Source organism: Phoenix dactylifera, chromosome 3, assembly GCF_051530095.1.
Source record: "Phoenix dactylifera cultivar Ajwa chromosome 3, Ajwa_hap1_PhDact_Kaust_v1.1, whole genome shotgun sequence".
NCBI lineage: Eukaryota > Viridiplantae > Streptophyta > Magnoliopsida > Arecales > Arecaceae > Phoenix > Phoenix dactylifera.
Window position 1 is genome coordinate 36,871,732 of NC_143192.1, and position 71,329 is coordinate 36,943,060.

Genomic DNA, 71,329 nt, shown 5'->3' on the forward strand with positions numbered 1-71,329 from the left:
CTGCAGGATCTTGATCTCGCTCCCCATGGCCCTCACCATTGCGATCGCGATCGCAATCCTGATACGCCGGGGGCGGGCGGGCGGGGGGAAGCTGCTGGGGGGGGGGGGGGGGGGGGGGCGGAAGCCGCGCACCGTCCGAGGGGCGGTGGGTGGGTGTGGGAAGCCGGGCGCCGTGGTGGTGCAGGGTTGGGGGAGGGGGGGTGAGAAGGATGAGGCTAATAACGTCATTTCAAATTTTAATTTTATTTTTAATTAATATAAATATAATTTATTTTAACACCGTTAGAACAACCGTTATATTAAGGGTATTTGTACAATAACAGAGTTTTACGAGGGTATACATGCAAATATTAATTTTGGAAGGGTATCCACGCAAAATCCTATATTTACAAGGGTATCCATGTAAAAAAAAATTTATTTTTTTATCCTCATAAAATACTATTTTTGCACAAATACATCTAATATAACAGTTCTTCTAACATCGTTAATAAAATTTATATTTATTTTATTTAAAAATAAAATAGTATTTTGAAATTATTTTTTTGTTCTCCAATTGCGATCATGTCTTATGAATATTTTTTTTGGGCACATCTATCCATTAAGAATATTTTAATCATTTTAGTTAGAAAAGGTTATTTTTTTAACGGCGTTAGATGGCGTGGATATATATATATATATATATATATATATATATATATATATATATATATATATATATATAAAAGATAGAATAGAAAAATAAGTATTTTATGAAAGTGTATATATATTTATACACTAATCGATTTTTAAGGGTCAATCGTCCAAAAAAAAAAAAAACTTTTTTTTCATTTACCCTTGAAGATCACGTGCATGGAACGTCTCAGCAGCCGGAAGCCTACTCCGGTGCATTGAACCACGATCTAATTAAGCCCTTCCCCACCCCCTTCTTTTTTGTAGTTTTCTTTAAGTACCTCTCGCTGCATGGTCATCAGAGCCACCAAATCGAAAGCGACAACATACTTTATCTTTTTTTTTTTTGGTTCTTCAAGGTGGACTTGGCCTATTGAGTCCAAGAGCAACGACGTAAAGCGGACCAGGGGACGAGAATGCCGACAAGATCACAGCTAGAAAAATCTGCACCGAGTTATCATATGAACTTTCCACCATTTCCCACCATATCCTTGCTCGTGTCCCGTGGGCTCAAAGGGTGGTCCCCTTGTGGTACTCGATCCTGAATCCCTGACCTAGTGAGCTGCATTTATATGGGATGAGGGGACTGATGGAGTTTTCAGCCTCCTGAGAGAGAGGGAGAGAAAGAGAGGGGGAGAGATGGCCAGATTCACAGAGCTATTGAGGAAGGGAAGCAGCAGACTCTCTCTTCTCAAGAAGAGTTCCTCTTTCTCCACTCAGCAAGCCTTGGACTCTCAGGTGATCTCTCCAAAGATTGGGGATCTATCTGGAATCAAGAAGGATGCTTCACAGGCGAGCCCTCTCCCCTTCTCTCACCCTCTGTTAAATTTTTGCTTCCACTATTCTTCACTAAAGAAGATGTAGATTTACGTACTTCATCGCCCACTTTTTTTTTTTTTTAAAAAAAAATTACGTCTTCCATGTTTTGAAATCGAGGAACTACGTACTGGTACTGTTCTGAATTCATCCCGAATAAAGTTTGCATAAAAGCTTCATCTTTTTTGAACCTCAAATTCTCTCAGCAACTTCAAAGATGGCTGTTTTCACTAACTTCAGCTCCATGATGATTAATATTTTCTTGTATATTTTTTAGCAGTATGATTTAAAGTTTTGATTATAAAAAATTCTCAGCTTATTGGGAGGACCCCGTTGGTCTATCTGAACAAGATATGTGAAGGGTGTGAAGCCCGGGTGGCGGCTAAGCTGGAATTCTTGCAGCCTTCTTTCAGCGTCAAAGATAGGTATGCAAGAATGCTCTTTTTTTCAAAGATAAACGTTATAGATGCTATAATGGGTGGCCTTGCCTTCCTTTCATAAAAAAAGGGAGAAAAGTCAATATAAAAATGACATGTTTTTTGTGATCCTGGAATTGTGATTTTTCTTTGAAAGGAGTGAATTTTATTTTTCACAATGGTTGACAAATTGTCATCTTAAGTTAGCTATTATCTTTCATAAAAAGAATTGGATTTTATTTTTTTTTAATTTAATAATTTCTCGAAGAAATTATTAGTTGGACCAGGTCCAACAGCTCAGCGGTAGACCAGTCCAACCACAAACCAACGAGTACACATGCACAAACATATAGACCCAAAAGAAATTAAAATGGAGCAATACAAGCATGCTTGTACTTGTCAGTTTGTGGTTAGACTGGTCCACTGCTGAGTTGGTCAACCTGAGCCAACCAATATTTTTTTTTTTTTCGATTTCTGGTTGATTGTTGCTGTCCTTTTTTTGATATTTGTCTGTCTTCAGGCCGGCCTATGCCATGTTAGAGGATGCCGAAAAGAAGGGCCTGATAACTCCGGGCAAGGTCAGTGTCTTAAACGCTTTGATCTTGATAGGACAAATTAAGGTCTGCCATTACTGGATTGGCTGCCATATTATAATTATGTCTAAGTTGATTGAGAATTTTATCTCACTTGATTTCAATGACCAACATAGATTATATGTGTACAACATGCTAGTATTCGGCACCTGCAATGATGCATATAAGACAGTGAGAGGCAATGAAACCGAAGCCTTTTTTTTTGTTTCAAAAATTTTCTTTTTGTTCAAGAATGATAGGATTTTCCAAAACCATTTGCTAGTCGTCTGACTTTTCTTTTCTTTCCTCATAACATACAGTTCAGTCTTGAAGTTTAGGTCTCTGATAAAGAAGGGTTGGGACATTGGATGCATTTAATAGTATAGGTAAAACATTGGTCCTCTGATTCTTCAAATGAACAACAGATATCAGCCAAGATTTTTTCTTTCTACATCTTATTGTTGTTTGCATTAGGTAATCTCAGTTTCACCATATCATTTTAGTATGTCAATCTGTAACTTATAAGCTGGGATGTTTAAAATTTTTAAAACTTTAAGTATCACAATTATTTAAAAATTCTTTTGCCCTTCATCTTGGTCAAGGTAAACCAAGATTATTACCAACGTCGACTGAGATGTTAAACTGAGATTTGGTTGCTTGATATTGGAGAGTGTAGATATCATATTTAAAACAATCACTAGTCAGCAAGTTACTAAATGGATTTAAACAACAATATGTAAATTTTAATTAAAAATGATGAATATTTTATACTTATAATTTTAATTTATCTACTCTCCTCTTCTCTCTTGTACTCTTACATGCACATGCACACCTATTTGCATGGAGGGAAATTTTATTTACCATCAGATGAGAGCATGTTCAAGGTTTCATGTCTAGGTTTCTTGTGGCTTTAATTAGTAGGGATTAATGTTTACTAGGTGGCTTGTAGAAACTTGTGCAAGTTGATTGCTCATCAAACTTAGGCCATGATGGAGCTCTCAAGTCGCATTTTAATTCTATGGTCTTGATTGTCAAAAGCCTCGACTTTAGTCCTGTCATATCAAAGAAAAACCAAAAAGAAGGGGGTGGGGTGTGGGGGGGTGGGGGGGGGGAGAAAGTTTCTGAATCCACCTTCTTAAATCTTCTATTACCTTTGATCTGCACCATTCCATGCTCCACAAACATTATATGTGCAGGCATCTGATTTCCCATCCCTATCAAAGGCTGTGTGGGAAGAAAAATGGCTGCATGTGGGTTAGTCCTTCCATGTCAGGTCTAAGTTTCTCAGGGTAGAGTTGAATTCTTAAGCTACTCTTTGTAGATCAGATAGTGCCTCTTTCAGGCTTACTCAGGGAAAGTCCATATTAGACCCTCAATTGGAAGCTGGGTCCTGATTCAAGACACATTAGCAGCCCTTGGTCTTAACTTTGGAAATGGATCGAGTCTAAGTCAGATCAGATTCAGGCAGATAAAACTTAACTGGTCTGCTTGCACCTGTGAAGGTAGACCAAGTAATTCGGACACTATTTAGACATCATTTTGCTGCAGACCATGTGGACCAGGAACAGCAAGCCCACAACAATTATGTGGTGAGGCATGGTATTTTACAACTTATTGCAGACTATTTAGACCAGCCTTGCCGACTTTCCATTGCAATGGAATTTATCATGAATCTTGTTTGACTAATATGAAGAGGCCTGCCATAGATTTGAAATTCCACCACCCCTTGTCGAGGGACTTGATAGTGGCTAGCTACATCTTATATATATATATATATATATATATATATATATATATATATATATATATATATGTGCATATTTACATTTGATTAATGCTTGTAGAGAACCATAGAAATATTCAAGTTTATATAATGCTTTTAACTTTATTCAATTCATGTACGTATTAATTTGTGCTTATGACAGACAACACTGATTGAGCCCACGTCAGGAAATATGGGGATTGGGCTAGCATGCATGGCCACACTAAAAGGTTACAAACTTGTGCTCACCATGCCCTCGTACGCAAGCCTTGAGAGGAGAGTCACTATGAGGGCCTTTGGGGCTAATTTAGTACTCACCGATCCTGCTAAGGGAATGGGAGGAACAGTGAAAAAGGCATATGAACTCATGGACTCTTATCCTGATGCCTTCATGCTTCAACAATTTGAAAATCCTGCTAATGTCAAGGTAGTTTTTCTTTCTCTTTATACAAGATTTTATCATGGCAATCCTCTATGATTATATAACAGCAGCTATCCTTATTTAATATGATATAACATTAATATAACATGATACCATAGGACTAATTTGCAATTTTAATCACTCCAAGACATCTTAAAATTTAATCTCTGTCATATATCTCTTCCTTCATCATCTTTTAGACTGTTGTTTTTTAATGATTCATTTCTTTCTCTGAGACTTATTTATTTGATAAGTTTCTACACAGTTGCCTACCTACAAATTCGTGTCAGAAAAATTATATCAGAACAGGTTTTTGTGTTTTAAAAAGCCCAGATTCGAATTTTAGCTCTATCTTATAGATGTTAATCAAGTTGCAAGCATTTTTCTTGGAAAAAAACACTCTTTCTGTGTCAAGCATCATAAAGAATTCCTGCACCATTTTTAGATCTTATTGCATATTCTTCTTTTTTCTATCTTCGTATTATTGATGCACTAGAGATGAGCATACCAATTTGAAAATATATATAAAAGATAAATACCAACTATGCCACCAGTATATAGTCTGAAATTTATACATCACATAAGCAAATTTGTTACAGGAGCCATTCACGCATGCAATATCACTTTTTAATTGTTTGAATATATTTATGTCTTCTTTGCTCCAACATCAAAACTTGATAAGTATCACTATATCTAAAGTCATTTTACTATTCTCTACATTATTTTTTTCACAGTGATCAATATCTAATGAAAGAGAAAAAATGTCAGGTGCATTTTGAGACTACAGGTCCTGAGATCTGGGAGGACACTTTGGGGAAGGTAGATATCTTTGTAATGGGAATTGGGAGTGGTGGCACAGTGACTGGTGTAGGAAGATATCTCAAATCCATGAACCCTAATGTAAAGGTATTATATAGCATAATTAGTCGTTAATGGATATTTTTTAATGGTTTTCGATTATACTTGATAATTCATTGTGTATAGTCAGGTAAGTATTGCATAGGGTAACTCTATTGTGAAACTAAGTTACCCCTTATCAATTCATCAAAATGTGCTTGATTTATATCCTTACTTGAAAATCTTTCTTCTACATTTGATAGATATATGGACTTGAGCCTGCAGAGTCGAACGTTCTGAATGGTGGTAAACCAGGTACATGAGTGGTTGGTTATCTTTTCTATGATAAGCAGTATGCAAGATTTTGTATATTCTAATAAATATTACATAATATGGCCATGGATTTAGATTTCAAGAATATGATCTTGAAATACGATACTGTTCTTTGCTAGTTATATTTCACAAACTTTGTAATTTATACTATTTTTGAAAATATGAATTGTATCAGTTTCCCACCACTCAAAAGTTTTAATTTGGTTTATATAAATTTGCGTCTAGGCCCTCACCTTATTACTGGCAATGGAGTTGGTTTCAAGCCTGGGATTTTGGACATGGATGTAATGGAAGAAGTTCTTGAGGCAAGTTAATCTTTTGTTCTTAGGTTGTCATTACGCTGTCATTTTCATTTTTAACAATGCCAAACAATTAATGTAGCAGGTCACTAGTGATGATGCAGTGAAGATGGCTAGAGAATTGGCAATAAAAGAGGGTCTTCTGGTAAAAGAACTTACTTTAAGATATTAACCACGTTGTCCTTAATATACTTGTTCAGCGAAAACATACCTGTTTAACTTTTCTATGTAAAAATATATTAAACAAAAGAAAATTTGCATATAAACACATACAACGCTTCTTCTGGAATTTTTGAAAGGACATATGGTACTAAGTTGTCCTATATATTTTGTCGTTGAAATCTGTTGTTTGCATAAAGAAAGGTCTAATAATATAAAGTTTGTATATCTGCGTATCATTTCATTTTACAGGTTGGGATATCCTCAGGAGCTAATACAGTTGCAGCACTCAGGCTTGCAAGAAAGCCAGAGAACAAGGGCAAACTTATAGTGGTATGTATTTTTAGTTTGCCAATTTATCGAACATATTTTGCTTCCTAGATTTGGACATTTGATTTGTCAAAACTATAGTTACTATGATTTTATAATAGCTTTGGCCTTTGGTATACCTTTATGATCATGACTGTCAACATTGTTATTAGTAAAATAGTGTTGTACTTAATCAACAAAGATATGTATTTTGGCACATTAAAACTGAGTGTGTGCATTTTGATGAATGTTGTATACTTGTATGCATGTGTTTGCATCCGCATCTCTACACATGCATCTACGAGTGCTTCCATGCATGTACTTTCTATCATGCACCATAGAGAATATGATTAATATAAATGGTACAAAATTAATCTGTAGATGAATTCTTCTGAAATTTTAAATGATCATATTATGAACTTTTTTTATAAGTAAAATGTGTTGAAACTATTATTCTGAAAAAACAGGCACTAACATTTGCACTTGTTTGTCAAATCTTAGAAATTTGATGCCTACTATTTGAAGAAATTAATTGGATTTTTCAATTAAATTTGAAATGTCAGCATCCTTTTCCTTCATCTTTAAAATGTATATGGTGTTTCAATTTTCATTGAAGCTTTTATCATCAACAAACAACTTTACTTTGAGGACAATAACAAGATTTGGCATTGCTATACTATGTTACGCGTGTAAATAATGCTGGCTATCTGTAAAAAATGTCATGATTGACTGGTTTTATTATAGTTCGTGCACAAGGAAAGTGGTTGTTCTAGACCGACGATGTACCATAACCTTTATACTCTGAAAGACAATCCGTAATTATAAATATGTCCCATTAAAGGACATCCATTTTAGTTATGCGTGAATCTGAAGGTATTTTAAACAGGGCCATATTCTGATGAAATGTGGATGTAATCTGAGGAATGGGTTAAAACGTAAATAAATTGTAGTAATGCGATGTTTATATTTGAAGTTATGAATAAGGACATCGATTATGCTAGATTTGAATTTCTTTTAGAAAGATAATAAATTATGTTTAAGTAAGAAGCTATAACAAGAATTAACTGAATATTACCTTTTTTCACCATTGTTTCCTGCATGCTTAAAATTCTCCTCTCATTTAGAAAAACTTCTTCTGAAATCACTGACTTGAGCTCATGCTGTATATAATCCAGACCGTTCATCCGAGCTTGGGAGAAAGGTACTTGTCATCTGCATTATTTGAAGAATTAAGGCAAGAGGCTGAAAAGATGCAACCAGTGGCAGTTAACTAGCTTATGTATGATCAGAAACAATCACATCTGCAAATGTGAAATGTTTTATTTTATAACTTTGATGTCATTTGTATTAGTGACCAATTAGTATTTGTATCTTCATCGTCATCGAGTGCGTTTTTTTCTCCTTTGTCTTCTGTTTTTGTTGGTGAAATTGTTTTGAAGAGTCAGAGAAAATTATGAAGCTGGCAGTGTGTTTTCAGTTATCTAATTCCATTATCTGATGTCAGAGCTGGCCTGCAGGCCACTGGATAAGGTTATCAAGCTAGCATATGGAAAATTTTCGAACACATCGGCCTGAGACTGGACCATCAACAGCACTGATATCTTATTCAATAGCTATATTAACACTCCAATAATGCTCCTACTTCACCATATCCTCCCATGTTTATTAAAATTTGAGAAATTTGGTGGCTCGAGTGGGGGAAATGAAATCAAATGTGTTTCTAAGATGCATACTTGTGCATAAAATGGAGAACACTGGAGATGATTAAACTAAATGAATGCAGAGTGAGAGTGGAAGGAAGAGAGAACCAATTCTTGTTAATTTTATACCAATTATGCCGTCTATCAAAATACCTTCCTCATGGGCTCTACGGACCGTTTCCCGGCCGCCGGCGAGCCGCAGGAGGCGTTCTCGGCCTTGTCGTTCGAGTCGCACGCCGCTGCGCTCCTCACCATCAATCGACCGCGGCGCTGCCGGATTCACCAGCTTCTGTAGAGATAAATATTATGGTAGATAATAATTATCAATATTCCTTCTGAAATGCAAATACTAACCATCTATTAGATTCCAAATATCTGAGACCACGTAAGATTTGTCCTGACACAGCACAAAGAGGTCATGGAAAAAAAAAATTCTCCTTAATTTAGGATTCCCATGATTCTATATATTATTGAGCTTATTTCAGATCATTGACAACTAAACCAGAGTGCACATCCTAATATTTTATAGTTATGACCAAACTATATAAATACTTGCAGCTTGGAAATGCATGTATTTAGGCTTATATTATGGTAGTTACAATTGCATGTAGCTCTCTCTCTCTCTCTCTCTCTCTCTCTCTCTCTCTATATATATATATATATATATATATATATATATATATATATAAAAGATGCATGGAGCGGCATGGGAGGGCATCTTCTATGCGAGGACCTCTGGATGCGGCATAACATCCTTTTCGAGGAGGATTCGGCTACGGTGATCGAGTGGATCTGAGATCGACATACTGTGGCAGACGGACAATCATTGCTCCACAACATACAGAGACTTGTGAGAGGATGTGGCTTCTTTTGGGCCATCCATGTTTACCGAGAGGTGAACAGTATGGCTGACTAAGTGGTCTCTTTTTGCGGCTGGTGCACAAAAAAAAAAGTAGAAGAAGAAGAAAGAGAAGAAGAAGAATAAGCAGCAGCAACAGCAGCGTAGAATTTCTTTTAGTAATAGTTATTATCTTATAATCCATTTGGTTATAAAATAAGATATTGTAAAAAAGTTTCAACCATAATTTTATTTATAAAATCAAATTATAAATCACCTTGGAAAGTTTTTTTTTTTGGAGGGAGGGGTCAAATCGGCATTTTTTTTCATATAACTCTAACGTGAGTACAATCTGCCAGATCAAGTGGAAGTAAACAGTACAATGAGCATGGAATACAAGCTAAGCTTGTCCAAATAACCTCTCTAGAATGCCGGGCAACATAAGAGACGACCTAATTTGCTGCACTGTTTGCCTTTCGATAAACATACGCTATCTGGTAGGAGGTCAACTCCAGCACCAATTTACGGGTGTCCCGTATCAACGAATGGCCATCCCCGTACCTGTCTGCTCTCCGGATCCAGTCAATCACCGTAGAGGAATCATCCTCAAGAAATAGGCTATCGGCCTCCAGCACCCGTCTCGCATACAAAATACCCTCCCAGGTTGCCCGTAGCTCCGCTCCCATTGTGGTCAAACCTAATGTGCTCCGCCCTCCAGCTACAATAAATCTGTCCTCATGGTCTCTGATTACAAAACCCACACTTCCAGAGGCACCATCTCTGGCTATGCCTCCATCAAAATTTATCTTAAGATAACCAAGAGATGAGGGTACCCAAAAAAAATAGATAAACACGCTGAGATAGCAGTACAAATACCCCAAATATCTCTGGCTCTTTCAGGTAAGCTCGATGTGGCCAACATAGTAATCTTTGCTATACACCGCAAGGCTCTGTCCATTACAATTAATGACCTTCTATTTTCAAACACATAGTTATTTCTGTCCAGTTTTATATAATAGCCAAGTAAGCAACCACGATCTCTGCAGTGCTAGGCTTCCGAAGGGAATTGCTTGTACCGAAGTAAGGCCCTGTTTGGGGAAGCTATTAGTAGTAGAGCTTTTAGAAGTAGAGCTGTCTGAAGTAGAGCGTTTATAAAAAGTTATTTGCTGTTTGGTAACTACATTTCTAAAGTGCTGTGGCACTTTAACATGTGTTTAGTAAACAAATTGAGAAAGTACTTTTGTGTAACAAAATGACCATAAAGGACATTACCAGTATTATATAACAGAGCATAATAAAAAATATAATATATATTAATACATAAATATATGATATAGTATAATATTAATGTAATGTAATATAATATTATTATAATATAGTACTATAACATTATGTATTATAGAATAATAATACATAATATTAATATTAAATTATTTAACATAACATATCAATGTATTATGATATAATGTAATATAATATTATATTTTTAGTATAATATAATAATAAATATATAAAATATTATAAGTATCAGTGTTAATTAATTTTTCATCCTTCTAATGACCATTTATCTCTCTAACAAATTTTCTAGCTAGGTGATAAAATTGGTTAAATAATTACTAATATTTTTATTTATTTATTTATTTAGATCAGATTATTTGCCACTCACTCATTATTTTTTTTATTTATTTATTTTATTTTATTTATTTTTTTATTATTTTATTTCATTGAAATATAGAGGGGTCGCCGGCCATGGGTGGTGACCGGCATGGTGGCTACCACCGTGGGTAGCCACGAGCTTCCAAAACAAAAAAAAAAGAAAAAAAAAGAAGATGAAGAAGGAACAGAGGCGGCGACATTGAGAAGAAGAAGAAGATAAGAGGGAAAGGGAGAGGATGGGTGAGAGAGGAAGAGGCGGGATGAGGGTTTTGGAAAAAAAAGTGTGATTTAAATTGGGATATTTTGGTCCAAAAAACAACTTCCCGATAAAGCTGAAAACAACGTTTTTGAAAAGCTCCAAATTAGAGCTTCTCTTCAATAACTGTTTTCAGCTTCCTGCAAAAGCTGAAACAGTTTTCTAAAAATTTTACCAAATATTATTTTTTATTTAAAAATACTTTTAGAGAGTCAAAAAATATTTTTTGGCTCTCCAAAAGCTCTCCAAATGGGCCTAACTCCTCCACCGACTCTCATGATAGACGGAGTGGGTGAACATCTCCGTATCCGCATAGCTGTAGGCCTCCGGAAAGTTTCTAAGGCCCTGTTTGGGGAAGCTGTTAGTAGTAAAGCTTTTAGAAGTAGAGCTGTTGGAAGTAGAGCTGTCTGAAGCAGAGCGTTTACAAAAATCTATTTGCTGTTTGGTAACTACATTTCCAAAGTGCTGTGATACTTTAATATGTATTTGGTAAACAAATTGAGAAAGTACTTTTATATGACAAAATGACCATAAAGGACATTACCAGTATTATATAACAGAGCGTAATAAAATATAATACGTATTAATATATAAATATCTGATATAATATAATATTAATGTAATGTAATATAATATTATTATAATATAGTACTATAACATTATATATTATAGAATAATAATTTAATATAATATTAAATTATTTAACATAACATATCAACGTATTATGATATAATGTAATATAATATTATATTTATAGTATAATACAAAAATAAATATCTAAAATATTATAATTATTAGTGTAAATTAATTTTTCATCCTTCTAATGACCATTTATCTCTCTAACAAATTTTCTAGCTAGGTGATAAAATTGGTTAAATAATTACTAATACTTTTATTTATTTATTTATTTATATCAAATTATTTGCCACTCACTTATTATTTTATTTATTTATTTATTATTTTATTTTATTGAAATATAAAAGGGTCACCGGTCATGGGTGGTGGCCGGCATAGTGGCTGCTCCCAAAACCAAAAAAAAAGAAAAAAAAAAGAAGAGGAAGAAGGAACAAAGACGGCGGCGTTGAGAGGAAGAAGAAGATATAGAGAGAGAGGGAGAGGATGGGTGAGAGAGGAAGAGGTGGGATGAGGGTTTTGGAAAAAAAAATTTAAATGGGGTATTTTGGTCCAAAAAATAGCTTTTCGATAAAGCTGAAAACAGTATTTTCAGAAAGCTTCAAATTGGAGTTTCTTCTTAAAAGCTATTTTCAATTTTTCGTAAAAAGCTAAAATAGCGTTTCAAAAATTTTATCAAATATTATTTTTTATCTAAAAATATTTATGGAGGGCAAAAGCTAGCAAACATGGCCTAAGTACGTGCGGTCACCTCACTCTCGTAACCCGCAAGATCTTGGACGAGACAAGCTAAACGAAGCTCGAGAGAGCATGGAAAAGGTGGTGAGTCCCACGGTAGCCTCTCGGGCTCTCTTTCTCGTCCTCGGCCTCCTCCTCCTCCTCTTCCTCTCGGTGGAGATCGCGGAGGGGAAGAAGAAGGTGAGCATACCCGACGACCTCGACGACGTGGTGGACGAGGAGGAGGACGAGGATTGGAAGCAATGGGGAAAGAAGAAGAGCTCTTCCGCGCCGCTGCCGCCGCCACCGGACTTCTCCCGGATGAACCCGGTGGAGATCCAGGCCGAGATAATGAAGCGCCACACTGGCCCCTCCTACGGGTTCGTCAAGCTCCGGCCTGGCACGGGACGCACCAGGGTACGACAGAATGTGACAAAATAAGGGGGAAAAATCCGTTTTTTATCTCCTCGTTTTAGTTACATAAAGGATTTTTGCTTCAGGAGGAGAATTTTATGTTTTCGTGCTCTATTCTGATCCAATGTGATCAAAAAATCCTCTTTTTTATGGGTTTAATTATTCAATTTCTTGGTTCTTAGGGAATTCTGTGTATGTATTGGGGTTCTCTTTCTCTCTCTCTCTCTTTTTTAATCTTAACTTTTGTGTTGGATCTTTTTTCATTTTAGATTTTTCGTGTCTTTCTTTCTTGTTTGTTTTTCTTTTTCATAAAAATGTGATATGTTGGCAAGGAGCACCTAAAATGGGGTTTGGTTTGATATGATTTTTGTGGTAATCTATTTTGGAAGGAGAATTTTGGGTTCTAGTTCTTTATCTGTTGTAACTTTTAGGTTGTAATTGTGAATGTCTTTGTTGGAATTCTAGATATAGGTTAAGCTATTGCTTTTCTTTCCTGTCATCTGATTTCCATCCCTTCCCCACTCCCGTCCGCCCCACCCCCACCCCCCTCCCTTTCTTGAAACTTTCTTCTTTCGGAATGAAGTATTATTTTTCTTTCCCTTCGTATAGAACTCTGTAAAAATGATTAAATTGTTAGCCATGAAACTATAAGTTATCTTTTAGGATTCTTTGTTTTTTCTCCATTTCCGATCTTCAGTGGCTTTTTGTTGAGACGTGGGGAGGGGGGTGGTGATGTCCGCTTTTGTGTTTTCTTTGATTTTAAGCTGGATTGTTGGAATACTGGTACTTTAGATAAGGATTGGGTTGTTGTATGGTCTTCATTCTATGGGATATCTTTGTCATTCTACTTGTTTGCTTGGTTATTATGGACTATTTAGAGCACAAAACATTGATATAATAATTTGTGTTTATGTCTTTCTATGTGGTGTTTTTGGGTTTGGTTCTGGCTTACAGATTCTGAGCTTTAATTTGGTTTTAAATAGTTCTTTTCCCCCTCCTTTGCATCATTATTCATTTAGATTTGAGATATGGATTGTGATATTGTTTTCTTATCCTTTTTAGTGAAATGCTGTTTTTTTATACTTACCCTTGATACTTGATTTTAGATTACCCCATAATTTTGTAAATAAGTACACCGGGTTTGCATGTGTATTTTATATTTCATTGTTGTAAATTGTTGTTGTGGAGGTCTTCCGAGCTATTTTACTATTAAAAGCGAACTTCCAATTGGTGCATGAGGCTTCACTCTGGGTTGTCTGTCTACACACCATGTGTGATGCATGACATATTCTAGTTTGAGTTGGTCTTTTCCTAAGAACTTTGTTTATTGATTTGACATTATCAAAGAGTTCTGAAAATTATTGCGCATGAAGCTCCTTGGTTTGGCATAGAAGAGTTCTATCCTCACAATATTATCATAACTTTCCAGTGTTATTTTTTGTTAATCAGAGTGGCAGTTCGCTAGATGATTTAGTCATCATTATTGACTGCCTGGACAAATCTGTTTTTCAACTAATGCATTTTGGACCATGTTATTTTGTTTCATTGTAATCCTAATAATCTTCATAGCTTCAGGGGTCTTCAAGTAGTAGATCAATTCTTTAAGGGTTGAGTTCACCTTTTCCTCTCATTTCCTTATTCTCGTCAGATAATGGAGGGTGTATCAGTTTCCTTTGCTGAATGGAATTGAACTCAGTGGAAAAATGGTTTTCCTCATATTTTTCTCACTTCCATTTGTTCTTCATGCAATTTGTGTTTGTGCCATATAGCTTCATATTAATCTTTCTTTGTGATTTCCTTTGGGGAAAATTCTTTGTTTTCTGTGTATTCTTTTTGGCTTACTTTGTTTTATATTCTAACATGCTTTAACGAATGTTACACTTGTTCACATGTGAAACACACCTACTGTAGGTAGGTATAGTTAATTACCATATTTGTTTACCATAGTTACTTATGTTGTTTTTGGAGGCATTTCCATGTGTTGGAAGGTCATGGCCTATCATTTTTTATCTCTTTCTAATTTTTTAACTTCAACTTATTACGGGCTTAGCCAGTCAACTAGAATTTTTTTTTTTTATAAAACCTGAGTAGCTTTAGTAAGTACAAGATGTGTAGCGCACTTATTCACCTAAACATGTCACTCTTTCTTCAACTGGTAGAGAATATCTCTTGACCCATCGAGATCGCCGATATACTTGATTTTTAACTAGAGAACATGATTTTGATAAACTTGTCTTTGATTGTTATTGAGATGATTAAACTTCTTGTAGATGCCAGGATTAAGTTGTTTCCTCATTTAGGCACATTTTCTCTGACATATGGATCTGCATGGTAAGTATTACATTTTCAAGAAAATATTACTTTTGTGCTTTCTTCTTCAAATTTCAGTGCGTCTTAACAATGCCAATTCTGTTGTTTGCTTCAAAAAAAGAAAAGATGAAAAGACAATTTGTTGGCTGTTGTTTATGGATGAGACTGTTTTATGTAACCAATATTAGTATCATGGTGTTTGATCAGCTTGCATCTGTAAATGATGAAGCTTCATTTGCTCAAGTTAGTACCTGACTCCAAATGATTTTCAGGAGGATGTACCACAGATTGCTATGAGATGGAGCAAAGTTCTAAGGACTGGATCTGTTGAGGCCAAGTTCATGGCTGTTGATCTTAGTACCATCATGTTCATGATGGAGAGGGGACAAGATGTAGAAGAGGTGTGCCTATTCTGATTGATATCAAACTTAAATTATTTATCTATTTCTACTGATTAGGATCAGAAACTTGTGACTTTGTTCATATTGTTGGCTCACTTCAACTTTCATGTGGTTGACATTAATCTTAGTATGGGTCAGAAACATATACTAGTTACTATGAGGATTCAGCTAAAGTAAAATGTAAATAAACATTTATATTACAGTAACATGTTGAAAAACTTTTCAGTTTCAGAGTGCTACTTTGGTTTCTGTCTCATGCTGTGAATTTAAGCTACCTGTTCATTATGCAAAAATGTGAATGGTATAAACCAGTGGGAGGTCTAGTGTTGCTGAATGACAGTTTGGCAATATTAATGGTACCAATAAGCATCTAACAGAAAATTCATCGCAACTTGGAAATACTGAATTGCAGCTTCACGCACTATTTGCATTTCGAGTCCATGTACTTATCATGTATTTATGAGTGTATATTAGGTTCCAAAACCGAAATTTTACATTTTATTTCTAGAGAAAAAAATTCAAGTCTGCATGAAATTGCAATGTAGTTTACATGGAAATGTAGTGCTTAATTTTGTACTTTGTATTTTGCTAGTTGAAAGAGTTTATCCTGAGCCAGCCAGAGGCATATGAAATGAAGATTGGAGATCAAGTGTATCGAAGACCTGGAGATCCTCCTCTGGATGAAGTTTTTGAGATGTCGCAGAGGAAAAAAACTGATGCTGATGGCCATGATCCCTCTGAAGACCTGCAAATTTCCAGAGACGAGTTGTAGATTTTCATCACTTGTGTTTCTATTTTGCCCAGGGAACAAACAGAATATAGCATCACACAAAAGCTTTACGGTTTCTGCGAGATTTCTCTGGTTTGTATGTTATTTTCTCTTTAGACACCGATCTTTGCATTTTCAAGAAAAGGGGAGAAGAGAAAAGCCTGAAGTTCTGTACCCTTTTGAAGTGCACATCTTTCTGCAGCTTTTAGGCAAGGATTGTGGGGTGTCTCGCTGAATAGCTCCATTGAATGGACGCATGACTGCTTCCATTCCTTTCTAGAGATCGTTCATTTCTATTTCTCTTTTTCTTTTTATAATCTATTCTTATTAATCATGCTGCACTCAAAGTTGCCAGGCTTTTTAAATGGTCTGGCTTTAAATATTTTAAAACAGGAGGAAAAAGGATTTGAAGGTTAAATCATTTCTCCAAAATTGGAAGAAAGGAGGCTCTGTGACGTAGGGCTAATTGCTAGTCCTGCGCCCTGCTCGAGACCCTGAAAAAAAATCCGCAAAAAGGCCCTGTATTATACTTGACAAACCCTAATTTCTGCATTGGTTCTTACTTCTAGAGCTTGAGAATCTTTGTGAGATATGACCCTTACTTTAGGGAAAAGGTGACTTTTGAGCATTATTATATGCTTGGAAATTCTAATGTTTTTATGAAAATAATTGTTTGCTTGGTACTATTATTGGATGATATATGAGTTCAAATTTGCATGATGCAAAGCAAAGCGAGGGAAGATGAGAAATGGTAGTTGATTTATGCCTGGATTGGCAAAAAAAAACATAATGTATAGGGTGGCCAGATAGGCACTCTTGAAGAGCACAATACGACGGAGGGTTGTATGTTGCATTCGGAAAGGATGAATTGTTCCTGAAAAAGAATCTATTGATTCTCTCCCAATTGATTGGATTGTAGGTACAATGATTTATTGTAGACCATTCGCATGAGGACGGTGAAGAGAGAGCTTCAATTGGTAGAAAATAATCCACAACCAGTTTCTAGGTTTATTTTTTTTTTTAATTCAAGATCTCTTTTACTAATGGGAATACAAGAATTAGTAAATCTATTCCATTCAAAATAGAAATAAATTATTTTATTTCATGTCCTTCACTTTTGATACATCTAGATGGAGTCGTACTCGTATGAAAGGGTTGCTTCCCTTTTACTCCATACCTCTCTCTTTCTAAATAGAACTGCAGTTGAGCTCATTCAGCTCCAGAAGAAGCCTGTGCTGGTGCCCTTTATAAGCTGGAAGTTTTAGAACGCCGGTTCCAAGTGTCAAGAGCTGCCCTGGTGCCTTGAGGCTCTGATAATTATAAAAAAGACCAATACAAATGCCAACAAAGACTTGCGAGAAATGGGAGTTGATTATTTGGTGAGGATTGGACCAATTTTGGACCCAGAAACTGGCTAGGCCAGACCACAGCTCTCTCTTGGTGCCCATGGAACTTTTCAGACTATCTGTCAAATATGAATTAAAAAGAACCGAATATGACTTTGCAATGTGGATCCCTAGACAAACAAATCATGTGTTAATAGATCATAATGTCATGTCTCCAGAATTTCTTGCTAAAATCATACAGGTCTAGCAGCTGAATGTTTGGAAAGCTTTCAGCTTTCTCCCACCTTGGTCGTATATCCTCATCTCCATGCTCCCAAGTATATAAGCTTTAAAATCAACTTGGAAGATATGGTTAACAATCATAGAACAAGATGAGGAAAGAAAAGATACCCAGGTGCGAATTCTCCATCGATCTAATGCAGGTCATCTGATGACATTTTTCAGAGTTGTAAGATGATCCTCCACGACGCTGGTCATAAGCAAACAGTATGAGGATGAAATTTTTGGCCAGAGATTCTGCATTTATCTCCCAAAAGCAGGGAAAAACTTCAATTTCTACAATCCGATCATCATTTTCTCAATCAATTTTAAACTCTGTATCAGGAAATGAAGGTATTTAAAAGATCATGTAATGTGCTTTAATGGTTGAAAAAGTGACCCACAGATCATCAATTTTAGCCAGCCATCCTCCTGCCCTAATGTCACACACACACACACACACAGTTCTAATGGTAGTCAAGACTGCTATTAAAAATGCCACTAGAATCTACATGGAATGTTTTAGTAGCACCAGAATCACCTCTAAATTTATGATCCAAGCAATTATCAATAGTCATGATTCCAATTAAAACATGTTGCAATTATTAGCCCTTGAATCACCACTGACTGCTGTGTGTGTGTGTGTTTTTTTAAAATTTTTTGTATGCAGTTAATTATTAGTAGCACAAAAATATGCCACTAAATTGTTTGGTTTGCCAGTCAAATTTGGCTTATATGAGCGTTTTGGTACTAGCTGCTGCTGTATCTTTAAATAGTGATATGCCAATATTAACAGTACTTGCTACAAGTATCAGAGCACTTATATAAAGTGTCATGGAAGCTGCCCCAGTCCCTTGAGGGAGGGCTCTTAAATCATACAAGAGGCTAGTAAAAGTGCCATAAAGATCTGCAAGAAAACAGCAGCTGATAATTGGGTGAAGTCTAGGGTATAATCTCTAAATATGAATCCAAAGAAGATAAACTGAATATAACTTTCCGCATGGAGTGCTGGACAAATAAATCATTGACAGCTCATAGTGTGATGGCTGAGTCAAGTCACGGAAATGATTTGCCAGTTTGAAGCAAAAATAGATAGAAGCTATTTAAGTTTCTTGCAGAAGTCAGGGAGGTCTAGCATGTGAATCCTTGAAAAGCTTTGAGCTTCCTCCCTCTCTTTCTCTGTGTTGTATCCCCATCTCCCTGCTCCAAGCAAATCATATTTCACACTGACAAAAGATGAAATGATAAACCATCAAAGAATTGGGCAAGGAAAAACAAAGATACCGAGGTACAAATTCCACCGGTCTAATGCAGGTTCTTTGATAACATTCTTCAGAGTTGCAAGGCGATCTTCAACGAAGCTGATCAGAAGCAAATGGTATGAGGACAGAATTTTGAGGAAGAGATTTTGCATTAATCTTCCACAAGTATGTGAGGAAAAAGTACAACTACTGCTGTTAGATTATAACATTCTCAAAAGAAAAAAAAATCATGATTCACTTTGAATTCTGTTTCATGACCTAAAAGTATTTAAAGATTATGTAATGCACTTCAAATGGGTAACACAAGTATAAAACGTGAGTTACAGATCATGGATTTATAAACTGAAACAGTTTGGTCTTAAATAAGGTTGTTGGCAATAGATTTCCACGAGACTAAATAGCTATTCTAAATTCCATTTCAAAATTGCTCAACTAGTAAGATTTCAACATGCAATGTATATTGGAGATAAGCATGGATTGCTGTGGTTTCCAGTACCATAAAATAAAGGTTTTCTATCATTAAGATGATAAGACAGAGACTCTCATCTTCATCTGATATTCTCTTGTTCCTCTCTAGAGAGTGCATGGATTGGGTAGAAAATAAGGGTATTATTTATTAAAGATGGGATTGTGTATGAATAAGTGGAGAACTGAGAGTGGAGACATGTGGACTTGTTTGGCAACCTGACTCTTTCCACACCCTAAAACATTGCTTGAGTCAGCCGCTTCCCATAAGCAGCCCTCTAGGGGCATTTGGTATGGTGATAACCCCAGGATCAAGGGTGATCCGGATGAAAGTGATAAAATCACTATGTTTGGTTACATCTTAGTAATCCCATATGGTGGTGATATCGGATCACCCCCACTTTTCAAATCACCGTTCAGTCCAGTGATCGGAAACCCGTCCTTGAGGACAGGTGTCCAACATCACCGGAGCGCGGTGATCTTAGATTAAAATATGTTGACCAAACTATCCTTCATAGCTGTGGGAGACTCCACAAAAAAAATACAATCCTTTTTTTTCGCTGCGAGTCGTTTGGGTTACTTGTGCATCATCCTATCACCGTGCGCTTCCTTCTTCCTCCGAGGGAATTCTTTGAACCGGCAACGGAGGCGTCGGAGCGGAGGCGTCAGAGCAGGGCCATCGCAGTTTATCCTCGAAAGAGGTAAGCCTCCTGACCACCTTCTTTCCATTTTTTCTGCCCTTCCTCCTCCCAATCCACTCGGGAAGATAGGTAAATTAAAAGAAGAAAGAAAGAAAGAAAGAAGAAGAAAAAGGGGAAGAAGGCTATGGGGACTCACCTGTGTGCGGCCATTGCCGGCGTCGCGGGGAGCGGCCGCGGACGTCGCAAGAGCCGCCGGCCTTGGCTTAGCCGCGAGGGCAAGCCGCAAGCCCGGCCGCAGGCAGCAACCGCAAACACGGCCGAGGGCGCCGCCGGCCGTGGCCCGCCCCTCTCGTGCGAAGGACCTCTCCTTCTTGGCCTTGTGTGAGGAGATAAGAGAGAAGGGGAGGGTTGAGAAGAAGAAAGGGATGAGAAGAAGTCTGAGAGAATTAAGGGAAAGAGAGGAAAAGAGAGGAGAAAAGAGGAAAAGAGAAGGAGAAGAAGTTAGGAGAATAAAGAGAGGAAGAGAGAGGGCTTGGGGAGCAAGAGAGAATGTGTGAGGGTGAGAGAGGGCTTGGGGAGCGAGAGAGAATGTGTGAGGGTGAGAGAGGGCATTAGAGAGTGAAGGAGATGAAGAGGGAAAGAAAGGAACGGGAGAAGTGGGGAAAGGGAGGAAGAGAAGGTTCTGGAGAAAGGAGAAGAGAAGAAATAGAGAAGAAACAGAAAAGAAAAGAAAAGAAAAGAAAAGAAAAAGAAAGGAAAAGAAAAGAAAAAGAAAGGAAAAGAAAAATAGCAAAGAAAAGTCCAAAATTGACTTCTTTTTTACCCTGCCTCAGAGAAGATATGCGCTAAAGCAGTTAGAGGGCGGTGCATATAGACCCTCATTTGATTTTGATCCAGTGTGATGTTACCTAGAGCTCTTCACAGCTATAGTTGGTGGTGGTTTCTCTCATTTGACTTTCATGTTTAATTTTGCCTAGTTTAAATCTTATGGTTTGTTTATTATGGACGTTTGTAGTGAAAAGAATACTTTAGATGTTTGTGGATTTGGTGGAGTTTTGATGTTTATGGCTTTCTAATGATTCGGGTGTTACAATTTTTAGTGTTATCCTATTTTATTCATGTGTTGGCCACATAGACATTATACATATAGATAATATCCAACAGAACTAGTATACCAAATTTTTCACATTTATTCACATAGACATTTGATTCGTGTAAAACCTGAAACAGCTAGATGAGTATATAACTTCCATTCTATCTTGAAAAGAACTTGAATTCCTTTCCCTTGAATAGTTCGTAACGACTACAAATTTTTTTGAAAGGGACCCAAACCATAAAACTAAATTCTTTGGCAATTGGGCCGAGTCATGGTAGTCTTAATAGAATAATAAGAACATGTTGGATGTTGTAGCAATTTAACTATAATTCAATTTATTCAAACTTGACGTCATGAAGAGTATTGTTGATAGAACGAGAATATGGTCTGATTTTCTTGTGATAAGGACTACTAAAAGTAGAATATGTGACAAAATTATGGAGCTATTATAGGAATTAGCATATTGACCTACATTTTTAATTCATAAGAATTAAAAACACATAAAAATCCATCTAAGATATATCGGGGGTATTTGTGGTATTATGTGGTCGGTGATGTTGGATCTCCGTACCATACCAAACAAATTACTCATAGATATCCGGAGATTTTTAATCACTGGACCATGGCCTACCAAATACATTGATCTTAGATCAATAGGGATCAAATCACCCCAGCATTCGGATCACCGGAGATCTTAGATCACCGTGGTGATCCTGTTGGGTTACTAAACGCCCCCTCTAAGTAATAGATTGTCCCATATAAATATGCACGAGCAGTCTTCTCAATTTTTCCTTCTTACTGTGTTCCAAATCTAACTTATGCAATAGCCTCTGTTGCATCCAATATCCAGACTACCTCATCCTGAACGCAGAGCTAGCAGTTTAGCATCCCCAATAAGCATTCAAAATGCCATTGATTTTTCTTTTCCCCATTTATTTTTCTTTTTACTTTCTTTTTAATTGGGGAGGAGAGAAGATGCAGACCCCAGCATCCATTAGACATGATAGTTACAAAATTGATAAGCCACCTTTCATTCTCCAGTTATATTCTTTAATGACCAAACTCTCATACAACCTTCATCAGCCACCGTGTGATCTCCAAGAATCCTATATCTGTCAGGTTTGTTCACTTTGTTACTTAAGTTGATTGTAGTTTTGGATCTTATGTGTGTAAGTTTGGCTCCTTGATCCATGTCTCTTCCTCCAACAGACAATTTTCTTCTGTTTATGCTGTTCGCAAGTTCGCTACTTGCTAGTTAGGTTCCAGAACAATCCAAGCAAACCTACCATTCCTTCATCTAGAAGACCTATAACTGTTGATCCCTCCCCATCTTAGGTCTCCAAATAACCTACGTCGATTTTTTTTTCTGAAACTGAACTTATGTTGATTAGAATGGTGTCAGTGAGCAAATACTCTGGCTCCATTACTCGTCAATTTTTTCTTCATTTTCCTTTTCAATAATAGATATAATTTTCCACAGTGCATGAAAATTGACATGACATAATTTGTTGATAGTTACAGAACTTTTAGTCTGCAATTCATGCTGCTATGGTACATTTAGGAGGATCCATAAAATTCTAGATAAAACAGACAACATTAAAGTAATGTCTCATCCACATCAATTGCACAAGACACTGGAACAACTACTTCATAGGCCTTCTTTTAAATCCACCATAGAAAACACAAGGAATAAAAACATTCAAGGGGTAAAATTATTTTGTCTATGACTTCTGAAGTTATAGCCCCCTGAAGAATGAGCTGATCAAGAAAGCATGGTCCAATACAGAGGAATGCATATTGAAATACAAAGATGGTTTAAAAAATTGTCTGCATTTCAACTTATCCAGCAAGATTTCATGCCCACAATAAGATGTAAATGTCGGACTGGAGAATTAAAACTTACTGAAGTGTCAAACCTTCATGTTCTGGCATTGCTTGAAGCTTCTTAAGCACTTCTACCTTTGGCCTGATGAATAAGCAAAAAGGCCTTGTTACCAAACATATAAATGCATTGCTTAAAAATGGGGAAAAATAACTAGGAGACAGGATATACTAACCCAGTCCCTAATCCATATATCTTTTCAGAAGGAATAGTTACTCCGGCCAGTTCTCGCAATAATGCATCAGCGAATCTGCTCTGAAATTTAAAGAGAAAAGGAGACATCTACAAGTTGTCCTTAGCAGAAAGTATATAAAAGTTGAGGATGCAACATATCTGCAGCTTCTTGTTAATTATGTGCTTAGAGTATGTCAAAGACCAGCTTGTGCAACATGGACAAATAACTTTCACAGATAAAGTTTGCCATATAGTCCAATTTGTTGACATCTTAAATAGAGACCTAGCAACTATAAGGTAATGTTTTCTACTTCATACAAAGGAAACATCTCTTACACCATTCTCATACTCTTAAAGGCCAAAGACTATTTTTGTATCTAATTTATGCAGGTTAAAATGTTTTAGAGAAGTTCAAAAAAATGTTGATCTTGACTTCGTGGCTGTAGAAGAAACAGTACAAAGGATAAAAAAGTTCATACCTGTTTGGTCGTGACAATATAAACTTGAGAGCTTGCAAATCTCAAAGCATCTCCTGTACCTGGGTAAAATCTGCAGGATCACCTCTTAGTAAGCATACAACTACCAAATTGTCTCTTCGTAAATAAGATAAATTCATGGAACTGAAGCTGCATTTATGCATTGCATCATCAGAAAGCAGGAATCCCTTTGGTAACATAAATATCAATCTCATTTCGGATATGTAGCATTTCACGTGATTTTATGTCCATCATTAGGTACAGAGAGGATCAAAATAGGTTAATGTGTTCACGAAATGGCTTGCCCTTGATCCATGGGCTATTGACTATTGCATACAGCAAGTGGAATAACACATTGTTGTGAAAGCAACAGTGCTACTAAGTACAAATATGTAAAAACAGAAGAGACCACAACTATATAATTTTCTAATCTTGAGCGAAAAGTCTACATTTATAACACAACACTGGTTTAGGATCATAGTCAGAGCTATTCAATGAAGAACTTTCCACATTACTGTATATGGTGATCTATCAGAGGGTTTAGTTATGGTAGTTATTTACCATCCTTACCACATATAGCAAGCTGACATGATTAAATAATCACTGTAACATAAGACTCAAGTGGGGAAAAAATAAAAGAACTCATGGCCAGGTAATATTACAGTTTCATTGAATGCTATGCTACAGAACAGTAGTTCTCAGTAGGAATATAACTAATTCAAGTAGTAGTATGTATATATCTCCTGTCCAATACTCCACCTATTTTTCAGAATTTTTTCAGTCTTACTACGTCTCATCCACCTATTTAACAGCTATATCATTTGATTAGCATGTATATTTACTCCAAGGAAGTCTACTGACAAAATACACAGATGGAATAAGGAAGCTCTAGTATCATCAGAATGTTCAGTGATCTAAACAAGCAAAAACTCCCATTTAACGTTGCAGGAAACAGTAATCCAAATAACCATTTCATTGAGCTACTCTATATATCTTGATTTAACTAATGAAAGGGCCATATGGGTACAGAATTGGACAACTAAAAGAAATCTTGATAGAACCTTGATAGCACCAAATAGTTATGATGGACAGATGGTAGACATACTGTACAAAAATGGGTGCGAGGCAGGAGCAAACTGGAGAGAAGTGTCATGCAGTAGGTCCCATTGTTGTTCTATTAGAAATTTGTGGCGTACTCCATAAAATATTGAAAGTTGTAAAAGAAGGATATTTGATTTCATAAATCTTAGATTCTGAAGATATAGTGATTGATTTCATTTCCCTTTAGAAGTATACAATCTTAATTTCTCATCCATAAAAGAGCACCCATTCTTTCCGTCTAACTCAGACTAGAGTCCAAACTTTAAGCATTTAAAAAATGGGAGAAATTACAATACCTGTTCGCACCAATCCATCCTGATAGATCAGTCTGCATCCAATTGTCCCTTACTCTTCCAAAAAGATCTATCAAAGCATCTCTGTCTTCATTCCACTCCTTCATAATGATAGGCTTCAGTTGCGACCAGTTATTTAATATCGCTTCAATAGTGAGTCCATCTGCAACCTTGCTCATCAAATAAAATATTATCTAAAATCCATCAAGTTCCTTGAGCATATAGTATTGCTGCCAGTATTTCAGTTAAAATGTTAAGCATTTTATGATGTTTTTTGGTAAGGGACCAATTTTTAAGTTTTAATATGCATTAGGAGTAAAAATATGGGATTATGTATCAAATTTCAATGATTTACCGATGATTTTCGTATGGATGGCATTTGAAGTTCCAATAGCAACCTAACCAGCAGTAAGTTTTCATATCCTGTTTCGACCACAGGACGAAGCTGTTGCAACAGAGAGGAATTTTTAGCTTAAACAAAATGGTTAGCCATATCAAATAGTTCACAAGTTGAATCTGTTGTAGATCATGCAACATAATTCCCTCCGGACACACCCTCCTTTGTTATGCAATGCAAATATTTTATACTTGCTGGTGGCAAGGGCAAGACAATCCATTACATCTGATATTTGCAAAGAAAAGAGCAAACTAATGCTCTTCTCTACCACGCATCTTTGATCTCGTAGTATTAAAGCATGACAATACACAACAGTTTCTCAAATTTAATAAAAATATAATAAGCGAAAACACAAGATAATATGTCAATCATAAGAAAAAATGCTCATTTTTGCTACTATGTGGAAGCCATATTCGAGAAGGTTCAGAATCTGCATGTTGGAGCAGATTCAGGTCAGAAACTAAATTGAAATGAATTGATTGCAAATAATTGTTCCAGACTTCATTTGAAATAGTGCAATGGTAGCAAGAAAACAAAAAGGCTTCGTAACAAAGGAAATGAAACATGTGTTCGTTTTGGTAAAAATGGACTCACTTCTCTACATGGTTTAAGACTCTTATTATATCGACCAGCAAAAAGTCCAAAATTCTATCAACCTAGGAGACATCTTGGCCAATGCGCAACCATGATATAGGTACCCAAAACAGCATTAAATAAGAAATGAATTGTTAAACAACATTAAACAACATTATATATGTACCCAAAACTGAAGATTATGAGAAGGCTTTGCAGTAGTCATCCATGCTAATCTTTTGAATCAATGGCATGTCATTCTCCTGAAGCTCCATGACGAGAATTTGAAGATTACACGTCTTCTTTGCAATGAACTCATCATCCATTGTTCTCAGTACATATGATATATGCGATAATTTTTGTTTTATTAATGAAGAAATTCCCAAAGCATTAGATCAGAAGTCATGAAATAGATATCAGGCAGCTGATCAAATAGCATCCAATGGGTTTTAGCAAAAAAATAGCATCCAGCAGATTTTCGTGTGGTTATCATACTGCTCCTTGAACTTTCTTTTTGAAGCTTACAAACATCATCCTTAAATTGATGCTTGTTACATATCTTTGCTCTTGTGGTGATCTAAAAATGCATAAAAATACAGTTGGCCAATGTTTGATATAGACTTGCTACCATTTGAAGTTCTAGCTATCCTACTTCTCAATGTAAGCATCATTGTCAAAAGATGATTAATGGCTATGAAACTCAAGTAAAAGTGCAAGAGCTAACCACTACTATAGCTCAAATATGCTAGCACAAGATCTTTTCAAAAACTTTCGGACAACCTATCAATTAACGAATTGAACGAGAATATATAAAGTTCAAAGTAATCATAGAAAACCTTAATGAGCTTGGTAAAACAAAGAGTATGAAAACAATATGATAGGCCCTTGGATAAAGATTCAAACATCGAATACGTGACTAGGCCAACCACACCATGCCTTGGTTGCCACAGCACCTCGCCACACTTTACCATGCTAATACTGGATTGACCAACAAAAGGAAACTTCGAACAACTCCTTCAAACTTTGAAAAGATTTATATAAGGAGGAGATGGTCTTGCGTTAAAGACCAATTGCAAGGCTTTCCCTCTTTTAATCTACGGAAACTTCAAGCTGGGTTTTCCTTCAGTATTTACAAAGAGTAAAGGTTTTCCGCATCAGTTTGATGATCACTCACTGTCCCACAATTACATAATGTGTCCATCAAATTAAAACTACAGCACAAGTAGTTAATCCATGGACAAACTCATGCAAAACTAATCTCATAATCAAACACGAACTAAGTGAATTTACTTTATGTTGTTGCTGAAGTTGAATGGATGGTAATTGTGAAACTGATCTAAAAAAAAATGGAATTTGGCCTAGGGAAAGAGTCAAGATGTCTGCTCACGATGTGCATTTGATCGACGATCCATTCTTCCAAGCTCGAGTCCACTCCATCAAATAGAGACGGCCACCTAATTTTAGCAGCCTAAAAGATAAAACAAATAAGAAAATTTAAAAAAAAAAAGACCCCAGAGAGATACAGAGAGAGAGAGAGAGAGCGCGAGAGAACCTTGACGGCGGAGAGGGAGCTCTCGCCGCAGCTATCGCAGAGGACTCCGTCGAAGTCCAGCGCGTAGAGATCCCCAGCCATTCGCGTTTTCTTTCTTTGGCTCTCCGTCTTGCGTTCCGGCAGGAGATCCTGCGACCGCCGGATTTGTTGTTGGTGTTTTTGAGTCATCTGTTGAGCCTCGGTTCGGTTGGATTTTGCCACGTTGACTTGCGGTGCTCGTCCGGATGTGTTCTCACCCTTAGATGCGGCTTAGAATGTTTTCTCTACCAATGGAAACCAAATTTTATCCGTACGCGAAGATTTTGAGATTCGAAAAAGACATCACAACACATTCTCAGTGTACCGCTTGATATTTGTTATTTCTCCAAATCTCAAAATCACTCATCTATGATGAAAAATCTTGGATGATGCATCTATAAACAATGGAATCCAAACAATTATACAGGCCGCTCTTTCCCTTTCTCTCAATTAACATACATACATACATACATATTTGTATGTATATATGTATCTATATATATATATATATATATATGTTGCTGGAAATTGGACCCGGAGGGGACCGGTCAGCCGAGAAGGAAGAGCTCCGGCGAACACTGGCGGGCGGCGATCCGTCGGCGGGCAGCGTCCTCTAGAAAACCTGCAAAAAGCCGGTGACCGGAGTTTCCAGCGCCGACCATCCGATGCCTAAGTTAGAGGGGGGCAGACGTATATGAGGAGAAATAATGTGTGTCCAGAGTTCTTGCCTTCCAGCCCCCTCTAAGGTGGAGGGGTTCTCCTTTTATAGAGGGGCGCTGGGTTACCTGTGATGTGATGGGGCGAGGTTGCCGTACGACTGAGCACGTCACATAAATTGGTGCACGATCAAATGAATTAATGCCTTGTCGTAGGGGATGAGGTCGGAATCAGGGAGTTGTCACGGCCGACTGGATGCAGCTGAGCTGATTTGCCGTGGAGGACTGGAGATCCGTAGATAACAGGCGCCACACGCATTAATTGTTGAGTAAGCCGGAGATACGCATTGATTGTGGAGTAAGCCGGAGGTACGCATTAATTGTGGAGTAAGCCGGAGATCTGCAGAGGCCATGCACATTAAATGCTAGGGGTGGTGGCAGGGTATAGTCTCTGATCGGGCTACAGAAGGATGTGACCGCGATAGGTGAGTGGCGAGGTCGGACTTCCGAGGTGGCGAGCTCTAAGGTCGGGCACCTGGTCGGGCGCCAGGTCGAGCGCCCCTAATCACATGTCTCGTGATGTGCTCACGTGCTGTGGGGTGACATGTATTACCCCAACACTACCCCCCGACTTTCGAGTTCGAGCTGCTTGCAAACTCGGACGCGGGAAGTAGTTGTCTTTATTGCTGTGGTGGGGGCCAGGGGGACTTTAAATTATTCCGACGCTTCGTGTGTTTCAGGGCGCTTTTAATGAGAGGAGATGGGGCGACGCCTTTTCGTCCTCTGAGATCGCTTCGTGAGGCGGGCTCAGATGGGGCCCCGAAATCCGACGGGGCACTGCCTCGATTGCTTATTCGAGGCTTCAACCTAAAATAAATATGCTGTTTCGGTTTTCGGGGCCGACACGTGGCGCAATCCGAACGGGAGGCGGGGTCCGACCCTGCCTATCCGGGCCGTCGAAAGGTCTATATAAACCCCTTGACCTGGCCCTAAAAAGGTCTTGCTTGGCTGCTTCCCTTTCTTCCTCCGCTTCTATCCTCCTGTTCGTCTTTCTCAGTCGTAACCGAGCCTTCCGGCGGCGCCTTAAGGCGATTTCCCCCCGTAGGTCATCTCCCTTCTTTAGTTAGGGGTGTCATCCTTTCTTTTTTCTTTGTTTCCCTTTGTCCTTTGCTTCTCCTTCTCTTTTTCCTGCAAATGGGTTCTGGTCCGAATGAAGTCGGATCTAGTCTGTCAGAGGAGGAACTGGAGCTGGTTCACTCCCGGTTTTTTTTTCCGGCCCGGATTTCATCTCGAACCCGCGGGGCTGGAGGACCGGGTAACGCGACCGCTTCCAGGTCGGATCGGGGTGTATGTCAAGATACTCTGGGCCGGCCTGCGGTTCCCCCTTCACGAGTTTGTGAACGACTTGCTGGTGGAGTATCAACTCGTCCCAGTACAGCTCGCTCCGAACTCGTGGAGGACCATAGTCGGATTTTTGTCTCTTTGCCTTGTGCATGGGATCCCGGCTTTGGTAAGCATTTTCCGCTGGTGTTTTTTATTGAAAACCAATCCGGCGGATGGAGAGTGGTTATACTTTGCCTTCCGCGGCGGTATGTCCCTCTTCCGAGGTGCCTCTTCCTCTATTCATGAATGGAAGGGGAGATTTTTCTTTCTTGCATCCGAGGTGTCGTGGGGATTTGACCCGAGGTGGGGGCATTTCCGACTGAAAGCCCTTAACAGGCTCTCCGAGCTCACGGCGGACGAGCAGAGGGTTGTCGACGCCCTGCGGGGTCTCGGGAAGGATATCAACTTGGCCGACCTTCTAAGCGAGGAGGCCTTGGTGAACGTCGGCCTGAGCTCGGCGCACCCCGAGGGTAAGAATGGTCATATTGCTTCGTTTTTTGTTTTATTTGTTTCTTTCTCCTCTTACTTAGAGTTTTTCTCTTTTTCTTGTTTCAAATATCCCACACATGTCGACCAGCAACGCATCTCTTTTCTTTCGGCTGAAGCGGAGGTCAGCCGAGGTCGGCGGGGCTCTTCCCGAGCCCCGAAAGAGAGTGAAGACGGCCTCCATTTCCGCCCCTGCCGGGATGAGGGGTTCCGGGGCCGGAACGTCGTCGGCCGCCCGGGAGAAGGCCCCAACGGCCGAGCGTGCGAGCTCAGCTTCTGGAGGGGCATCCGAATCGGCACCTTCGGCCTGCCCCGCTTCCGTTGCTCAACGGGCAGGCCGGACTGTTGTCCGTTTACGGAGATCGGGGCCCGAGCCGAGTAGGGGTCCCGGGGTTCCGAGTGCATCTCGGCCTACCACCGTGAGTTCGGACGGGCCCAGTTCGTCGGGGGCCAGGGGACGTCCCGGGAAAGGACCTGCCGACCTGAAATCCCCGATTCGCGAGGGCAGCTTGGCCCTTGAAGACGCTGATGTTGCGCGCGCGGTTTTTCGCCGCGCAATGCTCCCGACCGACCGGGCCAAGGCCAAGTTCGAGGCCCTCGGGCTTGAGGAGATCATCGACCAAACATACCGTAATGCCGTTCAAGTAGGTTACTTTTTCGCTTTGCTTTCGACCATCAGCATTTCCTTTATCCTTACTTATCGTCGTTTTCCTTGCAGCATTTTCATGAAATCGATACTCTGGTGTTCATCGCCTCGGGATACCAGAATGAATCTCGACGATTCCAGAAACAGCTGGAGTCGGCCGAGAAGAGGCTCGCGGAGTCGGAGGCCATGTTGGTCGAGGCCCTCGCGCGGAGGGAGGCCGCCGAGGCCGGGCGGCTTGCAATCGTCAGCGAGCTCGAGGAAGAGAGAGCCGCCCACTCCTTGACGAGGTCCAAGCTTCGCGCCGCCGAGGCGCGACTCGCGGAGTCCCGCTCCGAAGCCGCGGGATACAAGTACGAAGGCGGAGTTCTCCGCCTGAAGATCGAGCAGCTCGAGGCTCGAAAAAAGAGGGCGCTCGAGCAAGTCCAAAATGCCGTGGAGCTCTTCAAGGGGTCGGAGGAGTTCCGCGACATGCTGGAGGAGGAGACCGTGGATGGGTTCCTTCGGGGCTTTGAAAACTTTCGGTGGCAGATAGCGCGGTTCTGCCCTCAGCTTGATATTTCGGGGATTCGGCCAAGATCGAAGCTCGGCGATGAGGGGGAGTCCGATCTGCCCTCGCCGCTCGAGGAGGAAGAGGAGGTCGAGGTCGAGGCCGCCGACGCAGAGGTCGGGGGAGAAGCCGTCGGGGCGAGCAAGTGGTTCGGGCGACTCCCGCAGAGGGGACTTCCGAAGTTGCCGACGGAGCTGTACCTGCTCCTGCAGAGGAAGGTCCCGAGCCAATCCCTGCCGAGGTCTCCCAGGTGATCATCGCGGATGATCTCGGCGCTGGCGAGGCCGGAGCTCCCTAGGAGTTGTTTTTCTTTCTCCCTTTTGTTGTGAGCGAGGTCGGTTCCCAAATTTGTTGTACGGCCGACCTCAATTTTTTACTTCGGCCTTCGGGCTTTTGTTAATGAAAAAACGTCTTTTGCAAATTTGTGCTTGCTTTTCTTTCTTTCTTTCGCGCAATAAGTGAACTTTTACTTTGATCGCTCGAGTTGAACTCTTCCCGGTGAATTTTTCTAAGCGTCGAGCTCAGCTGAGCTCTCAGACTTAGGCTTCATAGGCTTAGGTGTAGAGCACACTCGCTAAGGTATCAAGCTTAGCTCTGATAAGGACGACGTTTTAGGCGCCGGGCTCAAATCCTAGAAAAATTCACTAAGTCCTTGAGCTCGGCTGGGTTCGTAGGCTTAAGTTCCGTGGACTTAAGTTTCAACCGCGCTAGCCAAGTCAAATTCCCGTCGGCAATTTTCTCTAAGTCTTCGAACTCGGCTAAGTGCGTAGGCTTTGGTTGCATAGGCCTAGACCTAAATCGCGTTCGCTAAGTGAGGCTCCAAGCTCCGACTTTAGAGAAATCCTCTGAGTTTTCAAGCTTGGATTTGAATCTTGCCAAGCCCTCGAGCTTGGCCGAGGCATTGTTTCCGGTCCTCGGATCCTAAAGAGGTTTCGTCGGGCCTTTAAATTTATCTCCTGGACAATTTAGCCAAGTCTTCGAGTTCGGCTCCCCAGATGTTGGCTCACAAAAGGTTTTGGGGTCGCTCTCCGGGGAGATCATAGACCGAAATTGCGTTGCCGGTGAGACCTTCGCGGTAGTTGGCCTCGGGCTCGGCCGAAGTACCAACGAGTAGAGTCGGAATTTTATGGTGAGTGCCTCGGCACTTTCGAGCTCGACCAAAGTATCAAGGGCCGAGGTCGTCACCGCCGATTAGCGATGGAAAAGGCATGCCCGGGGCAGAGGAGACCCTGGCTCATGGTTGATTCGGAGAAACATCCCGACCTTGGTCGGGGGAAATCCTCCTGCACCGTTGGGGTTGGGCGCCCCATGCCGAGGTGGGCGGCTTTGCTCTTTGGCCAGCTTTTGAGGGCGCTCTTTTGCTTGGGGTCCGCTTCAGGGACGCCGGCATATTGGAAGACATAGCTGTCGTTGGAGATCTGTGTAGATGCTGCACTGCTGTCGCTCTCGAACGTTTCGGAGGGCCGCAAAGGTACTATCCCATCTTTCCGCGGTTGAGGGAGCTTGAGCTCACTGTCGACTTATCGGGGCATCTCGACCTTAGTCGAGGAGGCGCTACGGGGGGCCGTGAAGGTACTATTCCGTTGTCGATATCGAGCGCCACGGAGGGCCGTGAAGGTACTACCCCATCTTTTCGAGGTCGAGGGGTCTGGGTACGCACTATCGACACTCGGGGCATCCCGAACTTAGTCGGAAAGGCGCTATGGGGGACCGCGAAGGTACTACCCCGTTGTCGATGTCGAGCGCCACGAAGGGCCGCAAAGGTACTACCCCGTCTTTTCGAGATCGAGGGAGCTTGGGCTCACCGTCAACTTATCGGGGCATCTCGACCTTAGTCGAGGAATCGTGCGCAAGGTCGAGGGGTCTGGGAATGCACTGTCGACCTGCGACGCTTTCCGAGGTCGAGGGGTCTGGGTACGCACTATCGACACTCGGGACATCCCGAACTTAGTCGGAAAGGCGCTATGGGGGGCGCGAAGGTACTACCCCATTGTCGATGTCGAGCTCCACGGAGGGCCTCGAAGGTACTATCCCATCTTTTCGAGGTCGAGGGAGCTTGGGCTCACTGTCGACTTATCGGGGCATCTCGACCTTAGTCAAGGAATCGTGCACAAGGTCGAGGGGTCTGGGAACGCACTGTCGACCTGCGACGCTTTTCGAGGTCGAGGGGTCTGGGTACGCACTATCGACACTCGGGGCATCCCGAACTTAGTCGGGAAGGCGCTATGGGGGGCCGCGAAGGTACTACCCCATTGTCGATGTCGAGCGCCACGAAGGGCCGCGAAGGTACTACCCCATCTTTTCGAGATCGAGGGAGCTTGGGCTCACCGTCGACTTATCGGGGCATCTCGACCTTAGTCGAGGAATCGTGCGCAAGGTCGAGGGGTCTGAGAACGCACTGTCGACCTGCGACGCTTTCCGAGGTCGAGGGGTCTGGGTACGCACTATCGACACTCGGGACATCCCGAACTTAGTCGGAAAGGCGCTATAGGGGGCGCGAAGGTACTACCCCGTTGTCGATGTCGAGCTCCACGGAGGGCCGCGAAGGTACTATCCCGTCTTCCCGAGGTCGAGAGAGCTTGGGCTCACTGTCGACTTATCGGGGCATCTCGACCTTAGTCGAGGAATCGTGCGCAAGGTCGAGAAGTCTGGGAACGCACTGTCGACCTGCGACGCTTTTCGAGGTCGAGGGGTCTGGGTATGCACTATCGACACGGAGCATTTCGAACTTAGTCGGGGAGGCGCTACGGGGGGCCGCAAAGGTACTACCCGTTGTCGATGTCGAGCGCCACGGAGGGCCGTGAAGGTTCTACCCCGTCTTTCTGAGGTCGAGGGAGCTTGGGCTCACTGTCGATTTATCGGGGCATCTCGACCTTAGTCGAGGAATCGTGTGCAAGGTCGAGGGGTCTGAAAACGCACTGTCGACCTGCGACGCTTTCCGAGGTCGAGGGGTCTGGGTACACACTATCGACACTCAGGGCATCCCGAACTTAGTCGGGGTCTTTGAGGAAGATCGAGACCGAGCTCGATGTCGGTGTGGCGGGGCGTTCCAGGTTTGATTGGGGCATCTGAACTTGGTCGGGCATCCGAGCTAAGTCGGGCATCCGAGCTTGGCCGGGTAGTCTGAAGATCACAAATATTCTGACATCAGGAGAAACATAACATGATTAAGAGGGAACTGTAGATGAGTTATTATAAGGAGAAGACGAGACTCGTGTTTCCGATCACCAAGGACCCCTTAGGGTTTCACTGGTAATACATCCAGAGATTTTCGGAATTTCAGCTTCGTGGGATAAGGATCCCTTCAAGGGACTCCAGCTTGTATGCTCCGGGTCGCTGGACTCGTGCAATCCGGTAAGGTCCTTCCCAAATTGGAGCTAGCTTCCCTTGCTCGGCTGGCTGAGAAGCTTCAGCTCTTCTAAGGACAAGATCCCCTACTTTGAAAAGATTGGCCTTAACTCTGGAGTTGTAGTAGCGAGCCGTCTTTTGCTGGTATCTCGCCATACGGACTCGGGCGATTTTTCTTGCCTCTTCGACGAGGTCCAAGTTGTTTCTAAGCCAAGAAGAGTTGGAGTCAGCATTGTAATGCTCCACCCTCAGGGAGGGGAGGCCGATCTCTAAAGGGATAACGGCCTCTGTCCCATACGCCAGGTTGAAGGGGGTTCCGCCAGTGGGTAGTCGAAATGTAGTTCGGCAGGCCCAAAGAATATTATATAAGTCCTCGACCCATTGCCCCCTGGATTGGTCGAGCCTGGCCTTGAGTTCCTGCAAGATAGTACGGTTCGTTACCTTGGTTTTTCCATTTGTTTGTGGATGGGCGACCGAGTAAAGCGGTGGTCGATGCCGAGCTCGGAGCAAAATTTTCTGAACCGGACATTGTCGAATTGACGGCCATTGTCAGATATGAGAATGCAGGGGAGTCCAAATCTACAGATTATTGACTTTCAGACAAAATTCCGCATCTTTTGCTCGGTGATCCGGGCCACCAGCTCGGCCTCGACCCATTTGGTGAAATAGTCAATGGAGACAACCAGAAACTTCCTCTGCCCGGTTGCAAGGGGAAATGGCCCCAGAATATCAATTTCCCACTGGGCAAATTGCCAGGAGGCACTAATCGAAGTTAGCGGGGCCGAGGGTCGGCGTTGAACGTTGGCGTTCCGCTGGCACCGGTCGCATCTCCGGACGAAGTCCGTTGCGTCCTTCTGAAGTGTGGGCCAGTAGTATCCCTGGAGAAGAATTTTGTGGGCTAGTGCTCGGCCTCCCAAATGATTTCCACAGATTTCTTTGTGAACCTCTTGCATGGCATAATCTGCCTCTAATGGGCGAAGACATCTGAGAAGGGAAGAGGTAAAGAACCTGCGGTAGAGTTTGCCTTCGTACAATACGTACCGAGAGGCGAGACGCCTGATTCGGCGAGACTTGAGTTCATCGTCGGGGAGGACTTCATTTTGCAGATAACCGACGAGCCCGTCCATCCAGCTCGGCTCGATTTCGACGCAGAGAGTCGGCTCGGGCTCCTCCGTACTAGGCATTTGGAGATACTCGAGCATTGTTGCTTTGGGGGGTTCGCTCATGCGGGAGGTCGCCAGTTTTGACAGTTGGTCGGCCCTCAGGTTCTCCGACCTTGAAATATGTTGAATGTTGAAGGAGCTCAAAGTGGAAGTGAGATCTCGCACTTTCTGGAGATATTTCTGCATGTGGGCTCTCTGGCTTCAAAGTCTCCCAGGATCTGGCTCACAACTAGTTGGGAGTCGCTAAAGACCTTTAGGTCCTTCACCTTTAGCTCCTTTGCCAGTTTGAGCCCGACGATGAGTACCTCATATTCCACCATATTGTTAAAGGCGGGAAATTCGAGGCGCAAAGCTTGTTCCTCAACTACTTCGTCTGGGCTGGTAAGGATGAGGCCTGCTCCACTACTCCTCGAGTTCGAGGAGCCATCAACATGTAGAGTCCATGACTGCCCCGGGATCTCCTCCGCTGGTGCAGATGTGGGCTCAGGCTTGTCCGGTATAGTGCACTCGATAATGAAGTCTGCGAGTGCCTGGGCCTTAATCGCTGGCCTCGGTCGGTACTCGAGGTCAAACTCCCCGAGCTCGACTGCCCACTTCGTGATTCTTCCAGCACGATCCGACCTTTGCAAGATTTGCTTCATAGGCTGGTCGGTCAGTATGACCACTGTGTGGGCTTGAAAATAGGGTCGGAGTCTCCGAGCTGAGATGACCAAGACGAAAATGGTTTTCTCCAGTTTTGAGTATTGGGTCTCAGCATCCCACAGGACCCGGTTGGTGTAGTACACTGGTCTTTGAAGCTTGTCCTCTTCTCGGACCAGGACCGAGCTCACTGCAACCGGAAAGACGGCCAAATACAAGTAGAGGAGCTCACCCTGCTGGGATTTTGTAAGAAGTAGAGGGGAAGCGAGGAGATGCCTGAGGTCTTCGAAAGCCTGCTCGCATTCCTCCGTCCACAAGAAATTCTTCGGCCACTTGAGGACTGCGAAGAAGGGGAGGCATCTCTCGGTGGACCTAGAAACGAATCTCCCCAGGGCTGCAACCCGGCTAGTGAGCCGCTGTACCTCCTTGACCGTTCTTGGCGGCGCCATCTCTTGTAGTGCTCGGATCTTCTCGGGATTCGCTTCGATTCCGCATTGGGTGACTATGAAGCCAAGGAACTTTTTCGAGGTGACTCTGAATGCACACTTAGCAGAGTTGAGCTTCATCCGATATTTTCTCAGTTTGGAGAATGTTTCATTGAAGTCGGCCACATGGTCCTCCGCCATCCGGCTCTTCACCAGCATGTCGTCCACATAGACCTCCATATTTTGGCCTATTTGATTTTTAAAGATTTGGCTGACTAGCCTTTGATAAATCACCCCAGCATTTTTCAAGCCAAAAGCCATCACTTTGTAGCAATAGGTGCCCCCGTCGGTGATGAAAGCTGTCTTCTCCTCATCTTCAGGCGCCATCCGGATTTGGTTATACCCCGAGAAGGCATCCATGAATGTCAGCAGCTGATATCCCGAGGTGGAGTCTACGAGCTGGTCGATGCTGGAAAGTGAAAAGCTGTCTTTTGGACAGGCTTTGTTCAGGTCAGTGTAGTCCATGCACATACGCCATTTTCCGTCGGCTTTCTTGACGAGGACCACATTGGCGAGCCAGTCTGGGTAGGATATCTTCCGGATGAAGCCGGCCTTGAGGAGCTTGTCTACTTTTTCGGCCGCTGCTCGCTGTCGCTCTGGGGCAGAGCCTCGCTTCTTCTGCCGCACGGGCTTACAGGTTGGTTTCACTTGGAGCCGGTGAACCATGATCTTGGGATCTATTCCCGGCATGTTGGCGGACGACCAGGCGAAGACGTCCATGTTGGCTCGCAGGAACTCGATTAGGCGTCCTCTTTCGTGGGCACCCAGGCCGGATCCGACCTGCACGGTTAACTCAGGGCAATTTTCCTGTAAGGAAATCTGGGTAAGAAGCTCATCAGGCTCTACCCGCTTTTTTCGTGGGCCATCCCGTGCTTCCAAAGTTTCGATGGAGAGCGTCTGGTCTGTTGTCGAAGTTGACGCCTCGGCTGGTCGCTCCTCTTGGTTTGGCGCCTTGGTCGGTCGCCTCATTTTGTGGGTAGCCATGTAGCACCGCTTTGCTACCGATTGGTCCCCACGAACTTCACCTACTCCTCGGTTGGTGGGGAATCGCATGAGCAGGTGGCAAGTCGAGACCACGGCTCGGAGAGTGTTGAGCTCTGGTCGTCCAAGGATGGCATTGTAGGCCGAGGGCAGACGGACCATGAGAAAATCCATCCTTACGGTGCTTTCTCGAGGGGGGGAGGCCGACTGTGACTAGGAGACCGATCTCGCCATCGATCGGGACTGAGTCTCCGGTAAATCCAACCAGGGGAGCATTCATTCTCTGGAGTTGGCCTTCTGTCATCCCCATCTTTTGATAGGCGTCATAATACAAAACATTCGTCAAACTTCCATTATCTACCAAAACACGCTTTACATCAAATTTATTTACAATCATGGAGATGACCACAGCGTCATCATGAGGAGTCTCAACTCCTTTCAAGTCCTCGTCCGAGAACGAGATGGCTCCAGAGGTGCGCAGGCGCTTTGGGGGAATCCTTTCCTCGGCAGGTCCTCCGGCCGAGGTTCCACCTCCAATGGTGTTGATGGTGCCGGCAATGGGTCTATTGGCATTTGGACCTTCGGATTGCGCGGCGTTCTCTGCTGGCCTCCTTTCCTCGCGCCGATTCCGCACAAATCGGTTGAGTACTCCGCGGCGGATGAGCGCCTCGATCTCATCCTAGAGCTGGAAGCAATTCTCCGTGTCATGGCCGTGGTCTTGGTGGAAGCGACAGTACTTCCTAGGATTGCGCCAAGCTCCGGGGTCCCTCATCGGGGGTGGAGGCCGAAAATAATCCCGGCCCTGAATCTCCATCAGTATCTCTGTCCGGAGAGCATTGAGGGGAGTGTGATTCTCATACCTCCCCGAGAGTACTCGTGGCTGAGTCGGAGATCTCGGTCTGGGCAGGGACCTTGGTCGGGGCTGCCCCCGGGGCCGAGGTGGACTCCTCAGCCGGGGCAGGTTCTTGTTCCGGTGAAGAGATTGGCTTTTAGGATGACTGCGCTCCTCGCGGCGTCTCTTCTGCTTCTTGGAGGTCTGCTCGATCGCACTCCGCCTGGAAGCAATGGCCTCTTCGGCCTTCGCATACTTCCAAGCTCGGACAAGCATCTCCGTGAAGTTGGCGGCAAAGCTCTTCTTGATGGAGAAGAGGAACCTATAGGACCGAGCCCCAGTCTTTAGTGCCGATATGGCTACTGACTGGTCGAGCTCACGGACCTCCCAGGTTGCGACGGTGAAACGGTCGAGATAGTCTTTGAGAGACTCTCCCTCCCTTTGTTTGATGTCGAGGAGGGAGTCTGAAGTCCGCCGCTGACGTCGGCTGGCAGCAAAGTTGGTGGTGAACTGCCTGCTGAGCTGCTCGAAAGAAGATACTGTACTGGGCTTTAGCCCGAAAAACTAGAGTCGAGCCGCTCCCCGAAGCATTGCTGGGAAGGCCTTGCAGAGCATAGCCTCCGAGGACTCTTGCAATGCCATGAGGGCTCCGTAACTCTCCAGATGGTCGAAGGGGTCGATCGTGTCATTATAGGGCTCCACCTGGGGCATTTTAAACCTTGATGGGACCGGCTCATCCTCGATCTGGTGGGAGAAGGGGGACTTAGTCGTAAATTCGAAGTCACCCTCACATCTCGCCTTCATGCTGTGGAGCGCCTCAATCTGGCGCTCGAGTCTCTCGACCTTCTTGTCGAGCTCTCCGCTCCGGGGGTCCACCACGGTAGTTTGCTCTGGCGCAAGTCATCCCGGGACTGACTCGGCTTCCGATGGCTGTGGGCCGTTACCCAGGCCTCTCGCTAAGGGTTCCCTCCGGGGGGACGCTTGGGCTGAACCCTAGCAGCAGCATCGCTCCTCATTATTGGCCTGTGAAGAGCCATAGAGGTTTTGGCCCTGAGGTGCCGATCCGTTTGGAGGAGGCACTGGCAGGGCCTGGGCCTGTAGAAGCGGCGCCGGTGGGGCTCCCTCACGTTGCAAACCTTGGACGGCCGTGGCCAAGGCTTGGATTTACTGCACTAGGATGTCAAACTGTTCCGGCTGAACTTGGAGGGCTGGACCAGCCGAAGGTGGCGAATTCTAGACGGAGTGTCTCGGACTTGGTGGGAGATGCTGGGAGGCGTTACAGGCCCCCTTGCTTCTCAACTTCATGGTCGCGACTCGGTCCCCTCCTTCTAGCGCCAACTGTTGCTGAAAATTGGATCCGGGGGCGGCCGGTCATCCGAGAAGGAGGAGCTCCGGCGAACACTGGCGGGCGGCGATCCGTCGGCGGGTGGCATCCTCTGGGGAACCTGCAAAAAGCCGGTGGTCGGGGTTTCCGGTGCCGGCCCTCCGATGCCTAAGTCAGAGGGGGGGCAGACGTATATGAGGAGAAATAATGTGTGTCCAGAGTTCTTGCCTTCTAGCCCCCTCTAAGGTGGAGGGGTTCTCCTTTTATAGAGGGGCGCTGGGTTACCTGTGATGTGATAGGGCGAGGTTGCCGTACGACTGAGTACATCGCATGAATTGGTGCACAATCAAGTGAATTAATGCCTTGCCGTAGGGGATGAGGTTGGAATCAGGGAGTTGCCACGGCCGACTGGATGCAGCTGAGCTGGTTTGCCGTGGAGGACTGGAGATCCGTAGATAACAGGCGCCACACGCGTTAATTGTTGAGCAAGCCGGAGATACACATTGATTGTGGAGTAAGCCGGAGGTACGCATTAATTGTGGAGTAAGCCGGAGATCTGCAGAGGCCACGCACATTAAATGCTAGGGGCGGTGGCAGGGTATGGTCTCTGATCGGGCTACAGAAGGATGTGACCGCGGTAGGTGAGTGGCGAGGTCGGACTCCCGAGGTGGCGAGCTCTGAGGTCGGGCACCTAGTCAGGCGCCAGGTCGGGCGCATCCGAGGTCGAGAGTTCCGAAGTCGGGCGCCCCTAATCACATGTCTCGTGATGTGCTCACGTGCTGTGGGGCAACCTGTATTACCTCAACAATTTATATATATATATATATATATATGACAGGTAGATTGGGCAACCTAAACTGCATCTTGACCTATTTCATTTTTTTTGTTAATATATAATAGACTTAATTTGCCAAATTAACAATTCAATACTTTCAAGAATAAAATAATAGTGATTATAGAGGTCACCTTTAGTCATTATAATGGTAACTCTTAAAAATGGCACAAGATTACAGTGGTACTAGCTCAAGTTGTTTTCATCAAGATATAATTTCGGCATTTTGCGAGATAACATTATTATTTTCATTAGTGCACATGTATTATGAACTTAAAAATTATTTTAACCTAATAAATAGTAAAAATTATGATGAAGGATTTTCTATTAGGATGACAGGCTGGACGATTTTTGTGACAAAAACGGATGATTGTCTGTGTCTATGATTTCAGCAAGTTTATGATAGGTGGCAATTAGAGATAGACAAGAATATTGCTAAAACAAAGAACCATGTCATGATAGCCTATGCTTGTTGCTTGATTTAAGTACTTCGAGCTTTCAACCTATACCTTCTTTAATCGAGAAGGTATTTAATTAGTAGTTACGGATAATTATAAAGAAACTCCCATGCCTGAGAAAGGTAATGAATCGAATGAAGGCTTGAGATCTAATTCAATGCTTGATGGGGGGGCAAAATAGATCGTCCTGCTTAGGATAAGGGATCATCCCATTCCAGCCGGGTAGACTTCAGAATCGACCAGGTGAGACCTCAATCCTGCTAAGAGCCAGTCCGATCTCGGACTTCGCCGAAGGCTCAGCCGATCTCGGCCGATTCTCTCCGCTGCTACTGATGAGAGCACAAAAGTGCGACCCACATGTCACCTAAATTAGTATTATTGCTAACCGATAATGATAAATTCACTGGATTAATATTATATTTGGGTTTGGCACATATCTTCATAAATTAGAAATAAAATGCACATTGAGTTCAAATTTGACTAAAGAAGGATCCCTTCCCAGATCCGACCCGGTTGAAGATCGAGTCGGGTCCGAGTCAGGTTCAGGTCCGAATCGGGTCCATTTTATTTGTGCTTTTGGAAAAGAATTTTTGGGCAAATCTAATTTGGTCATATCATAACTATGAGGTCGGGTGACCCATGACTTGAAACTTGCAATTGACCTCCAGTCAGAACAGGTGACCCGTGATCCAAATCCCAGCAGCCCAAGAGTCCACTGGCGTCCATTTTCAGCATCCCATCTCCCATCCGTATCCATCTTCCACGGCGCATCCAAGCCATGAATGCCTCTCCCGTGATCCAAGCCGCCCGCGTCCGCATCTTCAACGCCATCATCTCCGCGTTCCCACCGCGTGCCAGCCACCGTGCCAGCAGTGCCCAAATCCCAGCTCGCTCGTCTCCCTCCTTCCGTGTCCAAGATCCCGCGATGCATCAAGACGTGCGCCCATTCCGGATTCCCAGCGAGCCCGTGATCCTTCCTTCCGCATCAGGCCGCCATCTTCAAGCATCCCACGGCACCCTCCAAAGATCCCGCGTCCGTGAAGGAAGATCCCAGCGCCTCCTTCCTTCCGCATCATCCTTCCTCTTCCGCGTGCAATCCCGGGCGATTCACCTCCCAGCAAGGAAGATCCCAGCATCAGCAGCACCCGAAGAAGGAAGCCAAGTCCCCACCTTCCGCTTCAGCTCCCAGCTCTTCCGTGATCCCGTCGATCCCGCTCCAATCCGGCACCCAAAGAAGGGAAGATCAGCGATCCAACGCGTCTCCTTCCTTCCGTTTTTTCTTCCTCTTCCGCGTGCAATCCCGTGATCGGCTCCTCCCAGCAGCCCCTCATGCCATTTCTTCCACTCGTCTGCGTTCATCAAGGAAGACGGCATCCTCCCTGCAGTCCGTGATCAACGTACGCCGAGATCCCAAGCGCCCATTCCATGTGGCTGATCTCTAGTGGGGACCTATAAAAAGGAGGGGAAGAGGAGAAGGAAGAGAGCTCGGTGGGAGGTGGAGGCCAAGAGAGGAGTCGGCTGGGTGTTGAGAAGAAGAAACAGAGCAAGTGCTCTGTTCTTGGGAAGAAGAAGAACATAAAAAAATTATTTTATGTTGGAAGTCCACCGTGGGAGTGGGAGAGAAAGAGAAGTGATTTTTTTTCTTTGTTTTCTTTTCTTTATTTTATTTGCAAAATAGGGGAGTATTAGGCCTCTAATCTCCACTTTTATTTGTAATCAGTTTTCTTTTTATGAAATCCATCAATTTTCTTTTATGCAATCTATGTTCTAAGTTTCAGTTTAATTCCTGCAATTTATTTTATTTGTACTGAAAATCTTATTTAAATATTTTTCTTTGCTGCTTGACCGCTACTCTGCATTACATTCTCAATTACAAAGTTTTCTTTCTTTTCTTTGTTTATTTTTCGAATAGAAAATATATTCTCTAATAGACTAGAGAATCATTCCACATCCCCGAAGTAATATTTTTCTTTTATTATTCAAAAATCGATTTCAAAACCGAGTGAACGTTCTAATTTTTATGCAACTCCAATCGCCTCCCTGTGGATCGATCTCTTACAACCGCTATTTTTCGAGTAGGAAAGGTAAGAGTAAAATTAAATTTAAACTTTGTTTGTCGGTTCTAACAACGATCTGTTTAGCATATTTTTAGTTAGACAGGAAAGGACGAACAAAATTTTGATCACCCCCCAACTAGCTTATTGCTAGTCTCTAGCAATTTAGTGCGAAAATGATAAAATAAGAGTGCAAAAGTGTAATTTATTATATAAATATCCTAAGATAAATACTCACTTTCGTAGAGCATTACGATTGCACTTAGCACGTGCAACAAGCCTTTAAACCCCTAGGTTACCCTAGTGGACGAGTGTTGTCTCGTGAGGGTTTGCAGTGAAGTTACCCACAAACTTCAATCCCAAAATAAAATTTGATTTGTGAAATGAAAGTCTTATTTCAAGTACATAACTGATAAGAATTTCAAAAGCACACAAGGTTTTAATTACTAAGTAGCCCAATTTCTAGGTTAGTATGCAATTTAAGTTGAAGTTATTAAGTTTTCCGTTAGGAAGTTGTAAGACTTATTTATACTTGAGTGCTCAGTGAAGTTTGGACCATGCACAAGCTAAGGTTTTGGATCTCCAAAATATCGCTAATTAGTAGTTTCCAAGAATTGGTCGGACAAGACCTATTTGCTGATTCAAAATCATCTTTTCTGCAGGATTTCGAGAGCTGTGGATGTTTACTTTAATACCTCATGGGCTTTATCTGTAATATTCTAGTTTACTCGAATTTTTACAACGACGGCTTTCACACTATTGTCTTTCTTAAGGTCAGTATACATTTTTTTTTTCATTTTTTTTTGTTTTGTTTTTTTTTTTTGCATTAAAGAGAAATGATAATGTATATATTGTGCACTTTTACTCCTGTGATGATTCTTCCATGTAGCGAGCAATTAGTCGACAATTCTCACACCAGTTGGCATGAGGTGTCGGGCATCAAGACTCCCCTACGGACCTATGCTCGGGTTCCTCATCACAAGCCCGCTGACCTTTGACAATAGGTAGCCCTTTTCGATGTACCTGACTAAATCCACCATTTTTTTTTTTGGATCAGAAAAAGATGGTTCATCAGGATTCGAGGTTGCTACCATATTCTCAACACAATGTCGAACCTATACCTTAGAAAATGCAGGCCAGATGTGTTGTGAAATTCAAAGCACTAATTAGCTTACAACTCACTAAAAGGAACTTAATAAAAAGAACTCACTTTGCACTACTTCCAACGAGTCATTGGGCTCTTAGATTTTATATACCTTGTGTGTTGTATATTTTTTTTTTTCAAAAATTTTAACTAAAACTTTTTTTTATATAAAATTTCAAATGCGTAAAAATACCCCCAAACCTAAATCTAACATTGTCCTCAATGTTAAAGAAAATTTAAAGCAGTAAGAGGACAGAGGAGAGGTTACCTGATATGGGTGGGTAAATTGAAAATTGGGGCAAAATCCCCCAAACCTGCATGTTAGTAATATATTGATGATGATTTTTTTTTTTATATATATATAAAAGAAACTTACATGTTGGGTTGCCTCCCAAATAGCGCTAAGTTTTATGTCTTCAGCCAGACAATTCCGATTTACTCATAATAGATAGGGTCGGTCAGAAGTGTCTCCTCGACTTCTGGACTCAGATACTCAAGGTATGGTTTTAAACGATGTCCATTGACTTGAAAGGACCTACCATCCTTGGTATTGCATATTACTACTGCACCATGTGGGTGCACTTTCTCTACTGTGTATGGGCCAGTCCAGCGAGATTTAAGTTTTCCAGGGAATAGATGTAATCGAGAATCATATAGAAGGACTTTTTGTCCTTGGTGAAATTCCTTACGAATGATCATTTTATCATGCATGATCTTCATGCGATCTTTGTACTTTTTGGCACACTCGTAAGCATCGTTTCTAATTTCTTCAAACTCATCGAGTTGAAGCTTCCTATGTTCTCCTGCTTTGTAAAGATCGAAATTTAAATGTTTAATTGCCCAATAGGCCTTGTGTTCTAACTCGACAGGTAAATGGCAAGCCTTGCCATAGACAGTTCTATATGGAGACATTCCAATTGGTGTTTTGTAAGCCGTCCGATATGCCCACAGTGCATCTGTTAGCCTAAGAGACCAATCCTTTCGAGATGTATGAACAGTTTTTTCAAGGATGGTCTTGATCTCCCGATTGGAAATTTCGACTTGTCCACTTGTTTGTGGATGATATGGTGTACTGACCTTGTGATTAATGTTGTACTTTCTCATAAGGGCTTTAAAGATTTTATTACAAAAATGTTTCCCCCCATCACTAATGATAGCACGAGGGGTGCCAAAACGAGCAAAGATAGATTTTTTAAGGAACTTGATCACCACTTTGTGATCATTGGTCTTACACGCGATAGCCTCAATCTATTTTGATACATAGTCAACTGCCACAAGAATGTACTGATGCCCAAACGACAAAGGAAAAGGACCCATAAAATCAATACCCCAAACATCGAAAATTTCTATAATTAAGATAGGGTTCAGGGGCATCTCATTCTTTCTCGAAAGTTTTCCTAATCGTTGACATCGATCGCAAGATTTACAATAGTCATGCGCATCTCGAAAAAGTGTGGGCCAATAAAATCCGCACTGCAAAACTTTTGCAGCAGTTTTCTTCCCACTAAAATGACCACCACAAGCATGGTCATGACAAAAGAAAAGGACATTCCTTTGATCGTGTTCAGGGATGCATCGTCTGATGATTTGATCAGGACAGTATTTGAACAAGTATGGTTCATCCCAAAAATACCATTTTACACGAGCTAGGAAGCGGAATTTCTCTTGTTTGGTCCATGAACAGGGCATTCGTTCAGTAACTAGATAGTTGACTACATCAGCACACCATGGAACATTGGTATGGGAAATCATCATTAGTTGTTCATCAGGGAAGGTCTCAGACACAGGCATGGATTCTCCGGATGATTCGACAATTAATCTGGACAAGTGGTCAGCTACAACATTTTCAGATCCCTTTTTATCTCGTATTTCAAGATCAAATTCTTGAAGCAATAGGATCCAACGAATGAGTCTTGCCTTGGCATCCTTTTTTGTGAGAAGGTACTTAAGGGCGGCATGATCAGAATAAATAAGGACCTTGGATCCTATCAGATAGGGACGAAATTTGTCAAGAGCAAAGACAACAGCCAACAACTCTTTTTCAGTTGTAGAATAGTTAAGTTGGGCATCATTCAGAGTTTTGCTCGCATAATGAATCACGTGGGGAAGCTTCCCCACTCGCTGACCTAGGACGGCACCTATTGCATAATCAGATGCATCACACATGATTTCAAATGGCAGATTCCAATCAGGGGACCTTATGATGGGTGCTGAGGTTAGTTCAGACTTTAATCTTTCGAAAGCAGTTATACAAATTGGCGAAAAATTAAAAATAGCATCTTTCGCCAACAGATCGCATAAGGGTTTTGACAATTTACTGAAATCCTTAATAAAGCAGCGGTAAAAACCCGCATGCCCTAGAAAGGATCTGACTTCCCTAACAGTTTTGGAAGGTGGTAACTTGGCAATTAATTCTACTTTGGCTTTATCCACCTCGATTCCCCTTTGTGACACAATGTGTCCCAAAACAATACCTGATTGGACCATAAAATAACATTTTTCCCAGTTAAGAACTAAATTTTTCTCTTTACATCGTTCTACAACAAGGGTCAAGTGATGGAGACATTCATTAAAATTAGATCCGAATACAGAAAAGTCATCCATAAAAACTTCTAAAAATTTCTCCACCATGTCGGAGAAAATGCTCATCATACACCGTTGGAATGTAGCCGGTGCATTGCATAACCCAAAAGGCATGCGACGATAGGCAAAAGTGCCATAAGGATAGGTGAATGTGGTTTTCTCTTGATCCTCACGTGCAATTGGAACTTGGTTATATCCAGAATAACCATCAAGAAAACAGTAATGAGAGTGGCCAGCTAGACGTTCTAACATTTGGTCAATGAAGGGTAGTGGGAAGTGGTCTTTCCTAGTCATGGCTTTCAGCTTTCTGTAGTCGATGCACACTCGCCATCCAGTTTGGATTCGAGTTGGGACTAACTCATTTTGGTCATTCTTGATCACAGTAATTCCAGATTTCTTGGGTACAACTTGAACTGGGCTCACCCACTAGCTATCAGAAATAGGGTATATAATCCCTGCATCTAAGAGTTTAATGATTTCAGCTAGAACTACATCTTTCATGACTGGGTTAAGTCGCCTTTGTGGTTCTCTAGAGGTTTTTGCATCCTCTTCTAGATGAATTTTATGTTGGACCACAGAAGGGCTAATCTCCTTAATATCAGCTATAGACCAGCCGATCGCTTCTTGATTTTTCTGAAGGATATTTAACAACTTCTCTTCCTGTTCTTCAGTTAAATTTGATGCAATAATAACAGGTAAGGTGTTGTTGTCCCCTAGAAATGCATATTTTAGGTTTTCAGGCAGATCTTTAAGTTCAAGCTGGGGAGGTTTGACACTTGAAGGTACTAGCTGGGATTCAAGTATAGGTAATGATTCAAATTTAGTCGCCCATCTGCTAGTATCCATTACAGGAATGGAATCTAGTAATGCATTAACCTCCTGATTCGACTCTCCTTCCTCACAATCTTGACTGAATTGGGCCAAACATCTTTCTAGTGGATCAGAATAACTTGACTCCTCGAAGGACTTGCTAATTATGTTTTCAATCATGTGAATTTCTTCTAAATCGTCCATCTCAGATGGTTGATTACTACTGTGAAAGACATTGAGTTGGACGGTCAAGTTTCCAAATGCTAAGGTCATTATCCCATTTCGACAACTGATCACAGCATTTGAAGTGGCCAAAAATGGTCTACCAAGGATTACCGGGATGTGACTTCCTGGGTTTTTCACTGGTTCAGTTTCGAGGACTACAAAATCCACAGGGTAGTAAAACTCATTTACCTTTACAATTACATCCTCTACAATTTCCTTAGGATACTTCACAGTCCTATCTGCTAATGACAAAGTGATGTTTGTGGGTTTTAATTCCCCCAAACCTAGTTCGGTGTAGACAGAATAGGGTAATAGGTTCACACTTGCTCCTAAGTCTAATAGGGCTCTCCGAATGATGGTTTCTCCTATTTTAATTTCAACAGTGGGGCAACCAGGGTCCTTGTATTTTGGGGCAATCTGCTGTTGAATAAGAGATGAGGCTTGTGCAACCATCACAGCTTGCCTAGGAATACTGGTTCTTCTTTTCACCGTGGTTAAGTCTTTTAAGAATTTTGTATAGGAGGGGATTTGTCTGATGGCATCTAGGAAGGGTAAATTTATTTGAACATTTTTAAAGACTTCCATGATTTCATCGTACTGAGATTTTTTCTTTAAGTCTTGTAGTCTACTAGGAAAGGGAGCCTTAGGTGTGTAAGTCTCTATTGGTTTCTCCTCTATTCCTTGTGTTCCCTGTTCTTGTGCCTTTTTTTGGGTGGGGTTTGGTTCATGTTTTTCTTCTTTTTCTTGCACAGGAAGTTGGACTTTGTTATCCACTTGTTTGCCAGATTGTAAAGTGGTAATTGCCTGGACTTCATGGTTAGGGTTTCCATTAGAATCAATATGAAATTGGCCTCTCGGCCCTTGATTCTGTTGCCTACTAGGGTTAGGCACTGGCTGACTGGGCAATTCACCTTTCTTCCTATCCCCTAGAGAGTTGGCTATTTGGCTCAGACTAACCTCAAGTTTTGCAATCGCTTGCGCATGGAATTGGTTAGTATGGGTTTGAGCCATGTTGGTCTGTTGTTGTTGTTGGATGAAGTCTTGTTGCTGCTTCATCATGTTAGCCATCATGGCTTCCAATGATGTAGTTTGCTGAGGGATAGGGGCACTATAAGTAGGGATAGGTGGAGCCAATGATTGGTTTATTTGTGATGGACCTATCTTGGAAAAATTCTTCTGAAAATCTGGTGGACCACCTTGATGCTGAATAGGTTCATTTTGCTTGTATGAGAAATTTGGATGGAACCTATTATCAGGGTGGTAGACTGGGCTGAATGAATTGGGAGTGGGCTTCTTGAAGGCACTATATGAGTTTAGAGCATTTGCCTGCTCAGCCTTAATGTTGGATAAACTAGGACAGCACTCCACTAGATGCTCAGAACTATTACACAAGATACATAAACTATGTGACTCGTGATCCACTTTCATGATGGGATTTAACTCTTTATATGAACTCGAGCTAGTGGAAACAGTGAAAGCATCAAACTTTTTGCTTAAGTTGTTCATTCCAGTCACCAGATTGGACATGACATTTTTGAGTTCTGGGTCTGCTTTCATTTCATAATTACCTGGTTTTCTAGATCCGAACTCATCTCTATTTACTTCCTCACCATAGCTACTCCAATTTTGGGCGTTCTCGGCTAAGTCAACAAGAAATTCATAGGCTTGATCTGGGGTTTGGTCCATGAACCTACCCTTGTGCATGGACTCAATCATGTTTCTATGTGCCGGAGGTAGTCCTTTGTAAAAGAAATGTACTAGGTCAGCCTTGTCAAGCCCATGGTGGGGGCACTTGACCAAAAGATCATGGAATCTTTCCCATAGTTGGGAAAATTCCTCCTCAGATTTTCCTCTAAAAGTTCTGATTGCATCCTTAATTTTTTCAGTTTTTACCATGGGATAGAACTTAGCCATGAACTTCTTAGATAGTTGTTCCCATGATGTGATGGAATTTGAAGCTAGGGAATACAGCCATGCAGCAGCACGATCCTCTAAAGTCATGGAAAATAACCTTAATTTAATACCCTCTTCATCTAAATTTTGATTTCTAAACGTTTGACAGATTGTCAAAAATTTGTTTAGATGAATGTAGGGTTGTTCACTCTCGAACCCATGAAACTTGGGTAACATGTTTATTGTTGCAGCCCGAATCTCGAATTGGGCTGCATTATTAATTGGTAATACTATGCAAGTAGGCGGGCTAGCGGATGCGGGTGCAAACAATTCATTTAGGGTTCTAATATGTTCACCCATTGTAGAGATCGACGGTTGGTTTACAGTTCGCAGGTTGTGATGAAAAGTTCTTTCAATCTCAGGATCAAATGGGGTTAACTTATCCCTTAATGACCTTCTACCATGCATACATTTTCCACAACTTAATTAGATTCGACTCCTACAATGAACAAAATCCTAAAAGAAGAGAAGGGCTAGACACAGATGACCACAACCAACACCACACAATAAATTGACCCTATTAGTCTTAGAACTAAGTGAGGTTTAGTAGCTTCTTAAATCTAGTTGCACAGAGATGTATCAGGTTAAAAAGTTCCTGAAATTCTCTCCTAGATTAGACAGCTCCTAATCTCCCTTTCAGATTGAGCTTACCAGTTAAGCAATCCAGTAATCAGTGACCAGGAAAGTCCCGGGGTGTGTGGTGGTGCCAGAAGGGATACACCGATACCACAATACCCGTAACAGTTCTCACTGTTGTAAAACTTTCCTAGACATCACCAATTACTAAATTCTCACTGGAGTGGCTTTCAGCCGCTTCTTTCCAAGAGCCTAATTGAGCTCGAAAACCCTAAGGCCAACGTCTAATTTGATTTTAATTTAATTTGGCTTAGGATAAGTATGCAAGGTGGTGATTTTTGGGCTAAGGACAGGTAATGACTTCCCGACCTTATCTTTTTAGTGGGTTTTGCCCTTAATTACTTTATGCAAATGCTTAATACTAAATGCAGCAAATAATCAATATATTTTTTAAAGTTTATGCAATGTCATTAGGTTGTATTGATTAAATGAGCAAGCAATTTTTTTATTTTTCTTATTTTTTTTTTAAATTTTATGTTGTTTTTTTTTAATATAGGAATAACTTGAATGTAAACTAAAACTAATCCTTATGCGTCAGTCAATCTCCGAATACCCGTTGAATAAGCTCTGGAGATTACTCCGTGAGGAGCCCCAATAGAGGTATGATCACCTCGGGGGATTGCACCCTATCAATTACTAGCAAAAATAATATTTTTTAAATTTAATTAATTTTTTATTTTTATTTTTTTATTTAAATTTCAAATTTCGAATCACAGAATTCGAATTTTGAATTTAAATTTTTGAATTCTTGAAATTTTTTTTAAAAATTTTTTTTTTAATTTTTTTTTACTTTCTTTTTTTAGAAAACTTTAATTACGAATTTCAAATTTCAGAATTTAATAACTACGAAATTACTAACTAAAATAATCAAAATAAGAAAAATTAATAAAAATAAAAACTTACTACCGGAGTGCGTTCACTCCGGGCATCCAAAATCCAATTTGATCTTCGTGATCGTTCTTGCTTCTCGATTTGCCTCTCCGGCAACGGCGCCAAAATTTTGTTCGTCCTTTTCTGTCTAACTAAAAATATGCTAAACAGATCATTGTTAGAACCGACAAACAAAGTTTAAATTTAATTTTACTCTTACCTTTCCTACTCGAAAAATAGTGGTTGTAAGAGATCGATCCACAGGGAGGCGATTGGAGTTGCATAAAAATTAGAACGTTCACTCGGTTTTGAAATCGATTTTTGAATAATAAAAGAAAAACATTACTTCGGGGATGTGGAATGATTCTCTAGTCTATTAGAGAATATATTTTCTATTCAAAAAATAAACAAAGAAAAGAAAGAAAACTTTGTAATTGAGAATGTAATGCAGAGTAGCGGTCAAGCAGCAAAGAAAAATATTTAAATAAGATTTTCAGTACAAATAAAATAAATTGCAGGAATTAAACTGAAACTTAGAACATAGATTGCATAAAAGAAAATTGATGGATTTCATAAAAAGAAAACTGATTACAAATAAAAGTGGAGATTAGAGGCCTAATACTCCCCTATTTTGCAAATAAAATAAAGAAAAGAAAACAAAGAAAAAAAATCACTTCTCTTTCTCTCCCACTCCCACGGTGGACTTCCAACATAAAATAATTTTTTTATGTTCTTCTTCTTCCCAAGAACAGAGCACTTGCTCTGTTTCTTCTTCTCAACACCCAGCCGACTCCTCTCTTGGCCTCCACCTCCCACCGAGCTCTCTTCCTTCTCCTCTTCCCCTCTTTTTTATAGGTCCCCACTAGAGATCAGCCGCATGGAATGGGCGCTTGGGATCTCGGCGTACGTTGATCACGGACTGCAGGGAGGATGCCGTCTTCCTTGATGAACGCAGACGGGTGGAAGAAATGGCATGAGGGGCTGCTGGGAGGAGCCGATCACGGGATTGCACGCGGAAGAGGAAGAAAAAACGGAAGGAAGGAGACGCGTTGGATCGCTGATCTTCCCTTCTTTGGGTGCCGGATTGGAGCGGGATCGACGGGATCACGGAAGAGCTGGGAGCTGAAGCGGAAGGTGGGGACTTGGCTTCCTTCTTCGGGTGCTGCTGATGCTGGGATCTTCCTTGCTGGGAGGTGAATCGCCCGGGATTGCACGCGGAAGAGGAAGGATGATGCGGAAGGAAGGAGGCGCTGGGATCTTCCTTCACGGACGCGGGATCTTTGGAGGGTGCCGTGGGATGCTTGAAGATGGCGGCCTGATGCGGAAGGAAGGATCACGGGCTCGCTGGGAATCCGGAATGGGCGCACGTCTTGATGCATCGCGGGATCTTGGACACGGAAGGAGGGAGACGAGCGAGCTGGGATTTGGGCGCTGCTGGCACGCGGTGGGAACGCGGAGATGATGGCGTTGAAGATGCGGACGCGGGCGGCTTGGATCACGGGAGAGGCATTCATGGCTTGGATGCGTCGTGGAAGATGGATACGGACGGGAGATGGGATGCTGAAAATGGACGCCAGTGGACTCTTGGGCTGCTGGGATTTGGATCACGGGTCACCTGTTTTGACTGGAGGTCAATTGCAAGTTTCAAGTCATGGGTCACCCGACCTCATGGTTATGATATGACCAAATTAGATTTGCCCAAAAATTCTTTTCCAAAAGCACAAATAAAATGGACCCGATACGGACCTGAACCTGACTCGGACCCGACTCGATCTTCAACCGGGTCGGATCTGGGAAGGGATCCTTCTTTAGTCAAATTTGAACTCAATGTGCATTTTATTTCTAATTTATGAAGATAAACCCAAATATAATATTAATTCAGTGAATTTATCATTATCGGTTAGCAATAATACTAATTTAGGTGACATGTGGGTCGCACTTTTGTGCTCTCATCAGCTACGACCTACAGCAACCTCTTTTGATGCTTATAATGACGTTCCGGGCCCGAGTTCGGGGCACCCTGCTGCATCGACTGCGAGCCAAAGAGCTCCTTCGTCCGCAGGACTATACAACGACGCGAACCGGCCAAGCTCGGGGCACCTTTATATTCGCCGACGCGCTCCTGCCGAGCTCGGAGCGCCCTTAGATTCGTCGACGCGCCCCGGCTAAGTCCGAGGCACCTTATATTTGCAGACATGCCCCGACCCGAGCTTGGGGCGCCCTTATACTCGACAATGCGCCCCGACCAGGCTTGAGGCGCCCTTGATATTCAACGACGTGCCTCGGCTAAGTTCGGGGCGCCCTATCCAACAACGTGCCCCGACCCTCAAGCTCGAGGCACCCTACCGAACAAATCTCAGAATCGAGCGCGCCCCGGCCAAACTTGAGGCACCCTTATATTCGCTGACGCGCCCCGACCGAGCTTGGAGCGCCCTTACATTTGCCGACGTGCCTCGGCCGAGTCCGGGGCATCTTTATATTCACCGAGACGCCTTGACCCGAGCTTGGGACACCCTTATACTCGACAACTCGCCCCGGCCGGGCTCGGGGCTCCCTTGATATTCGACGATGTGCCCCGGCCAAGTTCGGGGCGCCCTATTCGACAACGTGCCCCGACCCTCGAGCTTGGGGCATCCTACCGAGCAAACCTCAGAATTGGGGAGGCTAAGTCAATCTCACTAAACATATGTTGCGGCCTCCGAGCGAGCTCGACCTCAACGCCCACTGGGCTGACCTCGCCGAGTATATGATGCGACCTCTCATCGAGGTCAACCTCGCTCACGACCACGTCCACGTGCGTGCCCACGTCCGCATACGTGGTTGTACATTACAATTTCACCACGTCATGCTTTGCTTACTGGTCAACGACAACTAAGGATGATGCCATGCTGCCCCAACCATATCCCGCCACATCTATCAACGCCTTACCGTTCACAAGAATGGCCTACGCTGTGTGCCTCAAGCAAGCTCTAGCTGCGCGTTATCTGGTTAAAAGCCATCTCCTCCCATGATGAGAACTAGCTATACCTCTGCCACATGGGCACCTCTACGGAGACTATAAATAGTCCCATCAGGTAACGCCTAAAAAACTTTTGGACTAACTAAGATCCACTCTAATTTGAGCATCGGTGGGCCCTCACCAGAACCATCGGTGAGACTTTGTGCATGTATGCTGTCGCACGAAAAGTGGCTCGCCTTTCTCCGCTCCGGCCGGCAGCTCTCTCGACTCCCCTGGCGTGGTCACCCTTGGGCCAACATTGAACCACAACAATGCTCAATTACCATATTTTCAGGTCAAAATTCGTGAAAATAGTTCATGCACCCCTTTGCACCGGTGACAGGAAACTAAAAAAAAAATCCATAATTTGATTGATATGTCAAGGAGGAAGGCAGGAAAATAAAAACAAGCAAATAGAAAAAAAAAATCTCGCGGCTGTTGAATAACTATTTATCTAATTTGGAGAAATTCTTGATAAATTGTCAGTGTGGAAGCTCGGAATGTCCATTTGCAAGAAATTCTCGTTCGTGTAGGTGGCTAAGTAAGGCCCATTTGACGGAGCTTTTGGTTGGCTAAAAAACACTTTCTAACCTTCAAAAAGTACTTTTGGATGAAATAGAGGTGTTTGGTAAAAAAAATTGGAAAGTTAAAATAGAAAGTACTTTGTCAGAGAGCTAAAACAACTTCTTGGAAGAGCTCCAAAATGAAACTTCTTCAAAAAAATACTTTTAGCATGCACCGAAAAGTTGTTTTGATTTATTATTTTTTTTCTTTTTTGACAAAATACATATGATAAAATATTATAATTACAGAAAATGTTCTTTTATATTATAGAAATCTACAGAAGTCCTAACTCCCAACAAAAAAATTCAAAAAATTAGTTCTTAAAAATATTATATTAATAAAATATTAATAAATAATGATAATAATTATAATATTTTATACCTTTATTATTGTATTATACTATAAATATAATATTATATTACATTATGATGACCCAAGGATTGATTTAAAGATTGATTTTGATGATCACAAAACCTTGAAGTATAATTACTAATGTTTGTGTTGCAAGAAGAAAGATATTTATTTTGCTAGAAACATAACAAGTTGGAAGAACACAAGAAGGCCTCCAAAGCTCTCAAGAAAAGTTGGAAGAAAGCTACAATTTATTGGCCCAAGTCTCAAGTTCAAAGGATTCAAATTGGAGGAGCAAATTCAAAGGAAAATTCAAAAGAATAGTCTTCGAGTCGACTCCTGAGGAATTCGAGTCGACTCCGATGCTTGTCGAGTCAGCTCCAGAGTAGAACGAGTCGACTCCAGGGAGTAACAGACAGAAAGACAGAAAAGATATTTTGGACCCTGAGAGGCGAGTCGACTCCTAAAGAACTCGAGTCGACTCCAATAGCTGGCAAGTCAACTCCTAAGGAAAACAAGGCAAAAGTCAGAGAGCGATTTTCGACCCTGAGATTCGAGTCGACTCCTGTGGAACGCGAGTCGACTCCAATGGTTGGCAGGTCGACTCCAAAGAAAGCGTGAGTCGACTCTCAGTGGAACACAAGGAAAAAGTCAGAGAGCAGTTTTCGGACTCTGAGATCCGAGTCTACTCCCAGACAACTCGAGTCGACTCCAAGGCAGTGCTACACCAAAATGGCAGAAGGCTGTGTTTCGGAAACTGAGAGCCGAGTCGACTCCGGAACAGTTTGAGTCGACTCCAAGACCAGACAAGCCAAAAATACAGAGGATCAGTTTTCGGGCTCTGAGAGCCGAGTCGACTCCAAGAGAATCCGAGTCGACTCGAGGAAGAAAATCAGAAAGTATGTCCTCTGAATTCATGGGATGAGCCGACTTCGAAGATGCCAAGTCAGCTCCAGATGTTGGCGAGTCGACTCCGGGTTAAGACGAGTCGACTCCCAGTCGAGGATGCACAATAATTCAAATTTGGAACAGTGGCCGAGTCGTCTCCAGTAAAGCACGAGTCGACTCCTGCAACAGACGAGTCGACTCCTGATCGCGCGAGTCGACTCCGATCCCAACGGTAATATTGTCAGGAAGTGCAGACTATGTCCAACGGCTCTATTTTTGTCTCTAACGGCTATATTCTTGTTTTCACGCCATCTAAAGCTATAAAAACAAGAAGAGAGCTAGGGGAGAACTTATGGAAGTGGGAAAGAACATTTAGAGAAGAGATCTCAAAGAGATTACAAGAAAAATCTCCCATAAGCACAAAAGGGCCATCCAAAGTGAAATAGAGAGAAGAAGAGCATCCAAGTGAATCCCAAAGCTTCCCCTTCATCCGTGTGCTGCCTCGGTGATCCTCTACTTCGTGCCAAATCAGAAGAGGGTCAAGTAAAGAAGAAGCCGAGCTCCTTCATCTTCAAAACTCGGTTGAGGGCTTCTCTTTACACTATTTTGTTTATATTGTTATATTTGCTTGTTTAAGAAGCTTTGATTTGTTTTAAACTTTGTTTTTAATATCTTGTAACTTGATTCAATCAAGGGATTGAATCAAGGGGTTAAGGTTTGTTGGTGAGCCAAAGGGAAAACCAACGGTGAGAGGTTTGTTGGTGAGTCTAGGTTGAAACCAACGGTGTAAGGGTTTGATTGTGATCCCGGAAAAACAATCGGGGTGGTTCTAGTCGGTGAGCCTGGGAAAACCGACCGAGTTCGTTGTGCGCTCGTAAAACAACAAGTTGGGTTGTGAGCTTGTAAAACAACTGGCTGTAATCTGTAGGATTATAGTGAAATTCCCAAGAGGTCTTGGGGAGTGGATGTAGGTGCTGGGGTGCACCGAACCACTATATGTTTGTTGTGTTTGTAATGCCTCTTGTCATTGTCTAACTAACACACTTACTTACTTAGATAGATTGCTTGCTTAACTGTTATCCGCGCATCCTTTAGTTGCAAGCATATTCAATCAAGTCACATTCTATACATCAAACTGTTGCTAAGTTTGACTTTCACTGTGCATCCATACAACTTAGCATAATTAATCAAAAACTTTCAGAAGTAGGTTAAAAGTTTTAAAAGACCCAATTCACCCCCCTCTTGGGTTGTATCTACTGGGCAACAAGTGGTATCAGAGCAGGTGCTCAAATATTATTTGTAGTCTTAACCGACTAGAGCCAAAGATCATGACAACTCAAATTGATAGTTTTCTAGGAGAAGGACAATCAATTGATACACCTCCACTATTTAATGGCATAAACTATACACATTGGAAAATACGCATGCGCATTTTTATTCAATCACAAAACTATTATTTATGGAAAATTATAATAAATGACCTTCACACACTCTCTCAAACTATTAATGAAAAGGACTTAGCACAATTGAATGCTAATGCTATGAACATATTATATTGTGCTATTCAAGAAACGAAGTTTAATGAAATTTCTGCATGCTTATCTGCTAAGGAGATCTGGGATACTTTAGAAAATATTTATGATAAATCTCAGATTAGCTCACATGTGCTTCAATTGCCTACTAACAATGAGATTGCAGAAAAAGGTGTTGAATCTCCCACCTCAGTCGAGTCGACTCCAAGTATTCCAGAGTCGACCCTCAAGTTAACCGAGTCGACTCCAATAAGGACCGAGTCGACTCCGAGGCAAATCAGCTTCCTAAAGATAAAGAAGAAGAGGAAGCAAGAAAGAAAGAAAGAGATAAAAAGGAAGAAAGTCTTGACCAAGGAAGAGTCAAGCAAGGAAATAAAAGCTAGGAGCAACAATAATGATATTAGCTCCAAGGAACTACAAGAAGTAACTAACTTGTGCTTTATGGCACAAGAAGACAAGGTAAAAACTGAATCTTCTCTTACATCAAATATTTTTCAAGAAGAATTCTCTAATGATGAATTATTAAATGCTTTTCATGATTTGTATGGTGAATGTAGAAAATTAGCTGTGAAGAATAAAAATCTTAAGAATCTAAATTTGAAAATTTCAAAAGAAAGAAATTCTAATGATGAAATACAAGATAAACTAAATTCTGAAAATGAAATCTTAAGGTCAAATTCAGAACAATTGATTCAGAAAAATCAGAATTTAATTAAAGAAAATCAAAACTTAAGTAAAGAAATCAATCAATTAAGATCTTTTATTAACAAATTCACTGTAAGTTCAGAAAGATTAAAAATGATGTTCGAAAGCCAACATGCTGATTTTGATAAATCAAAATTTAGCTTGACTCCTTCACTTAGTCATAAATCTCTAGGAAAAAAGGTTATCAATTCACCAAGCAAACCATTAAATAAGATAACTTATTTCAAAAATGAAAAGAATGGGCATAACAACTTTACCTATCGTTCTAACACAATTAAATCAAATGGTAAAGTTATTACTATCAAACAGATTTGGATTCCAAAAGGAACCATATGTCCTAACTCTCAAGGACCCAAGCAAGCTTGGGTACCCAAAATGAAAATATGAGGATGTAGACATAGATGTGCCAAGATACCCATGAAACAAATAGATTCATACAAATGGGTATTCTAGACACATTGAAACTTAAAATATACTTATGAAAAGTAATTTTAAATAATAATAATAATGAAATCAGTAATCCTTGCATCTCATCATTATTTTTGTTTTAGTATTTGATTAAAGTATGAATTGCATGTGTTGATCAATTTTGTGATATAGAAAATATTTTTGGAAATATAATCAAATCACTTCATTTTATAGGATACTTTACTCACCATTGGATAAAGTTGCTAAATGATTAATCATTATTAAGATTAATTCTATGAATTCTCTATATGCTTGATTGAGAGTTTTTATCCATGGCATTATTGTTTATTGATCATAGATATGATAATATGTACTTGGTATGCTTTTGAATATATGCACTATGAATACCAAGATTAAAGAAACCATCCTTGGCACATAGAATCAACTCATGCTAGTATGTACTTAATCTCAAAAGACCTTGCCATAGGCTTACTTAGATTATCTACTTAAAGGTCAAAGTTTTGCTATGCATGCTAACTAAGGAAACAAACAAAAATCATTTCTAAATCTAAAGATGTTGTTTCCATCTCTAAGTTTTCAAAAGCTTACATTGGATTTGTTCTTGGAAAATAAAACTGAAGTATTTTTCTGTATTTACTAAATCTTGTAAAAGCATTTCAAATGAAAAAGGTTTCCAAACTGTGAAGATCATGGCACAGTGTTGAAAACCAAAATCCTGATTAAGGTTATACAGAAAATAATATTAAATTCAATTATTTCAGCTCCAAGGACATCATAAGTAAAATAGGGTTAATAGAATTCTTGAAGAAATGAAAAAGACAATTATGTATGATAGTCATCTACTTAAATAATTTTTAAAAGACTATCATCACTGCTTGTCATACATATGATTTCTATTAGATCTATTTTTGATGAAAATTTTGATCTTCTGAAAAATGAAAAATGAACCATTGCATATCTTTCATATTTTTCAGTCGTACATGTTATGCTTGATATGCTCTTATGAAAATAATACCAAATCTGATAGAGATATGTCTATCCTTGGATATCATTCATCAAGCAATGCATATAGAATATTCAATGAAAAGTTTTTAGTTGCAAAAATATCAAGTCATTTTATTCTTTATGAGACTAATGATTTATTATCAAGATACTAAAATTAAATTATGTATGTATATGGTTAATATTTTACATATAACAATCTGAAAACTTGTTAATAATTATAACCAAATTAAGTTTTTCAGAAATGCACTTAATGAAGAAAAACTGATGACTACTAAAAGACTAAATCAAGAAAAGATGAAATAGATCTTGATAAGATTCTTGCATGACTAGAAGTAAAGATCACCATTATCATTCGTTTGCTTCATGAGCTTTATATTCTGTCAAATGAATGTGTAGAATTCACTCCTATGTGGTTATTTCATTAAAAAGGAGATCTATGTAAAATAACCACCATATTTTAAAAAAAAAATTACACATTACATATATGATAAGGCAATGTGTGATTTGGAACAAGCATCAAAAGCATGATACAAAAGCTTAAGTAACCTTTTTGATAGAGAGTAATAGTGATAAATCTATGCATCAAAAAGAAGAACTTGTGATATCTTATTTGCTCAAAGTATGCATTGATGACATCATTTTTGGTTCTACTAATGAAGAGTTATATGAAGATTTTACTAAGCTCATGTAAGGTGAGTTTGAAATATGTATGATGAATGAATTAACATCTTCTCTCAAACTCCAAATTAAGATAAACAAGAAAGGGGATCTTCATTGACCAACGTTAGTCCACAAGAAAACTCTTATAGAAGATTGGCATGAAGAAGGTATATCTATGACCCCATCTTGTAGAATTTGAAAAGGATGAGCAAAGTAGATCTATTGTTTTAAAGCTGTATTGAAGCATGATAGAATAATTATTTTAGCATACAGCTAGTAGACCAGATTGTATGCTCATTATGTGATCTTGTGCAAGACTTCAATCTAACTTTAATGAATCATATTTTATTGATAACAAATAAATCATAATCAGAATTTTGATAGAAACAACTGTTTAAGATAAAGTTGATTAAAACTTAGCTAACATGTCTTATTAATAATTATCTTAAGCAAATAGAATCTAAACTAAATTGATTTTGGAAATAAGAAATTAATTTGACCTTGATAAATCTTTCTATTGACTCACATGCTTATCCTTGAACTATCTTGGTTAATGAAACTATCTCTTTAGTTCAAGTGATATGTACTTACTTATATTTAGGCAATCTCTTGAGTATAGTGACTCAATAATCAACTATTGTCTTATCTTATATTGAGTCATCTAGTTAGAAATATGTTGGATGAATGGTTTGTATCTTAAAGAAACTAAAGACTTTCTTTCAAGAAAGAAAAGGAGTTTGTTAATAATGCAGAATTCTTGAGCAAGAAAATGAGTGATTTCAACTTGAAGGACACCTCCACATAAGATACAATAAACATTCACATGCAAACAACAGAGAGGATCTTCTTCAGCCAAAAGTTCACACATAAGAAATATAGTTTGGCTTGAAGAATATATATAATGAATAGGTAATTTTAGATACCTTTCTCACAAATTAATTGAGCAAAGTCAATAACTTAAATCTTATGATGGCATGATTAAATTCTTTAATTATTAATTTTTGATATCATGTCTATATGTGTATTGACTGACTTATACTTTTAGAAACTGTTTCATGGTTTGCCCAAACTAAATGATTTCTTAGCCTATATCATAACCATGAAATACACAAGTATATGCTTAAAATTTTGGATGTAAAATAACTTGTGAGAAGTTATGAATCCATGAGCATAATGAAAATGTTGTTTGCATGATATACATATATATGATACATAAGATTAATTCTTTATTCTGCTCTTTCATGTAAATTACTTGAGAATAACAAAAAGAGAGAGAGATAAAGAAAAGAAAATGGATATTATTCAAGAGAAGTAAAATCTAAGTAAAGGCAAATACTTCATCTTAAGGAAAAGCAAAACAAGCATAATATATTTGACTTGTGAAAGGGATAAAATCCATAATTAATTACACTTAAACAGGGAGAGTTTGAAGTAAATATTTTAACCTTTCTATATTGCTCATCATAGGGATGGTGCCAATGGGGAGGCTAGTGGTAGTACCCGGCACTATTTGACCCAACTATTCGGTGTAGGGCATATTAGGGACGGCACAAGAGGGAGGCTAGTGGTAGTACCTCGTGCCCCTTCCCAACTCCACCGGATAGGGAGCAAATAGAGTATAGAGCATAAGAAAGTTATAAATGAAAGACAAAGTAAATGAAAGTATATAAGAAGAATCAAGTCAAATTTTTTAATCACTTGAAAACACACTTTAAGGATGAAATTAGTGCAAAATTATATTTAAATAGGAGGAGTTTATTTGAAAAGAATTGATTTTGATCCTTAACATTCTTACTCTTAATATTCTAATGCATGACTTAACACATAATATATTTTGCATATGGCATGATGCTTTAAATTATGGATTCTCAATATTTTGTAATGCTTCATGCTTGGACAATTTGACTGATTGTTTGAAATACTACATAAAATTTTTGTTTGGTAAGAAAATTCAGATTTGTCATTCACAATCATCGTTAAAATGTGAAAGTTGAAATGAGAAGAGAAAGATATCTCTATTTAGGCAAAATGAATTGATCTTGATCTATCTTTCTACTTGCCTAACTTTGATACATAATATCCTAATACTTGTTAAAATATCCTCCATTTTGTATCGAAACTCAATACTAAATACAAAGATTCTGAAAGTGCTCTAATGTTATTGAAATATGTGTTTTCAATCTTAGTAATTTAAGATGAGCTACAAAGTAGAAGATACATATCTCAAATTTTGAGAGCCTTCTTGGAAATTCTTATAAAAATTCAGAATCTGATTTTGTATAAAAGCTTAAACTCAATATGATTTCTAAATAAAATCTTAATTTAAGAAAAACAGAATTAATTTTGATGCCTTGGTTGATTGCTCCGATACGCATCCGAAACATATCATTACTTATCTTTAGAGTGTACCAATATTGGTCCAAATGATGTGTCTTTCGATGATCTTAATTGTAAACAAATATTTTTAAATATATGATTTTATTTTGATATTAAAAAAAAAAATTTATTGGGCTTCATGTATACATTGCTGAAAAACTGTGATTAAGAAATTGAGTTCTATAAATATATATATTTCAATGATCATCTATATGTTTTTCTCTCCTACATTATTAAAGACAGAATAGAGTGAATGATCTTAAAGCAAGAAATATTTCAGCTCACTCGAATGATTCTAAAAGAAAGAAAATGTAAATGCCTTTGAAAGAAACTGAGCTTCAAATGAATCATTTTCTGATTAATATTTCTATACATTTTTCTCTAAGATTAGGAGAAAGCATAACTTGTTCTTAAAGGATTAGAAAGAGTGATTACTATAAATTTTGAATAATTCTAGATCACTCTACATTCTTGATATCATTACAGAGTGATTACTGAGTTTCAGGTTTATTCACGTTTAACATTAAAATCTGAAATTCAACAAAAGAAAAGAATGATTAAAGAAGTATGCATCTTTCGAGGGGGAGCTTTAGATATCTTATCCTAAAGTTACTTCAATTTGAAGCATACCTTGATTTTTATGGATTGATTTTGATGAACCTCCTTATATTGCAAGACATGCTTTAATTACCTTGAGATGAGTTCTATAAAGGTTATCTTATCTCAAACCTTGAGTCTTATGAAAATAAGCTGAAACTTATAGAAAATATATTTTTGAGATTGACAATTTTATTGAACATTATCTTCAAATTCTAAACTCTTAAATGGAATGATCAATTGAGGGGGAGAAAGAAAATTTCAGAAGGAGAGGTTTTATGGAACTTAATCGCATAAATCTATAACTAAAGGAGAGAGGAAGAATACTAAATGAAAAGTGATCTTAATGCTCTCCAATATTTATCATCTGAAATTTAAATCTGAAAATTTTTACGATACACCTTGAGGCTTGTTATTTGGTTAGTATATCCTATGCATCAATCATGAACCAAATTATAATTCAAATAGTTGATCTTAAGAGCCTCTAACTTAATAAAAAAGGGGGAGAATAATGTGTTGAATTTTCTTGAGTATCTCATAGAAAATCTATTTTGGAATTCACTAATGAGTCCTAATTGGCTTGCTCTTTAGAACTTCAATTTTGTGCCAATTCATATCTCTATATATATATCAAATTGTGCTTATTTTCTAAAAGAATAAAAGAAAGTTTGTAAAAGAGCTCTAAGATGTATCAAAAACTGCATATTTTGGTACTTGTGCCCCAATGCTCTTATGATCATAAAAGAACTTTGAAGTCATTAAAAATTAATGATCCAACATGATGATATGTCTTTCAAGTATATAAGTTTTGATCTTTTACTCTGAAAATTAATTAAATTGCTCTCATGTTGATAAAATACTTAATAGATTGGGCAAAAGATCTTAAATGAACAAGCTTTCATACTTATTATTGAAGAGAGGTTAGATTTCCGTTCGTGTTTTCCTTGAATATCATTTGTGGTACTTCTTGAATTAACTTAAGAAAGATTCCACCTACACTTAATTAGAAAACTATCTGTGGTATCAAATTAGAAAACTTCTTGAAATCACATTCGATGTGTTTTGCTCTGAAATTATCTTAATTGGCTCTGATCTATACTCATTAATCTGATTCTAATATTATTGCCTTGAGTTATATGATTCATATATGATTCATATATGATTAATCTTATTTGAGTATTCTGATCTTTGTGCTTAATGTTTCACTATCTTTTTGATGTTGTCAAAAAGGGGGAGAAATATCTAAGTATATGCTCATAATGCTTTGTATTTTGTATTGAATACAAATCAGCTTAAATTGAAATATGTTGATTGTGTTAAGCTGATTAAATCTAAAGCATTATCATGAAGTATGTTCTTAAATATATATGTTTTTACTTCATGCAACTTAGCTATGCATTACTTCTAGAACACAATATATCTTATATTGCATATACTCGAAGTTTTGTCATCATCAAAAAGGGGGAGACTGATGACCCAAGGATTGATTTAAAGATTGATTTTGATGATCACAAAACCTTGAAGTATAATTACTAATGTTTGTGTTGCAAGAAGAAAGATATTTATTTTGCTAGAAACATAACAAGTTGGAAGAACACAAGAAGGCCTCCAAAGCTCTCAAGAAAAGTTGGAAGAAAGCTACAATTTATTGGCCCAAGTCTCAAGTTCAAAGGATTCAAATTGGAGGAGCAAATTCAAAGGAAAATTCAAAAGAATAGTCTTCGAGTCGACTCCTGAGGAATTCGAGTCGACTCCGATGCTTGTCGAGTCAGCTCCAGAGTAGAACGAGTCGACTCCAGGGAGTAACAGACAGAAAGACAGAAAAGATATTTTGGACCCTGAGAGGCGAGTCGACTCCTAAAGAACTCGAGTCGACTCCAATAGCTGGCAAGTCAACTCCTAAGGAAAACAAGGCAAAAGTCAGAGAGCGATTTTCGACCCTGAGATTCGAGTCGACTCCTGTGGAACGCGAGTCGACTCCAATGGTTGGCAGGTCGACTCCAAAGAAAGCGTGAGTCGACTCTCAGTGGAACACAAGGAAAAAGTCAGAGAGCAGTTTTCGGACTCTGAGATCCGAGTCGACTCCCAGACAACTCGAGTCGACTCCAAGGCAGCGCTACACCAAAATGGCAGAAGGCTGTGTTTCGGAAACTGAGAGCCGAGTCGACTCCGGAACAGTTTGAGTCGACTCCAAGACCAGACAAGCCAAAAATACAGAGGATCAGTTTTCGGGCTCTGAGAGCCGAGTCGACTCCAAGAGAATCCGAGTCGACTCGAGGAAGAAAATCAGAAAGTATGTCCTCTGAATTCATGGGATGAGCCGACTTCGAAGATGCCAAGTCAGCTCCAGATGTTGGCGAGTCGACTCCGGGTTAAGACGAGTCGACTCTCAGTCGAGGATGCACAATAATTCAAATTTAGAACAGTGGCCGAGTCGTCTCCAGTAAAGCACGAGTCGACTCCTGCAACAGACGAGTCGACTCCTGATCGCGCGAGTCGACTCCGATCCCAACGGTAATATTGTCAGGAAGTGCAGACTATATCCAACGGCTCTATTTTTGTCTCTAACGGCTATATTCTTGTTTCCACGCCATCTAAAACTATAAAAACAAGAAGAGAGCTAGGGGAGAACTTATGGAAGTGGGAAAGAACATTTAGAGAAGAGATCTCAAAGAGATTACAAGGGAAATCTCCCATAAGCACAAAAGGGCCATCCAAAGTGAAATAGAGAGAAGAAGAGCATCCAAGTGAATTCCAAAGCTTCCTCTTCATCCGTGTGCTGCCTCGGTGATCCTCTACTTCGTGCCAAATCAGAAGAGGGTCAAGTAAAGAAGAAGCCGAGCTCCTTCATCTTCAAAACTCGGTTGAGGGCTTCTCTTTACACTATTTTGTTTATATTGTTATATTTGCTTGTTTAAGAAGCTTTGATTTGTTTTAAACTTTGTTTTTAATATCTTGTAACTTGATTCAATCAAGGAATTGAATCAAGGGGTTAAGGTTTGTTGGTGAGCCAAAGGGAAAACCAACGGTGAGAGGTTTGTTGGTGAGCCTAGGTTGAAACCAACGGTGTAAGGGTTTGATTGTGATCCCGGAAAAACAATCGGGGTGGTTCTAGTCGGTGAGCCTGGAAAAACCGACCGAGTTCGTTGTGCGCTCGTAAAACAACAAGTTGGGTTGTGAGCTTGTAAAACAACCGGCTGTAATCTGTAGGATTATAGTGAAATTTCCAAGAGGTCTTGGGGAGTGGATGTAGGTGCTGGGGTGCACCGAACCACTATATGTTTGTTGTGTTTGTAATGCCTCTTGTCATTGTCTAACTAACACACTTACTTACTTAGATAGATTGCTTGCTTAACTGTTATCCGCGCATCCTTTAGTTGCAAGCATATTCAATCAAGTCACATTCTATACATCAAACTGTTGCTAAGTTTGACTTTCACTGTGCATCCATACAACTTAGCATAATTAATCAAAAACTTTCAGAAGTAGGTTAAAAGTTTTAAAAGACCCAATTCACCCCCCCTCTTGGGTTGTATCTACTGGGCAACACATTATATCATAATACATTGATATGTTATTGTTGCTGGTGGTCCAAACCGAGAACGATTGGCACAGCGGTGTGAACGGGGTTCCCTTTGAGTTGCTTTGGTTGCGCTCCGCCCTCCGCCGTGAAACCTGCAAGCAAGCCTCGCACCACCACCGGGGTAGTGGGGGCCCTCCGACGATCAAGTCAGAGGAGATTGAAGGAGAAGGAGAAGGTAGCAGGTGAGATGATACTCTGGAAGATATATCTTACCCTCCCCCTTCCCCCCCAGCCTCATATATATCAGGCTGGGGGGTTTTTCCGGGGATTCGTCATCGTGTGGCACGATGGGGCTGCCACTGACATGGCCGTTACAGGGCGTCGTGGGGCAGCGCTGGGTACAGCCATGGCAGGGCATAGTGGAGCTCCGCTTTGTACGGCTGTTACAGGAGATCGTGGGGCAGCGCCGGATACGGCCGTTGCAGGGAGTAGTGGAGCAGGGGGCCGCGGCGTGCCTCAGAGGAACAGTCTGTTGTTGTCGAGAGATTGCCGACTCGGGGTCGGATTGCTGGATCAAGGGGCAGCCGACTCGGGGTCGGGCTGCGAAGCCGAAGATATCCGACCCGAGGTCGGATTGCTGGATCAAGGGGCAGCCGACTCGGGGTCTGGCTGCGGAGCTGAAGATATTCGACTCGAGGTCGGATTGCTGGATCAAGGGGCAGCCGTAGTCTTCCTGGGCGCGCGTGCCGGTCACGTGGGGCATGGTGGCTAAGTTCCCCCGTAACAGTAGCCCCCCACTCCCGAGCCTGGAACCAGGAGGGGAACGGGTGAAGGGAGTGATGCTTCGAGATTGCCGACATCCCTCGGAAAGGCGCGCGCGCTCCGAGCTTCCCGCCTTCTTTATGGCGTATGGCAGTTGTCGCTGATCTGGCGGTCTGCGGATTTCGGCGGACATCCTTCCTTAATGGCGTCGATTCGCCTTTGGGGCGCGAACAAACTTTCGGCAGCCAGGCGTCCTCTGGCGTCACCGAGGCGTCACCTGCCTTTCCGCCTATTTAACCGGGGGCCCTCCCCCGTCCGCCTTTCTCTTCACAGGCATCTTCAAGTTTCTCCCTTGTGCCGCTGCCGTTGCCGCCGAACTGTTCGTTCGCTCCTCCTTTGACGCTCTCGGAGCCGTTCTTCCTTCCTTTTCGGTGAGTTGCCCCACTCTTCAATTTAGGGCTCTCCGTACTTTCTCCTTTCGTGTTAGTGTACTCCAGTCGTTCCGGTGCCTTCCCCCCTCTTGACCCCGTCCTGACCGTAGGTTCACTGGCCATTAGGGATGGACGAAGTAAGGGCGGACCGCATTCGGTCGGAGCTGGTCCCTGAAGACCTAGATAGGTTCGTGGCCCGGTACCACCTTCCCGAAGCCTGCAACATTACGCTCCCGGGGCCTGAGGAGAGGATGTCCCATCCTCCTCCAGGGAAGGTCGCCATCAATGAGGACATCCTTCGGGCTGGGTTCCGCTTTCCCCCCTCGGACTTAGTCGTGCAGGTGCTTCGGGGTTTAAGAATGGCGCCGACGCAACTGGTGCCGAACTCATGGCGTACCCTGACGGCCTTTCAGGTCCTCTGCCGCATGCACGAGGTTTCCGCCACCCTGAACGTCTTTTGGGAATGCTACGGCCTGAGCGGCCACCCTCGGGACAGAGGGTGGTGGTGCTTTGCGGCGCGGCGAGGGTGCGGCCTCGTCAAGGATGCTCCTTCCTCCATTCACGGCTGGAAGGAGCGTTTCTTTTTCATTGACGTAGATCCCTCTTGGGGAATCGGGGCAACCTGGGAGACGCCGATGAAGTCCCCGATCGGCTTATCGAGGTTGTCGAGGGAGGAGTCCGATGGCGTTGCCGTCTTGAGGGGGCTGGTTGTCGAGGGCCGGCTTCCCCGGGTGGCCCGCCTTATTTCCGAGGATGCCTTGGTGAACGTCGGTCTGAGCTCGGTCCCCGCCGACCGTGAGCCCGCCACCACTTCTTTTTTAGCTCTTTTCTCCTCTTTCGTTTCTTCTTTCCATCAGTTTCTCAGTCTCCGACCATCTCGTCCTTTTTGCAGAAATCGACGACGTCATGCGGTCGGACAAGGCGACGGCTGTCAGTAGGGCGTCCCTATTGGAAGCGGTCCGGAGGAAGAAACGGACTCCTCCGAGCGGGGTCCCACCGGCGAAGAAGTCCCGCCAGGAGGCGACTCCGACGCCGACAGACGGGTCCGGACCCACCGGTCAGGGGGACGCCGCGGGCTTGGACCAACAGTTGACGCCGTATCAGCCCTCCGGTGATGAGACTACCGCTTTTCCGGAGGCGTCACCCGGGCGCGCCCGAGACGGCCGGGTCGGACGCGATCGGTCCCCAGCCCGGCCTTCGACTCGGTCGGCTTCGGATGATACGAGAAGGAGCGCGCCGAGGCCCCGGCCGAGCGGGACCCTGTCGATTTCTGGAGCGGCCCCCGCCCCGAGCACGGTCGGCACGACTCTCCCCCAAGCAATGGGTAAGGGTAAGGCCGCAGAACCACCGTCCGGCTCCGGGGCGAAGTCGGGGTCAGCCTTCACTTTCGCCGGCGCCCGAAACCTCATCGAGACGGTGCTGCTGGAGAGTGACCGTAGGCGGGTCCGGCAGATGGGGATCCCTGACGTCGGAGCTGCCAGCTGCGTCTGTCTCATGTCGGTGAGTATTCTTCTGGCCGCTTTCGTCATTTATAGGCTCTATTGATCCCCGCCTGACGCCCTCATTTTTCCTATCTCTTAGCTCGCCCAGTACATGATCCGTCTGGAGGAGAGCCACGAGGAACAGGCGAGGCTTCTGGCGAGGGCCGAGAGCCGACTGAAAGCTGTAGAGGAGGGAGGCCAGGCTGCGGCGGGGAGGACGACCAGGGACCTCGAGACGAGGCTCCAGGTGGCCGAAGAGCGGGTACTCGGCTTCGCCGCCCTCGAGAGGCAACTGTTGGAGACTCAGGAGCAACTCAAGGTTGCCTCGGGTCTCGAAGGCGAGATCAGGAAGGCGGAGGAGCGGGCCGAAGAGCAGTCCCGGAAGGCTGCCGACTTCCGGGAGAGGTGGGAGAAGGCCCGGCAGTCAGCCGACAACGCCCGCAATCGAGCCCGATCTCTTGAAGCCAAGCTGGCCGAATTGGAATCGGCCTTGGAGGAGTCCCGCGCGAGCAACCAGGAGCTTCATTCGTGCCTGGAGGAGGCTGAGGCTGCTCGCGTTGCTGCCGAGGCGAAGCACATGGAGGCTCGGGCCGATCTGCTGAGGGTCTCCTCCGAGGCGGACGACCGGATTGTGGCGAAGGTCATGGAGGCGAAAGCTCAGATTACGGAGCGAGCGGAGGCGGCGCTGGCCGAGAAGAGCGCGGAAATCGGGCGTCAGGCGGTACAGGCCTATCGTCAGTCCGCCGAGTTCATCCGTGACATGTCGGACGCGGGGTCCGACTCCTTTGTCTTAGGCTTCGATGAAGGCCTGGCGAGGGTGTCCGCTAGATACCCCGAAATTGACCTGAGTGGGGTCTCCCTCCTCGACTCCCCTTCGATGCCATTGCCTGCTGATTCTCCAACTGTCTCCCTACCCCTTGCGGGTGTGCTCGCCGTTCCCGACCCAGGGGTTCCTCCAAGCTGACCCTCTGTATTTTTCTTTGTTCTTTTCTTTGTATGTTGGCATTTTGTCATGTTGTATGGGTCTCGGCCCTGACGCAACGAAAGTTAATGCAAACAAAGTGTTTCCTCATTTCAGTTTCGTCCTTCCTCTTTTTAACTCTTAGTTGCGTCTCGCCGACTCTTGACTCTTGAAGTTCCTCCGGCACTAG

At 41.8% G+C, this 71,329-nt stretch overlaps 3 protein-coding genes and 1 long non-coding RNA gene across 5 annotated transcripts; 2 read left to right on the top strand and 2 right to left on the bottom strand.

Annotated features, from left to right (window-relative positions):
- Positions 1-1,028: 1,028 nt before the first annotated feature.
- On the top strand, positions 1,029-8,073 carry CYSC1 (cysteine synthase C1). The gene is made up of 10 exons (XM_008803106.6): positions 1,029-1,461; positions 1,801-1,910; positions 2,422-2,479; positions 4,399-4,662; positions 5,425-5,562; positions 5,757-5,808; positions 6,052-6,131; positions 6,211-6,270; positions 6,537-6,617; positions 7,769-8,073. Exons 1-10 carry the CDS (start codon positions 1,309-1,311, stop codon positions 7,865-7,867), a joined length of 1,095 nt encoding a protein of 364 aa, XP_008801328.4. The 5' UTR covers positions 1,029-1,308; the 3' UTR covers positions 7,868-8,073.
- A 4,364-nt stretch (positions 8,074-12,437) lies between these two features.
- LOC103715475 (LDL receptor wingless signaling/trafficking chaperone) lies at positions 12,438-16,463 on the top strand. Its single transcript, XM_008803107.5, has 3 exons — positions 12,438-12,810; positions 15,390-15,518; positions 16,111-16,463. The coding sequence occupies exons 1-3, from the start codon at positions 12,487-12,489 to the stop codon at positions 16,288-16,290; spliced, it is 633 nt and encodes a 210-aa protein (XP_008801329.4). The 5' UTR covers positions 12,438-12,486; the 3' UTR covers positions 16,291-16,463.
- Positions 16,464-17,642: 1,179 nt separating this feature from the next.
- Positions 17,643-18,165, bottom strand: LOC148714364 (uncharacterized). The gene is made up of 2 exons (XR_015976285.2): positions 18,024-18,165; positions 17,643-17,803 (listed from the first exon to the last, which is right to left on the bottom strand). It is a non-coding gene; the product is annotated as an uncharacterized LOC148714364 (long non-coding RNA).
- A 489-nt stretch (positions 18,166-18,654) lies between these two features.
- LOC103715476 (ribosomal RNA small subunit methyltransferase G) lies at positions 18,655-28,032 on the bottom strand. 2 transcript variants are annotated; one of them, XM_008803108.6, is made up of 9 exons: positions 27,804-28,030; positions 27,639-27,719; positions 25,637-25,726; positions 25,285-25,451; positions 23,891-23,960; positions 23,413-23,492; positions 23,259-23,321; positions 19,176-19,252; positions 18,655-19,091 (listed from the first exon to the last, which is right to left on the bottom strand). In XM_008803108.6, the coding sequence occupies exons 1-9, from the start codon at positions 27,969-27,971 to the stop codon at positions 18,991-18,993; spliced, it is 897 nt and encodes a 298-aa protein (XP_008801330.3). In that variant the 5' UTR covers positions 27,972-28,030; the 3' UTR covers positions 18,655-18,990. The 2 variants fall into 2 exon arrangements, with proteins under 2 accessions (XP_008801330.3, XP_088574324.1); XM_088718198.2 differs by lacking the exon at positions 25,637-25,726 and having other exon boundaries at positions 27,804-28,032.
- Positions 28,033-71,329: the final 43,297 nt, after the last annotated feature.

Excerpts from the sequence above, each read along its gene's own strand:
- CYSC1 (XM_008803106.6), top strand. The coding sequence starts at position 1,309 with ATGGCCAGATTCACAGAGCTATTGAGGAAGGGAAGCAGCAGACTCTCT. Across the intron at positions 1,911-2,421 it reads TCTTTCAGCGTCAAAGATAG|GCCGGCCTATGCCATGTTAG; the intron begins GTATGCAAGAAT and ends GTCTGTCTTCAG. Across the intron at positions 6,271-6,536 it reads CAATAAAAGAGGGTCTTCTG|GTTGGGATATCCTCAGGAGC; the intron begins GTAAAAGAACTT and ends TTCATTTTACAG.
- LOC103715476 (XM_008803108.6), bottom strand. The coding sequence starts at position 27,971 with ATGACTCAAAAACACCAACAACAAATCCGGCGGTCGCAGGATCTCCTG. Across the intron at positions 25,452-25,636 it reads CATCCATACGAAAATCATCG|GTTGCAGATGGACTCACTAT; the intron begins GTAAATCATTGA and ends TTGATGAGCAAG. Across the intron at positions 19,253-23,258 it reads CATGAAGGTTTGACACTTCA|CTTCGTTGAAGATCGCCTTG; the intron begins GTAAGTTTTAAT and ends GCTTCTGATCAG.
- LOC103715475 (XM_008803107.5), top strand. The coding sequence starts at position 12,487 with ATGGAAAAGGTGGTGAGTCCCACGGTAGCCTCTCGGGCTCTCTTTCTC. Across the intron at positions 12,811-15,389 it reads CTGGCACGGGACGCACCAGG|GAGGATGTACCACAGATTGC; the intron begins GTACGACAGAAT and ends AATGATTTTCAG. Across the intron at positions 15,519-16,110 it reads GGGGACAAGATGTAGAAGAG|TTGAAAGAGTTTATCCTGAG; the intron begins GTGTGCCTATTC and ends GTATTTTGCTAG.